Raw genomic sequence first — 72,089 nt, 5'->3', positions numbered from 1 at the left:
TTGTGTTTTCTTTTTTTTTTTTTTTAAGATTTTATTCATTTATTTGCTAGGGAGAGAGAGAGAGAGAGAGAGAGAGCGCACAAGCACGGGGAGCGGCAGGAAGAGGGAGAAGCAGGCTCCCCGCTGAGCAAGGAGCCCGATGTGGGACTCGATCCCAGGACCCTGGAATCATGACCCGAGCCGAAGGCAGCTGCTTAACCGACTGAGCCACCCAGGTGTCCCTGGACAACTGTGTTTTCATTTTTGTTTGTTTCCATGTACTTTTTTTATTTCTTCTTTGATTTCTTGGTTGACCCATTCATTGTTTAGTAGTATGTTCCTTAACCTCCATGTATTTGTGGTCTTTCCAGATTTTTTTCTTGTGGTTGATTTCAAGTTTCATAGCTTTGTGGTTAGAAAAGATGCATGATATGACTTTGATCTTTTTGAATTTGCTGAGACTAGTGCTCGCTTTGGCAGCACATACACTAAAATTGAATTTGCTGAGACTTGTTGTGGGCTAATATGTGATCTGTTCTGGAGAATGTTCCATGTGCACTTGAAAGGAATGTGTATTCCGCTGTTTTAGGATGGATTGTTTTGAATATATCTGTGAAATCCATCTGGTCCAGTGTGTCATTCAAAACCATTGTTTCCTTGTCGATTTTGTTTGGATGACCTGTCCATCAATGTAAGTGGTATGTTAAAGTCATTTACTATTGTATTACTATAGATTAGTTTCTTTATGTTTGTTATTAACTATTTTATATATGTGGGTGCTCTCATGTGGGGTGTATAAGTATTTATCATTGTCATATCTTTTTGTTGGAATTTCCCCTTTATTATTATATAGGATCCTTCTTTGTCTCTCTCTCTCTTTTTTTTAAAGATTTTATTTATTTATTTGACAGAGAGAGACACAGCAAGAGAGGGAACACAAGCAAGGGGAGTGGGGGAGGGAGAAGCAGGCTTCCCGTGGAGCAGGGAGCCCAATGTGGGTCTCCATCCTAGGACCCTGGGACCATGACCTGAGCAGAAGGCGACTGAGCCACCCAGGAGCCTCTCTTTCTTTGTCTCTTGTTACAGTCTTTGTTTTTTTTAACATTCTTTCTCCTGATTCACTTTTATTCTTTTTTAAAAAAGATTTTATTTATTTATTTATTTATTTATTTATTTATTTATTTATTTATTTTAGAGAGAAGGAGAGACAAACAGAGTGGGTGAGTGTGAGCAGCAGTTGGAGCAGAGAGGGAGGGAGGGGAAAGAATCTTGAGCAGACTCTGCACTGAGCATGGAGCCTGACAAGGGGCTCAGTCTCACGACCCTGAGATCATGACCTGAGCCAAAACCAAGAATCAGATGCTTAACTGACTGAGCTACCCAGGTGCCCCCAGTCTTTGTTTTAAAGTCTATTTTGTCTGAAATAAGTATTGCTACTCCAGCTTTCTTTTCACATCCATTTGCAAGATTGCTGTTTCTCCACCCTCTCACTTTCAATCTGCAGGTGTCTTTAGGTCTAAAATGAGTCTCTTGTAGGCAGCATATAGACAGATCTTTCTTTTTTAATTCATTCTGTGACCCAATTTTTTTTTAAGTAGGTTCCATGCCCCAGAATGGAGCCCAATGCAGGGCTTGAACTCATGACCCTGAGATCAAGACCTGAGCTGAGATCAAGAGTTGGATGCTTGGGGCGCCTGGATGGCTCAGTCGGTTAAGCATCTACCTTAGGCTCAGGTCATGTTTTCAGGGTCCTGGGATTGAGCCCTAAGTTGCGACAGGCTCCCTGCTCAGCAGGGAGTCTGCTTCTCCCTCTCCCTTTGCCCCTCCCCCTGCTCATGCTCTCTCACTTTCTCTCAAATAAATAAATAAAATCTTTAGGGAAAAAAAAGAGTTGGATGCTTAACTGACTGAGCCACCCAGGCACCCCACACCCTATGTCTTTTGATTAGAATGTTTAGTCCATTTACATTCAAAGTAATTATTATTATTATTTTTTAAAGACTTTATTTATTTATTTGACAGAGAGAGCGCAAGCAGGGGGAGCGGCAGGCAGAGGGAAAGGGATAAGCAGGCTCCCTGCTCAGCCTGATGTGGGGCTCAATCCCAGGACCCTAGGATCATGATCTGAGCCAGAGGCAGACGCTTAACCAACTACGCCCCCAGGGCTCTCAAAGTAATTGTTAGATATGTATTTATTATTATTTTGTTACTTGTTTTGTGGTTGTTTGTCTCTGATACTTTCTTCTCTTTCTGTTTCATGGTTTGCTGGTTTTCTTTAGTAATACACTTGGATGCCTTTCTCTTTTTTCTTTCCATATCTGTTAGTGATTTTTGATATGTGGTTACCATTAAGTTTGTATATAACATATTCTGCATATAGCAGTCTATATTTAGTTGACGGTTGCTTAAGTTTGAGCTCTATATTTTGAAACCAGTTTAGTAAGTCCTTTACTAAGGAGCTCCTGAAGGGCTGCTCTGGCCTGGGAACCTCGAATCTTCACTCTTTCAGGGACAACTGCTGGGGTTATAAGCTTGTAGTTGGGAACTTTCTTCCGGAGTTTTTCATATGTTGTTTTGTCAAACAAGATTAGGTTACCGAGCTTGCTCTGAACTTTGCCTTTGGATCACTTTTTTGGGCCCAGATTTGTTCACTGGATCTTTGTCTTTCTTGGCCTACTTTCTGACATTAAGATCACTTTATGTCCTTCAGTCATAGAGGTTGCTTCAATTAATAATGTCCAATAGCAGGGTATTAAGTATCGTTCCGGTGGAAATTCTCTAGTTCAAGGTCCTAGTAGTAGTCACTGGGTTTTTGCCATAAGGCCCAATCTAAGTTCCATGTGGGTTATTGCATAATTTGTCCCTATCAGCACTTGTCAACTAAGAAAGAATTCACTGAAAATTTAAACAAACAGGCATTTATTTGAGCAATTAGAATTGTAATTCGGGAGACACAGATTCAGGTAGAAACCTAAATTGTGTTCTGAGGAAAACAAAGAGAGGGCAGATTTATATAGGCAAAAGCCTACAGTGTAGTTCTCTTTCAAGTCCTCTAGGCAAAACAGGGATTGAAACTAGGTTAACTGGGATTCTTTGGGTTCATATGCACACGAGGGATTGAAACTTGTTAAATCACATTGGCTCCTTTCAAAGTGAAGTTGGGGATGATTGGGGTGTACATGGTGAGGAGAAGTTAAGTCCAGGCTGAGGGCTTGCAGCTGGCTGAAAAGTTCAAACAAAGTTCATGGTTTCTTCAATGAGTATGTGCATAAATTCCTCCTCCCCGATGGCCTCCTGACCCTATTTTTAAAAGAGACTCTTATCTAGGCTGGCTTGCTCTGTTTTGAAATCTTTTACACGCTCCAGCAACTGTTCTGCGCTGTGGACTCAGGCAATCTTACTGATTCTCGTTGAGCATGTCCAATTAACATTGCTTTGCTTTGAAGGGCAGACTTAAGATGCCTTCTGGGTTACCGTGTTGGGCAGGGGAAACATTCCCCAGTCAGATACAGTGTCCATCCCCATAATACAATTAGATAAAAAAAAGATGCAACCACTTCACATAAAGCCTCTTCAAACATACCAATTCCTCTAAAAACTCTGACCTTAATTTTATCAACCCTTAGGTAGGGGTGGAAAAGCTTTCCCTTCTTCCCTTCTAGCTTCTTTGGCTGGTCTAATAAGTAAATTAATAGAAGACCAATCAAGAGGAGAAAAACATGAGTTTAATCACATGTATACCTCCCTTCTACATGGAAAAGACCCAGGAAAACTGAGTAACTCCCCCCAAAAGGTCAAAGCCATCCCCTTAAATAACTACCTTCAGCTAAAGACAAAAGAAGCAAAGCACAGTATACCAGGGTAGGGTTCTTATGCAGATTTAAGTCACATTGTCTTCATTGATAAGAGTTTCTAGGGATTGAGTCATACCCTCCTCCCGGTACAGGAAGGAAGACGCATTTGCAAATGGAGATTTCCCTTATACATGCAAATGTCTGTTACCAAATGTAACTTATATTCAATTTTCAGAGCTTCACCCGTGTCTGCTGTTTCTTGAAAATAAGCAGCTTAAAATAATCCCCATGCCAAAGAAGCACATTTTGGGGTGGCAAAGTGTGCTCCCCTTCACTTCCATTTCTAACTGTAGCCTACATTAAGACTTCATCAACAGGTTTTGGTATTACAGTTCATGGGGCTTATGTATCAAGGAGTCCTGGAAACTTCTCCACCCCCTGACCATTTTATCTACTCTGGTGCAAAGGCTTTTGGTTCCTCAGAGAGGGATTGAGCCAAGGGACTCTGGCCCTTTTGTTAACTTTTTTTTTTTTAAGATGTTATTTTTAAGTAATCTCTATGCCCAACGTAGGGTTTGAACCCCAGATCAAGAGTCGCGGGCTCCAATGACCGAGCCAGCCAGACATTTCCCCCTGGCCCCCAGGGCTTTCGTCAACTTTTAACTTGATTAATCTGCCTAACCATTGATCCATGGGATTGCTGGTCAGGTTTCTTATAGTAATCTCTACCTCCTGACTTTTAAAATTGCTTCCAACTGGGGTAAATAAAGCAGAATTGTTTGGGGCCCCTTAATATTGGGGCACCTGCCGGGGGGGGTCCCTTCGACCCACCCAACCTTTGGTAGCGCTGTATTAAAACCTTTGTTTTCACCCCCTCAATGTCTGTTTTATTCATCCCATTTCTTAATAACCATCTAAAGATTTCCACCCTGCTGGGTCAAGTCCCGTGACTCTCCCCTGTTTTGCTCCTAAATTATTTGCTTTATTCACCTTACTTGTAAACAACAGTTAAAAAATTTTCCACCTGGTCGGGGAAGAGTCCTCCCGATTCTGCCCTCAGAATCTCCCCATTCACTTGTTAATGAACCTAATGTTTCCATTAGCATCTGTAAGACCCAGGAGGGGAAGCTGAGACTGCAAATTCAATAAGGCTTCCGGAGGTGTTTTTCAGTTTTGCAACAATAAGGTTGTCTGGGGTGCCCTGTGAAAGGGGGCCCCTTAATCACAGCATTTATCTTGACCTGGGTAGTGAGCTGCGAGTCCTGTATCAACCCAAACATGCTCTTCCACTCAGCAACCCTCACAAACCACCGACACAGCTCCTAATTAAATTATTCTCCTAATCCGTTTTGATAAAGGCTTTTCAGGAAACTGATGAGACGATCTACAAAATGAAACAACCCCCTCCCCCCAGTTTCAATTGTTTCCTGGCTTTGCCCTTCCCCCACCTTGATTTTTACCTTGGGGGGTGCTTTGAGGCCCCTGGCTGAAGCTTAGACTCTGAAATCTGAGCTTGGACTAGCATCAAAGTCTGACCTGGCGTTCTCTTTTACTTTTTGTTTAGCTATTACAGATTACAATAACCAAGGGATTGAGTATTTTGCCTTTTTAAATTCACTTTCGTAGTTTCTCATTCTTTCCGTAATGCATTCAGTGAACCAACTGCCCAGGAGTTGGATGCATTTCTAAATTTCATTGGTAATTTTTATCTTGAGTAACTGAGCACCACACAGGGACTGCTCCAAACCTTAGGTGACCACGTGGCCACCCAGGAATCAAAAGTTCCTCGTCCCCCGCCCTTTTATCCTTCCCTTTCCAAACCACTTGTTTCCATGAGCCAAGGGCCATTCTTAGCAAATCTCACTTATCTGACACTATGTTGGGTTCCTGGACCCAGTTCCAATGTGTGTGGGGGAGGGGGGCTTCTGACACAACAACAAGCAATTCTGATTCTATTTACCCAGAGACAGCCCCAGACTCTACTGATTAAGGGTTCAGTCCTACAAGACCCCCCCCCCCGACACACACACACACTTCAGAAGGCAGTCACAAGCTCAGATTACCTGTATTTATGACCACCTGGCTATAAACCAGAGGTTCCCACGACCCCTCCTTAGGCTCCATTAATTTGCTAGAGCAGGTCACATAACTCAGAGGAACATTTTCCTTACAACCGGTGTTAAAAAGAAAACCATCGGCCCAAAATTGTATCCCATAGGGTTAAGGCCCCGAGTCAGTAAACCAAGACTTAATACCTAACCTAACTGCAGTTTCAACCCCCTAGTAATGTAACCTTTAACCAGTCAACATGGGAATTTCCTGGTCAGTAATAGGAAATTTACTGATAGACCCCTTCCATTCCCCTAAGGAGGGTGACCTTGCTTAAAACAATGGATTCTTTGCTAATAATTTCCTTCTTCCCACTCCCTCTCTACCTTTAAAGACTTTTCCCTTTCTGTAGCCCCTTTGGAGCTCCTCTCTACTTGCTAGATGGGATGCTGCCCAATTCATGAATCAACTAATAAAGCCAATCAGATCTTTAAAATGTACTCGGTTGAAATTTTTTTTTATTTTTGCTATGTTTTTTTAAAGATTTTATTTATTTGAGAGAGAAAACGAGCTGGGAGAGGGCAGAGGGAGAGGGAGAAGCAGGCTCCCCGCTGGGCAGGTGATCCAAGGACCCTGGGATCATGACCTGAGCTGAAGGCAGACGCTTAACCCACGGAGCCACCCAGGCGTCCCCATGCTGTCATTTTTACTGAAAGTTTTTTTTTTTTAATTTAAAAAATTGGGATATAGTTGACATATAACACTTTGTAAGTTTCAGGTGTATCATGTGTTGACTTGATACATTTATATATTGCAGTGTGATTACCACCATAGCATTAGCTAATACCTCCATCCCGTCACACAGTTACCATTTCTTTTTTGTGGTGAGAACATTTAAGATCTACTCTCTTAGCAGTATTCAAGGATATTGATGTGGGGAACAAAGGCAAAAGAAAAAAAAAATTTCCTTACTACTTACAGCCCACTGACAAGTCCTTAAGATAGGTAGAGGGACCTTCCTCTAGGAACTCAGCTGCCTCCATGTTAATACTTTAATGAGGGCAAAAGCAACCTTAGCTTAACATTATCCCGACCCCCCAGGATCCTGTAAGTCTCCTTTAACACAAAAATTCCTTTGGAAACTTCCTTTATCTCTACCCCCTGAGATATATCTTAGCAATCATCCTCCAAGCAGATGGCCCACTGATACACATCTGAAGGGTCTCATGACTAAGGTTTTACTAGACAGTAGCAAATGACCTTTTCCTAACAACAGCTAGCCCCCTCAAGGTCCTGGTAACCTTGCTTCCAAATTCCTTAGAGACTTATGCTATCCTTAATGCCCTCCCAACCTGAAAGTATATAATCAGCCACTCCTCACAACCCCAGTGCAGCTCCTTCTGCCCACGGGTCCTGTCCCTGTGCTTTAATAAAACCACCTTTTTGCACCAAAGACATTTCAAGAATTCTTTCTTGACCATTCGCTCCTGAACCCCCAAATTTTCACATCAGATACGAGATAGAACCCTTAGCTAGATTCATCATGCTGTGCATTAGATCTCCAGAACTTACTTATCTACTAGTTGCAAGTTTGTACCCTTAAACAAAATTTCCCCAATTTCCTCACCCAATCTGCTGTCATTTGAATTGGTGTTCCCCTAGAGGTAATGCTTTGTTTCTCTCTGGTTGCTTTCGAGGTATTTTCATTGTCTAGTTTTCAGAAGCTTAATTATGATATATCTTGATGTGCATTTTGGGGGGGTTTATCCTGTTGAGATTACCTCAACTGCTTGGATCTGTAGGTTTGTGCCTTTTGACAGATTTGGAACATTTCAGTATTTATTCAAGTACTCTTTTGGCCTTGCTGTCTTTGTCACCCTTCTGGAACTTCTATGATATGATGATATGATTGCTAGGTCTTTTGTTACTGTCTCTCACTTCAATATATATTTTTAAGATTTTATTTATTTATTTGACAGAGAGAGACACAGCAAGAGAGGGAACACAAGCAGGGGGAGTGGGAGAAGGAGAAGCAGGCTTCCCGCTGAGCAGGGAGCCCGATGTGGGGCTTGATCCCAGGACTCTGGGATCATGACCGAGCCGAAAGCGGAAGCTTAACGACTGAGCCAAGCAGGCACCCAGTCAGTTCAATATTCAGTCCGTTTTCCTTTTGTTGTTCAGATTGGGTTAATGCTATTGATCAGTTTTCAGATTTATTGATTCTATCTTCTGTCATCTCCACTCTACTATTGAGCCTATGGGGTGGGGGGGAGACAACAGGCCCCAAAATGGAGTCATTTGTGCTAACCTCATATCACCAAATAGAGACTTAATACCTAACCTAATTGCAGTTTCAGTCTCTCCCAGGAACGTAATATAGATCGGTCAGTCTGGAATTTCCTGGTCAGCACTAATGAGGTAATTACTTGTAGACCTCCACCACCCCCCAAAGGAAGGTGACCTTGCCTGAAACAATTCACTCGTTGCTAGTAACTTCCTTGTCCTGCCTCCATGTACCTATAAAAATCTGTTCTGTACAGCTTCTTGGAGCTGCTTTGTCTTTGGTAGATGGGATACTGCTAGATTCGTTAATGATTGAATAAAGCCAGTTAGAGCTTTAAATGTACTCAGTTGAATTTTGTTTTTCGAAAGCCCATCCAGTGAGGGTTTTATTTCCTTTATTGTATTTTGAGTTCTATAATTTCCATTGGGTTTACAACAATAACTTCTATTTCTTTGCTGAGATTTTTCTTGTTTTTCATTTGTTCCATGAGAATTTGTAGAATTTATAACTGTTGAAACGTTTTGAACATTTGAGTAATCTCCGTGTTGACATCAGGTTTTCTTTTCTCCTTCAAGTTGTGATTTTCTTGATTCTTGGAATGATGGATAATTTTCTGTTGTATCCCAGGCATTTGTCTATGATGTTAGGAGACTCGGGGTCCTATTAAAATCTTTTATTTCAGTGGCCCATTACCCTGTTTAGGTTTAGCGTGTGGGCTTTGACCTAGTTTTTGTGCTGTAGTTCCAATGGAAGGTTTGTTTGTTTGTTTTTAAAGATTTTTATTTATTTATTTGTCAGAGAGAGAGAGCACAAGCAGGGGGAGTGGCAGGCAGAGGCAGAGGGAGAAGCAGTCTTCCAGCTGAGCACGGAGCCTGATTCGGGGCTCGACCGCAGGACTCTGGGATCATGACCGGAGCCGAAGGCAGACGCTTAACGACTGAGCCACCCAGGTGCCCCCCCAATGGAAGTTTACTTTTCAGAAACCTTGTGGTGTTATTTTCAGCTGCTTGGTCTATCTGGTGTCTCTGGGGCTCCCCTTTGTCTCTGCTGGTTCTGCCTGAGGGGGTGGAAAAGATTCCTACAAGGTAGACCTCTGGGTGTCCCTCAGTGGTAGAGGGATGTGATGGGGCTCCTCTGACCAGTGCCTCGTGGCTGCCCAGGTGTCTCTGTGCAGGGAAGGGAATCTTAGGCTTGCAAGTTCAAAGTGGGATCCTGGGGGCATGATGCTTGTTGTGGCTGAGCTCCTTTTGCTGCTTCGCCTGCCTGCCCCAGTACTTCTGGTCACGTGAAAGAGTTTTCCAAGTCTGGGGGCCTGGTTGGGTTCTTCCTGCTGATTTCACCCACTCGCTTTGTGCCTCCTGTTGGGAGAAGGGAATCTCAGGTCTTGGGGGCTTTCAAGGGAAGGGAAGTTTTCCAGGCCCGGTCTCTTGCTGTGGCTGCATCCCTCTTACAGGTCCCCCCTGCCTGGTGCAGTGCTCGTGGGGGAGGGCAGGATCAGGCCCAATGGAGGAAGAGAGAGCTTGCCATGGCCATTTATTGTAAGCAGGCTCCCAATCCATCCCCTTGTGGTTATTGAGCTTGCCTCATGTTGTCAGAGGGACTTCCATTTGATCCAGGGGAGATATGAACCTCTTTAAGCTGCCTCATATTCCTAGGTTGGGTGTCAGGAAATGCCGGGTCTGAGTGGCCTTCTGTTGGGTTGGGGGGGTGGGCAGAATATAAGATGCCCTGCAGTTGTACTGTTCCTCCAGTCCTGGGATCCTAAATGAATTCACCTTCTTGGGATGCCTGGGTGGCTCAGTCAATTAAGCGTCTGCCTTCAGCTCAGGCCCTGATCCCAGGGTCCTGGGATCGAGCCCCGCATCGGGCTCCCTGCTTGGCAGGGAGTCTGCTTCTCCCTCTGACTCTCCCCACTCTCATGTGCTCTCTCTCAAATAAATAAATAAAATCTTTAAAAAAAATACTTTATAAAAAAAAATTTATTCATTTGAGACAGAGATACAGAGTGAGAGAGAGAGCATAAGCTGAGGAGAGGCAGAGGGAGAGGGAGAAGCAGATTCCCTGCTGAGCAGGGAGCCCCTTGTGGGGCTCAATCCCAGGACCCTGGGATCATGACCTGAGCCGAAGGCAGATGCTTAACAATCTGAGTCACCCAGGCGCCCCTCTGGTGGAAATTTAGTATTCAAACCCAGACATACTGTAAGTGTAAAATACACATCTGATTTCGCAGACTTATATACAACAAAAAGAATGCCAAATATCTCATTGGTAATTTAAAAATTGATTACAAGTCGAAATGATGTTTTGGATACGTAGTTTAAACAAAATACATTATGACATTTCATTTGTTTCTTTTTCTTCCGAATGTGTCACCTGCCTGCAGCCCCTCATGCTAAGTTTCCTCCTCTTCTTCCACTTGAGTTGGACATAGAAGCTGCTGTTTTGCATCAAAGTGATTTAGATTCTCCAGGCAACAGTGAGAGGCTTCATTCTTATCGATATAATTTGGAGCAGCAAAGTTATTTCGGCATAGTAACAGGGATGTTCACATTTCATTGGCCACGGAAACTAAAGCCTGCCTCCCGCTCGGAGCCATTGGCTAGCTGCATCCTCCGTCCAAAGCAACCTCAGGCCTTGCCCCCACCCACTTCCACTTCCCTCACACAGCATCCGGTATCTATACCCCCTCCGACGATGCCCTACCCCCCTTCCCTGCATTGGGCAATAGGGACTTCTGCTGGTTTACAGACCTAGCAGCCTTATTTGAGTGGGGAGGCCAGAGCCTGATTCTTATGCTCAGCCATTCGATAACTGCACCTTCTGTCTACAGCTTCTCAGGTGCCACTTTGGCTGGCTCATTTCACATGGCATTGGGGGTTACTACATAGTAACGAACGGTTCACCATAAGCTGAAGAGGCTACAGTCCAACTTCTCCTGCAGTCATTGGCTAACTATTTGTCTGTAGCTACCGCAGGTTAGACCCTGCCTCTCCTACTCAGCACATAGCAACAGGGGCTTCTCCTTAGTAACAGGCTGCTGCCTCATCTCATTGGCCACCAGGAACTAGACCCCACCTCTCTTACACAGCCATTGGCCCGCTGTACCATTTAGCTACAACCCACAGACTTGGTCTAGAGCTCAAATTGCTGGCTTCTGTTAACTCTTCCACCACCAGTGCTCATCGAGCTGGCCCTTGAACTTGGTCATTTGTTATCTAATCCACCATCAATGACTCTCTTGTCAAAATCTAAACTCCGGGCCCCTTTTAACATTTCCACCACCTCTGACCAATCTCTAACCCCGTCGAATATTGTTCTAGTCTGACTTAGAGCTCTGATCACTCTTCTACCATCAGTGCTTTTCTGGCATGGTTTAGTATTCAACCTTCAATTAATCATTCCTCCATCAATGCCCCTTTGATCTGGAGCTTCAACCCAGCTCTGTTAAATTTTCCACCTTCAGTGTATACTAGGACTGATCTCAAACGTGACCTCTGTGAACCCTTCCAACATTAATGACCTTGATAAAGCCTACCTGATAAAGACCACCAGGGTCACATCCATAGTCTGACATTAATGGGCTTATTAACTTGCTGCAGCAAGGGAGACCATACACCATGACTGTGGGGGATCTCACAAAAGTCAAGTTGGGGTGGCCAACTTACTCGTTTGTGACTTTCCTGGTTTCAGCAATGATTGTCCCTTGTCCCAGTAAATCCCTCAGTCTTGGGCAAGCAGGGATGGTCGATCACTTTAGTCTTGGCAAACAAAGGAGGAAATGGGATTACTATAGGGTTTTGGGGAAGAGTTGAATTTAGTTAAAATTTAAATAAGGCGTGGCGCCTGGGTGGCTCAGTCAGTTAAGCTACTGCCTTCAGCTCAGGTCATGATCCCAGAGTCCTGGGATCAAGCCCCATGTCAGGCTCTCCGCTCAGCGGGGAGCCTGCTTCTCTCTCCGCCTGTCACTCCCCCTGCTTGTGCGCGTGCTCTCTCTCTCTCTGACAATTAAATAAATAAAACCTTAAAAAAATAAAATTTAAATGAAGCAGGGTTTTGATTAGCCCAAAGCAAAGCAAAGCAAGTTGGTATATAAAAGAGTCAATGTTAAGTCTGGACTGTAAAGTGGATTCAGGGGCCTTTTTATTTAGAAACACTAAAGTAAAGATGGATGGGACATGTTCACTCCAGATGTCCCTTATCTGAGCCTCCGAACCTGGGCTGGAAATTGAGACTGCTCCTCTATGTCAAAGTGACTTGGATCCTCCAGGCAGAGTAGGATGTTTTATTCTTATTGATATAATTTCAAATAGCAAAGTTTCTGATAGTCTATGATTTTAGAGAAGTTTTCTTAGCAGGGCTGGCACCAGGGTGAGGCACCTCGAAGTGTAAAATTTAAGGGGGCACCAAAACACGCAGTAATCAAGATAAATAACATTTAGTGTAATAAAAATATTTTATTTTATTTTAAAAAATATTTTATTTATTTGACAGAGAGAGAGAGAGAGCACAAGCAGGGGGAGCGGCAGGCAGAGGGAGAGGGAGAAGCAGGCTCCCCTCTGAGCAGGACTCAATCCCAGACCCTGGGATCATGACCTGAGTCAAAGGCAGACACTTAACAACTGAGCCAGCCAGGTGCCCCAGGGCAATGTTTTCAAAAGTCAAAATTAATGCAAAAATCCATGATAAACAAAATACCGAAACTTTAAATGCTTGTATTGTTCATCTATTGCTGCACAGCCAATTACTCTTAAACGTAAAGGTTAAAACAACAAACATTTATTCTCTCACAGTGTCTGTGGGGTTAAGAACTCGGGAGAGGCTTGGCTTAAAGATTCTGTTTCAGGGTCTCTAACTGATGCTATAGTTAAGTTGTTGCCTGGGGCTGTAGTCAGCTGAGGCTGGAGGTTGGCTCATTCATATGGCTACAGGCTAGAGGCCTCAGTTCCTCACTGGCTATTGGCAGGTGTGCTTGGCAGATGGGCCTCTCCAAAGGCTGCCTGCCTGAGTGTCATTACGACATAGCAGCTGGCTTCTCCCAAAGTGAGTGATATGAGGGATGAAGAGAGACGGAGAGAGAGAGAGAATAAGATGGAAGCCTCTGTCTTTTATAATCTGTTCTTTGAAGTGACAGACCATCACTCTGACCTGGGACCCTGGGCCCCCATTAACTATTCCATGTCTATATCTTAAGAAAATATGAACTTTTCAACATCATCAATCTCCCTGGTTTGATCTAAAAACATCTGTTAATGATTTTGCCAGAAATCACCATCTTGTTTTACTGACCATAAGCCGAGCCTTGTGAACAATCTTCTGCCATGAATGAACTTGTACCTTTGATGGTCCTCAGGTCCAGTTCTTGATCTTGGGCCTCTGTTGTTCTTCAGACATCATTTCCCCTCTGGTTTGAACTGGAACCCAGTCATCTGCAACATATGTCTGTTTTGGAAGTCTAATCCAAAGGACATTGATGGTAGAAAAGTTAACCATGGTCCAATAGTTGAGATCTAGACCAGAGAGGCATTGATAGTGGAAAATCAACAAATGCCTACTCTCTCAGTCTATAAAGAAAAGGGTACATATGGTAAAAGAGTTAGCAGCATCTTGGATTCATGGTTAAAATACAGAGGCACTGATGATGAAATCATTAATAGAGCACATGAATTCAGATCAGAAGAGTGCAACGAAGTGTTGGTAGAGTTAAGAAAGACCCAGGTTTGAGATCAGCCCAAGAGGCAATGATGGTAGAAGTTAGCACAGTCCAGGATTTTGAGATGTTGCCCAAAAGTCATGACAAGAATGTTTTGGAAATTTCTGTAGAAGTGTGTGTGCTACAACAGTGTTCTCACATTTGCCACTCTTCCACTCAATTCACAAATACTGAGAGGGTGACACTCTAACTCTCCAGATTGTTGTGCTGAGACCCAGAGAGAGGGTCTGAATGTTCTCAGGGGACCCAGCAATCTATGCCCAAGCTTAGCTAGGGTCTACCTGTTGTGTTTGAAATGCCGTCAGCAGGGAAAAAAGCCCTCTACCTCTTGTCAGAGAAGGCCTGCAGGAGGGATATATGTAAGAGTAGGTTTTATATATATATATGTAATACATATATAATATAGTTATATATATATATAATTTATATATATATATGTAAGAGTAGGTTTAGGTTAGGAGTTCAGAGGTGATGAACACCTAGAATTCTCTCTTCTCTCCCAAGAGTACGCAGTAGCTCCTAAATTCCCATAAAAGAGAGGTCAAGTGGCTGCAAACTGGTTGACAGGAGGAGTTAGGGGCGTATCTCGGAGATGTATTTTCAGGGAAAGTATGTTTACAATGTTTTCTGAATATTTTTCTATTGGCAGTTTGCTTAGAAATATTAGTTGTCCATATCAAAGGTTATTATTATTATTGTTTCTAGCCACTATCATTTTAGTGGGGTAATGGAGATTGAGGGGGTTTCAATTCCCCTCTCTACCAATTCCAGGACATCAAAACAATGTATCACTATGACTCCTCCCCACTCCTCTCTAGTGGTATCACCCAGGAGGGGATCAACAATAACCTGACTTTCCCCACCTCTTCCCAATGGTATCTCCAAAGAGAGGACTGTACCACACTGACTCCTTCCCCCTCTTGCCCAGTGGTATCGGCCAGGAGAGGGACTGTACCATTCTAATTTCTCCTTTCCTCCGAGTGACATCTCGAGGAAACTAATCCTGGTTTTTCCCCTTCTCCCCAGTGGTATCTCCTTTAAAGATCTGGACACATCTCCCCTGCCCCCGGCACCTCTGCTTCTGTAAACTTTGCACAGACCTATAGAACCCAGTTCCAAAGACCAACTCCTCCCGGAATGCTTGCCCTCCGGTTTCTACCCCTGAACAACGCCCCCCGCCCCCGCCTTCGGTGGAACAGCCCACTGTACGGAACGGGCGCTAAGATGGCGGCCTCCATGGAGGAAAGCCTCGGCACAGCCATGCTCCTCGCCCAACAACGCCACTCATGGACAAAGTCTCTGCAGATCCATAACTGCACCTTGCTCAGAGTGTGTAGACCACAGCATCACAGCCCTTACGACGTGTGCGAGACCAACACCCCCAGAAGGGGCACTGTCGGGGTGAGGACAGGAAACGGAAGTGGCCCTCAGAGGACGTTTAAGTCTTGTTGGCGCGGGGCGCTAAAGCGAGTGCACGCGGTTTTGTGGCGTGACAGTCATCAGTGATTTTGAGGTGATGGCTTTGTTGGCTTTTGGGAATGACGAATTGTCAGTTTGTAAGGTCCATTGGTGGGGAGTTGAAGAATCTGGTGAATGGGAATCTGTGGAGGTCAGGGATGGGGGCTTCTGGGGTAGTCAGTTTTTAGATTCCTTGCTGCCTCTTGTTTTCAAATCTTAATAGAGTGTGTTTAGATTTTTTCCTTATCAGTCTCCCCAGAGGTATGCCAATCTTACTAGTCTTTCCAAAGAACCAACTTTTGGCCTTGTTGATCCTCTCTGATGTACCTTTGTTTTCTATTTCCTTGATTTCTGCTCTTACCTGTACCATTTTCTCTTTAACTTTTTAAATTGGATGTTAATTCATTAATGTTCAGCCTTTCTTCTTTGTTAAAAACCATTTAGAACATAAATTTCTCTTTAAGAATCTCTTTAGCTGCATTCCACAAAATTTTACATACACCATCTTATTATTATTGAGCTTTGTGTTTCTTTTTTTATTATTTATATTACTTTGATATGATGCTTTTTGGGAGAGTTGACATTTTTATCACATCTTATCCAAGGATATGGTATATCTGTGTGACTATTTTATATTTGTCAATTTTTTAAATTGTAGAAGTCCAACTCCTTAAATATATTTTATGTATTTCTTGCTGTCATTAGTAATGGGTTTTTCCCCGTTTTCATATGATCATTGCTATTATAGAGGAAAAACTATCTGCTCTTATAATTTTATCTGGTATCCAGCCCCTTTTCAAATTGCCCTATGAATGCTAGCAGTGTCTGGTTTTTCTACGTATAAAATCATATCATTGGCAAAGAAAGCCACATTGCCAATTTCCTTGCAATATCCATTCTGATTGTTTCATCTTCCATAGTGTGAGCTAGAGCCAGCAAAACAATTTTGAGTTATATTAGACATCCCTATCTTGTTGGTAATTTTAATGGCAATAGCTTCATCGTTTTACTTTTTAGCATAGTAGTTCAGGGCTATGTTTTGTAAATGATTTTTGTGATATTTAAGTGATTTACATCTTCCCTAATTTTAGTTGGAGTTGTATTCGTAATGTCTCCTGAATTGTGTCAAATGCTTTTCTGGTGTGAGTTAATAGCAGCACCCACCCCCATTTGTTGATTAATAAATATTATTAATGTTGAACCATCTTCTGGAAAGAAGAGGCTAAGAGCTTCCTGTAGAAGAATTCAAGAGGGATTTTTCACCCTAAAATGGCAAAATAATTAAAGAGGGCAGAAGAGATACCTTTCATTCAGATTACCAGGTTTCCAGGTTTCTGGCCTCCACAGTCACCCGGCAGGTCCCCATGGACAGGTCCTTCCTCTGTCCACCCCATAGGGCTTTAGCACCATTCGTTGCCCCAATTCTGCCCTCCCTGCAAACCCAGATCCACCTTGAACCTAGAATTGAGGACTAGGCTGGCTAGGTAGGGTGTGAAGCTCCCTGTGGAGCCACCCCGGAGTAAAACACTCTGAGGTCATTAATTTGACTTCAGATATCATGATTGTTTCCATAATCCACCCTAACACTCAGAGTGGGGGTTGCTGAACTTTGTGGTGTAAATGTGGAATGACACTGATGACATGGATACTGTCCTTTTAGGATTTCTTGGTGTCTCTGTGGAGCTGTTGAGGTTTCTCCTTACTGGAGGCTGTGGGATCTTCCATTCATTCTGACCGCAGCCCATATACCGACTCCCCTCCAGCTTTGGAAGGTGGGCTGAGACCCAGGGTGAACATGCCAGCTAATAGGAAATCACCCCAGAGGTTCCCTGCCCTGGTTCCAGGACAGCCTGGCAGATCATTTGAGGTAAGGAGGAGGAGCCTACTTTAAAAGTTTTTTCTTTTATTTCTTTTATTTCTTTCTTTATTTAAAGATTTTATTTATTTATTTGACAGAGAGAGATAGCGAGAGCAGGAACACAAGCAGGGGGAGTGGGAGAGGGAGAAGCAGGCTTCCCACTGAGTAGGGAGCCCGATGCGGGGCTCGATCCCAGGACCCTGGGATCATGACCCAAGCCGAAGGCAGACGCTTAACGACTGAGCCACCCAGGCGCCCCTCTTTTATTTTTTTAAGATAAATTTTAATTTGGAGATAATTGTAGATTCAAATGCAATGTACCATTTACCCAGTTTCCTCCAACGGGAACATCATGCAAAACCTTGGTACAGTATCACAACCAGGATATTGACATAGGGAACATTTCCAACATGACAAGGACCCCTCATCTTGCCTTTTAATGGACGCAACCACTTCCCTCCTCCCCTGCTCCCTCCTTAACTCCTGGCCATCAGTAATCTATAATTTTGTCATTTCAAGCATGACATATAAACGGAATAATACAGCGTGTAACCTTTTGGGACTGGCTTTTTTTTTTTTTTTTTTAAAGAGAGAATCTTTTTTTTTTTTTTTTTGAAAGATTTTATTTATTTATTTGAGACAGAGAATGAGATAGAGCATGAGAGGGTCAGAGGGAGAAGCAGACTCCCTGCCAAGCAGGGAGCCCGATGTGGGACTCGATCCAGGGACTCCAGGATCATGACCGGAGCCGAAGGCAGTCGCCTAACCAACTGAGCCACCCAGGCACCCGGGACTGGCTTTTTTTTACGCAGCGTAATTCTCTGGAGATTCATGCAGATTGTTGAGTATATGACTAGCTTGTTCCTTTTTATTGCTGAACAGTATTCCATGGTATCAGTGTACCACAGTTTGCTTAACCAGCCTCTTGTTGAGGACATCTTGGCTGTTTCCAGTTTTTGGCTATTTTGAATAAAGATGCTATGATTGTGTAAGGATTTTGTATGAGATGAATGCACATGAATGCAATTGCTGGTTTGTATGTTAAGTGCATTTCAAACATTAATTAATTTTTTTAGTACAGCTTTAGATTTATAGAATAATTGAGAAAATGGTACATAGAGTTCCATATACCACTCTATATCCCCCCATAGTTTCCCCATGATTAATGTCTTGCATTAGTGTAGTACATTTGTTACAATTAACCAATACGGATACCCTATTATTAATTATATTCTACAGTTTATAGTAAGGTTCATTCTTTGTGTTGCACCTTCTTAGGTTTTGACAAATGCATAATGACACATATCTGCCATTACGGTTTCATACAGAACAGTTTCATCTGTGCCTTGGCTATTCATCCTTTCTCTCCCTATGCTTGAACCTCTGGCAACCATGGTTTTTTTTTTCAGTTGTCTCTATAGTTTTACCTCTCTTAAGATGTCATATGGTTGGAATCATAGTCTGTAGCCTTTTCAGATTAGCTTCTTTCACTTAGCAATTTGCATTTCAGCTTCCTCCATGTCTTTTCATGGCTTTATAGCTCATCTGTCTTTATCACTGAATAATACTGCATTGTATGGATGTACCACAATTTGCTTATCCATTCACCTATTGAAGGACATCTTAGTTGTTCCCACTTTTTGGCAATTATGAATAAAGCTGCTGTGAACATTTATATATAGGTTTTTGTATGGACATACGTTTTCAGTTCACGTGGGTAGATAAGTAGGAGTGCAGTTGTGGGTCATCTGGTAAGACTGGCTTTGCAAGAAACTGCCGAACTGTCTTCCACAGTTCTTCACCATTTTGCATTCAAACCAGCAATGAATGGGAACATCCTGTTGCTCCCTATCCTCGTCAGCATTTGGTATTGTCGGGTTTTTGGACTTTAACCATTCTAATAGGTGTATAGTGGTATCTCGTTGTTTTGATTTATAATTCCCTAACGAAAAACGATGTTGAACATAGTTGTACATGTTCATTTGCCATCTGTGTATTTTCTTTGGTCAGCTGTCTATTCAGATCTTTTGTCCTTTTTTTTAAGATTTATTTATTTATTTGAGAGGGGCGTCTGGGTGGCTTAATTGGTTGGGTGTCTGCCTTTGGCTCAGGTCATGATCTCAGGGTTCTGGGATCACGCCCTGTGTCAGGCTCCCTGGTCAGTGGGGAGTCTGCTTCTCCCTCTCCCTCTGCCCCTCCACCCTGCTTGTGTGCTCTCTCTCAAATAAATAAATAAATAAAATCTTCAAAAAATAAGATTTTTTCTTTGAGAGAGAGAGTGCGTGCGCGTGTGCATACATGCAAGTGAGCAAGTGGCGGGGGTGGGGAGGAGAGGAACAAGCAGACTCACACTGAGCATGGAGCCTGACTTGGGGCTTGATCTCACGACCCTGAGAATATGACCTGAGCTGAAAGCAAGAGTCAGATGCTTAACCAACTGAGCTACCCAGGCGCCCCGGGTGTATTTCCTTTCTGTTTGTTCCACTGATATATTTGTCTATTCTTTCACCAATACCATGCTTTTTTTTTTTTTTTTTTTTAATTTTACTTATTTATTTGTTAGAGAGAGAGCACAAGCAGGGGGAGCCTCAGGCGAGGGAGAAGCAGACTCCCTGCCGAGCAGGGAGCCCCATGCGGGACTCCATTCCAGGACCCTGGGATCATGATCTGAGCTGAAGGCAGACGCTTAACGACTGAGCCACCCAGGCGCCCCCTCCATGACTTACTTTATAACTGGAAGTTTGTATCTTTTGACTCCCTTCACCCATTTTGCCTAACTCTTACCCCCACATCTGGCAACCACCAATCTGTTCTCTGTACTGTGAGCTTGGTTTTTTGTTGTTGTTGTCGTCGTCGTCATTGTTTTTATTTATTTATTTATTTATAAAAAATTTTATTTATTTATTTGACAGAGAGAGACACAGCGAGAGAGGGAACACAAGCAGGGGGAATGGGAGAGGGAGAAGCAGGCCTCCTGCTGAGCAGGGAGCCCGATGTGGGGCTCGATCCCAGGACCCTGGGATCATGACCTGAGCTGAAGGCAGATGCTTAACAACTGAGCCACCCAGGCGCCCCATCGTCGTTGTTTTTAGATCCCACATATAAGTGAGATCATATAGTATTTGTCTTTCTCTGACTTATTTCCTTTAGCATAATGCCTTCAAGGTCCATCCATATTCTTGCAAATAGCAAGATTTCCCCGTTCTTTTATGGTTGAATAATATTCTATTGTGTGTGTATACACACACACACACACACACCATATTTTCTTTATCCATTCATCTGTTGATGGACACTTAGGTTGTTTCCACATCTTGGCTATTGTAAATAATGTGGCAATGAACATGGGGTGCATATATTTCTTTGTTAGTTTTTTTTTCCTTTGGATAAATACTCAGAAGTGGAATTGCTGGATGATATGATAGTTCTATACTTAATTTTTTGAGGAACCTTCATACTGTTTTCCATAGTGGCTGTACCAGTTGCTATTCCCATCAACAGTGCACAAGGGTTCCCTTTTCTTTACATCCTCACTAATTTGTCTTTTTGATACTAGCCATTCTAACAGGTGTGGGGTGATACCTTACTTTGGTTTTGCTTTGCATTTCTCCAATGATTAGGTTAGTGATTTTTTTTTTTTAAGTAGGCTCCACACTCAATGTGGGGCTTGAACTCACAGCCCTGAGATCAAGAGTCGCATGCTCTACTGACTGAGCCAGCCAGGTACCCCTAAATTAGTGATGCTGAGGATCTTTTCATGTACCTGTTGGCCATCTGCATGTCTTCTTTGAAAAGCTGTCTATTCAGATCCTCTGCCCATTTTTTTAAAAAAAGATTTTATTTATTTATTTGAGAGAGTGAGAGAGAGAGCATGAATGGTGGGGAAGGGCAGAGGGAGAGGAAGAAGCAGGCTCCCTACTGAGCAGGGAGCCCAACACGGAACTCAGTCCCAGGATCCTGGGATCATGACCTGAGCCAAAGGCAGACGCTTAACTGACTGAGCCACTCAGATTGTTTTTTGCTATTGAGTTATATGGATTTTTAAAAATATATTTTGGATATTAGCCTCTTATCAGATACATGATTTACAAATATTTTCTACCCTTCTGTAGGTTGTCTTTTCATTGATGGTTGATGGTTTCCTTTGCTGTGCAGAAGCTTTTTAGTTTGATGTAGTTCTACTTGTTTATTTTTGCTTTTGTTGCCTTTGCTTTTGGTGTCAAATGCAAAAAATCATCACCAAGACTAATGTCAGAGAGCTTACTGCCTATATTTTCTTGGAGTTTTATGGTTTCAGGTCTTAGGTTCAAGTCTTTAATCCATTTTGAGTTAATTTTCGTGTATGGTGTAAGATAGTGGTCCCCAGTTTCATTTTTCTGCATGTGGCTGTCCAATTTTTCCAACACCATTTATTGAAGAGACTGTCCTTTCTTCATTGAATATTCTTAGGTCCTTTGTCATAAATTAATTGGCCATATATGCATGGGTTTATTTCTGAGCTCTCTGTTTTGTTCCATTGATCTATGTGTCTGTTTTTATGCCAATACCATACTGTTTTGATTACTACAGCTTTGTATGATAGTTTAAAATCAGAGAGCATGATGCCTCCAGCATTGTTCTTTTTTCTCAAGATTGCTCGTGTGTTGTAGTTATTAATTTACAAGTTTTGTACATGTTTTGTTAGATTTATACTTAAGTATTTCATATTTCCAAGTGATTATGAATGATTTTATATTTTTTATTTTGGAGTCCACATTTTCATTGCTAACATAGAAATACAGTGGGTTTTTGTATTGGATCTTGTTTCCCATGACTTTCAATTATTAGTTCTAGGAGGTTTTTCGTTTTTTGGATATTCTTTTGTGATTTTCTCCGTAGACAATCAGGTCATCTATAAATAGGGACATTTTTATTTTTTCTTCTTTGTTCTGTATACCTTTCATTTCCATTTCTTGCCTTATTGCACATTATTAGAACTTCTAGCACTATGTTGAATAAGGATTGTGAGAATGGACATTCTTGCCTTGCTGTTAATCTTGTCATTCACCATTAAGTATAATGTCAGCTGTAGTTTTGGTTTAGATGCTTTTTATCAAATTGAAGAAGTTCCTGTCTATTCCTATTTCTATTCATATTTTTTGCAGAATGAGTGTTGAGTTTTGTCAACTGTTTTTTTTTTTTTTACATTGGTTGATATGATCATGTGATTTTAAAAATCCTTTTAATGTGGTGAATCACATGGATTGATTTTTTAATATAGAACCTGTCTTGCATTCCTGGAATAAACCCCAGTTGGTCATGGTGTATAATTCTTTTAATATCTTGCTGAATTACATTTGCTAATATTTTGTCAAGAATTTTTGCCTATATATTCATGAGTGATATTGGTATGTAGTTTTCTGTTTTATACTGTGTTTGTCTGATTTTGTAATCAGGGAATGAATTAGTTTCATGTGGCAGTGGGAACAAATGACCACAAACTTGGTGACTTAAAACAACAGAAATTTATTCTCTCATAGTTCTGGAGGCCTTAAGTCCAAAAAGAAGTATCACTGGACCAAAATCAAGGTTTCGGTGGGGCTGTACTCCCTCCAGAGCCTTCAGGGGAGAACCTATTCCTTGCCTCTTCTAGCTCCTGGGGGCTGCAGTTATTCCTTGGCTTCATCATTCCATTCTTACGGCGAGCATCTTCAGATCTGTTCTGTCTTCACGTCACTGCCTTCTGAGTGTGTGTGTGTCAAATTTTCTTTTACCTCCCTCTTACTGGGATACATGTGATTGCATTGAGGACCCACCTGGGTAATTCAGGATACTCCTCTCATCTCAAGATCCTTAATCCCATCTGCAAAGACCATTTTGTTCTTGCCATATAAAGGTGATATTCACAGGTTGCCAAGATTAGGATGTGGATATCTTTGGGGGGCCCTTTTTAGCCTATCACAGGCAAATACTAGCTTTATAGAATGAATTAGAGTTACCTCCTCTTCTTTTTCCTGTAAGAGGTTTTGTAATTGGTGTTAATTCTTTAAAAGAATTTGGTAAAATTCTGGGGCGCCTGGGTGGCTCAGTCATTAAGTGTCTGCCTTCGCCTCAGGTCATGATCTCAGGGTCCTGGGATCAAGCCCAACATAGGGCTCCCTGCTCTGCGGGAAGCCTGCTTCTCCCTCTCCCACTCCCCCTGCTTGCTTTCCTGCTCTCGCTGTCTCTCTCTCTGTCAAATGAATAAATAAAATCTTAAAAAAAAAGAAGGATTTGGTAAAATTCTCCAGGAAAACCAGCTGGGCCAGAGCTTGATTGATTGATTGATTTCTTTCTTTTTTGGTGAGTTTTAAATTATGTGGTAGTTGGTGTTTAAGAATTAGTCTAGGGCTCCTGGGTGGCTCAGTTGGTTGAGCGACTGCCTTTGGCTCAGGTCATGATCCTGGAGTCCTGGGATGGGGTCTGCATTGGGCTCCCTGCTCAGCAGGAAGTCTGCTTCTCCCTCTGACCTCCCCTCTCTCACGCTCTCTCTCTTTCAAATAAATAAATAAAATCTTGAAAAAAAAAAAGAATTAGTCTATTTCGGGGCACCTGGGTGGCTTAGTCCATTAAGCGTCTGGTCTGCCTTCAGCTCAGTTCATGATCCCAGGGTCCTGGGATCGAGCCCCACATCGGGCTCCCTGCTCAGCGGGAAGCCTGCTTCTCCCTCTCCAGCTTCCCCCTCTTGTGCACACTCTCTCTCTGTCAAAAAAAAAAAAATCTTAAAAAAAAAAGAATTCGTCCATTTCATGGGGCGCTTGGGTTAAGCATCTGCCTTCATTCGGGTCATGATCCTGGGGTCCTGGGATCGAGCCCCGCATCGGGCTCCCTGCTCAGCGGGGAGCCTGCTTCTCCCTCTCCCTCTGCCGTTCCCCCTGTGCTTGTGCTCTCTCACTCTCGCTCTCTCCTAAATAAATAAATAATTAAATAAAATCTTTAAAAAAATTAGTCCATTTCATCTAAGTTATCAAATGGATATATGAAGAATTGTTTATATTTGCTTTAGTATCCTTTTGGTGTCTGCAGGGGCTGTAGTGATATCCTTTGTTTCATTCCTGATATTGGTAATTTGTGTGTTCTCTTTTTTTCAGTCTTGCCAAAAGTTTGTCAATTTTATTGATCTTTTCAAAGAACCACCTCTTTGTTTCTTTGATTTTTATCTATTATTTTTCTGTTTTCAACTTCATTGATTTCTGCTCTTTTCTGTTTCCTTCCTTCTGCTTGCTCTGGGTTTATTTTGGTTCTTTTAAAAATTTAAAATATAGGGGCGCCTGGGTGGCTCAGTTGGTTAAGTGTCTGCCTTCCACTTGGGTCGTGATCCCAGGGTCCGCGGGATCGAGCCCCACGTCCGGCTCCTTGCTCAGCGGGGAGTCTGCTTCTCCCTCTTCCTCTGCCCGTCCCCCTGCTCATGCTTGCTCTCTCTCGTTCTCTCTCTCTCTCTGTCAAATAAATAAATAAATTCTTTAAAAATACTGAAATATAATTGATATATAACATTGTGCAAGTTTAAGGTGTACACCATGTTGGTTTGATACCTTTATATATTGCAATATGATTACCACTGTAGTGTTTGCTAACATCTCTATCACATCATATCATTATCATTTCTTTTTTGTGGTCGGAACAGTTTAGGTCTAGTTTATTAACAGCTTTGAAGTTTATAATATTGTATCCCATAATCAACTTGCTGTGCATTAGCTCTCCAGTACTTATTTATCTACTACTTCGAAGTTTGTACCCTTAAACAACATTATCTTCAATATGGCCTTTTTTTCCCTAGGTTTTTGAGGTGGGACCTTAGATTTTTTATTTGAGACTTTCCTCTTCCAAGCGTATGCATTTAGTGCTATATACTTTTCTCTCAGCACTGCTTTAGATGTGTTCCACGAATTGTAAATGTTGTATTTTCATTTTCATTCAGTTCCTTGTATTTTTTTATTTCCTTTGAGACTTCCTCTTTGAACCATAGATTATTAGAAATGTGTTATTTAGTTTCCAGGTGTTTGGAGATTCTCTTATTATTGTTCTGTTACTGATTTCTTTTTTTTTTTTAAGATCTTATTTATTTATTTGTCAGAGAGAGAGTGCAAGAGAGCACAAGCAGGGGGAGTGGCAGACAGAAGGAGAAGCAGGCTCCCTGCTGAGCAAGGAGCCTTATGTGGGATTTGATTCTAGGACCCTGGGATGACGAGCTGAGCTGAAGGCAGATGCTTAACTGACTGAGCCACCCAGGCGCCCCTTGATTTATTTATTTATTTTAAAGATTTTATTTATTTATTTGACAGAGAGAGACACAGCCAGAGAGGGAACGCAAGCAGGGGGAGTGGGAGAGGGAGAAGCAGGCTTCCCACGAAGCAGGGAGCCCAATGCGGGGCTCTATCCCAGGACCCTGGGATCATGACCTAAGCTGAAGGCAGATGCTTAATGACTGAGCCACCCAGGTGCCCCCCCCTTGATTTTTTTTTTTTTTTTTTTTAAGATTTTATTTATTTATTTGACAGAGAGACACAGTGAGAGAGGGAACACAAGCAGGGGGAGTGGGAGAGAGAGAAGCAGGCTTCCCGCCGAGCAGGGAGCCCGATGCGGGGCTCGATCCCAGGACCCTGGGATCATGACCTGAGCCGAAGGCAGACGCTTAACGAATGAGCCACCCAGGTGCCCCCCTTGATTTCTTTTCTTAATAAAGATTTTATTTATTTATTTGAGAGAGAGAGAGTACGAATGGGGAGAGGGGCAGAGGGAGAAGGAGAGGGAAAAGCAGACTCCCCGCTGAGTGCGGAGCCCAATGCAGCTCGATCCCAGAACCCTGAGATCATGACCTGAGCCAAAGTCAGATGGTTAATGGACTGAGTCACCCAGGCACCCCCCTGTTATTGATTTCTAGTTTCATTCCAGGGGGGTCATGGAAAATTGCTCATTTTCTATTTAGTTGTTCTGTGAATTGAAAGAAGGGGCATTGAAGTTTCCAACTATAATTTGCCTTTTTTAAAAAAGATTTATTTAATTTTAGCCAGAGAAAGTGTGTACATGCACCAGTTGGCTGAGGGGCAGAGGGGGAGGGAGAGGGAGAGAAGCAGACTCCCTGCTGAGCATGGAGCCCACCAACAACGTGGGGTTCGATCTCATAACCCTGTAATCATGACCTGAGCCAAAATCGAGAGTCGGTCCCTCAACTGACTGAGCCACCCATGGGCCCCCAATTTGTCTTTTTTTCCCCCCAGTTTTATTAGCTTTTTCTTTTATGTTCGCTGCATACACATTTAGGATTGATTTGTCTTTTTTTTTTTTTTATCGTTAGATGTCTTCTCTCTATCTCTGGTAATTTTTTTCTCTGAAGTCTACTTTATCTGATATTAATATAGCTACTTTTGCTTTCTTTTTTTCCAGCTTTATTGAGGTATAATTAACAACATTTCTGCTTTCTTTTGATGAATGTTTGCATGATCTGTCTTTTTCCATACTTTTACCTTCAACCTGCCTATATTGCTGTATTTGAAGTGACTTCCTTTTAGATGCCATACACTTGGGTGATGTTTTTAATTTTTTCTACCAATTTCTGTCTTTGTTTAAAAAAAGATTTTATTTATTTATTTGACTGAAGGACAGCGAGAGAGGGAACACAAGCAGGGGGAGTGGGTGAGGGAGAAGCAGGCTCTCCGCTGAGCAGGGAGCCTGATGCAGGGCTGGATCCCAGGACCCTGGGATCATGACCTGAGCCGAAGGCAGACGCTTAATGACTGAGCCACCCAGGTGCCCCTACCAATTTCTGTCTTTTAATTGGTGCAGTTAGACCATTTACATTTATTTTACTTTTTATTTTGTTATTTTTTAAAAGATTTATTTCTCTGAGAGAGAAAGCGTGTTTGAGCATGCATGTGCACACAAGCAGGGGAGGGGCAGAGGGAGTGGGAGAGAATCTCAAGCAGACTCCCCACTGAGTACGTAGCCTGATGCAGGGCTCCATTCCACCACCCCGAGATCATGACCTGAGCTGAAACCAAGAGTCGGAGCCTCAACTGACTGAGCCACGCAAGCACCCCTAGACCATTTACATTTAATGTAATTAATGATCTATTAGGCCTATGTCTACATTTTATTTTTTCTTCTCTGTTTGTTCTCTCTTTCTTTTTCTGTTTTATTTTTCCCTATCTTCCTGTCAGTCACTTGAACATTTTTTAGAATTACATTTTGATTTACCTATAGTGTTTATGAGTGTATCTCTTTGTATAGCTATTTATTTATTTATATTTTTTTATTAAGTAAGTCTACCCACAATGTGGGGTCAAACTCACGACCCTGAGATCAAGAGTTGTATGCTCCACTGACTGAGCCAGCCTGGTTACTCTGTATAGTTTTCATATATTATTTTTTTATTTTCTATTTTTAAAAAAATTTTATTTTTAAGTAATCTCCACACCCAACATGGGGCTCAAACTCAGAACCCCGAGATCAAGAATTGTATGTTCCACTGACTGAGCCAGCCAGGTGCCCCCTGTAAAGCTTTTTAAATGGTTGCTCTAGGTACTGCATCATTTTACATAACTTGTGTATGTCTGTTACTGTCATCATTTTGCCACTTTGAGTGAAATGTAGAAACCTTGCCACCCTTTAATCCTCTTTGCTGTCCCCTGTTTATAATTGTCTTAAATATTTCTTTTATTTTTAAAAAAAGATTTTATTTATTTATTTGTCAGAGAGAGTGCGCACAAGCAGGGGGTGCAGAGGGGACAGAGGGAGAGGGAGAAGCAGACTCTCCGCCAAGGAGGAAGCCCGACGTGGGGCTCGATCCCAGGACTCTGGGATCATGACCTGAGCCGAAAGCAGACGCTTAACCAGCTGAGCCACCCAGGCGCCCCTTGTCTTAACTGTTTCATCTACATATATTTAGAACCTCTTCAAATAGTGTTATCATTTTGCTTCAACAGTCAAATAATTTGGAAACCTCAAGAAGAGAAGGAAAGTCTATTGTATTTACCCATATTTTTGTTTCCTGTGTTCTTTCTTCCTTTGTGGTGTTCCAAGATTCCTTCTTTAGCTTTCATTTTCTGTTTAGGGAACTTCCTTTAGCCATTCTTTAGGGTAGTTTTGCTGGGCACAAATTCTGTTAGTTTTTGTTTTTTTTTTTCATCTGAGAATGTCTCGATTTCTCCTTCATTCCTGAAGGATATTTTCATTGTTGACAGTTCTTTTCTTTCAGCTGAAAAATGTTGTGCTACCTCCTATGGCCTCTATGGTTTCTTTCTTTCTTTCTTTCTTTTTAAAGATTTTATTTATTCATTTGAGACACACAGAGAGAGAGAGAAAGCGCATAAGCAGGGAGAGAGGCAGAGGGAGAGGGAGAAGCAGTCTCCCCACTGATCAGGGAGCCCGATGCGGGGCTCGATCCCAAGACCCCAGGATCATGACCTAAGCCGAAGGCAGACCCTTAACCATCTGAGCCACCCAGGCGCGCCCCGGCCTCTATGGTTTCTGATGTGAAATCTGCTCCACTCAAATTGTTTCTGTAGGTAAGGTGTCATTTCTCTCGCATGGCTTTCCATGTATATATTTTTAATCTTTAGTTTTCAAAAGCTTAACAATACGTCTTGGTGTGGATTTCTTTGGTTTTATCCTGTTTGTGGTTTGTTCTGCTTCTAAAGTCTGTAAATTTATTTTTATTTATTTATTATTATTTTTTAAGATTTCATTTTTAAGTAATTTCTACACCCAACATGGGGCTCGAACTCACAACCCCAAGATCAAGAGTTGCATGCTCTTCTGACTAAGCCAGCCAGGTGCCCCTGTAAATTTATGTTTTGCCAAATTGGGACATTTTTAGCCATTATTTCTTCATGTACTTTTTTTCCCCCCTCTTTTAAAAAAAATTAAAGTTAGTTAACATATAGTGTATTATTAGGTTCAGGGTAAAGTTAAGTAATTAATCAGTTCTGTATAACACCCAGTGCTCATTTCATCAATTGCCCTCCTTAATGCCTATTACCTAATTACCCAATCCCCCTACCCACCTCCTCTCCAGCAACCCTCAATTTGTTCCCTCTAGTTAAGAGTCTCTTACAATTTGTCTCTCTCTATATTTTTATCTTACTTTTCTTTTCCTTTCCTTATGTTCATCTGTTTTGTTTCTTAAATTCCACATATGAGTGAAATCATATGGTACTTGTCTTTCACTGACTTATTTTGCTTAGCATAATACACTCTAGCTCCATCCAGGTCATTGCAAATGGCAAGATTTCATTCTTTTTGATGCCTGAGTAATATTCTATTGTGTGTATACACACACACACACACACACACACACACACACCACATTTTCTTTATCCATTCATCCATCAGTGGATATCTGGGCTCTTTCCATATTTTGGCAATTGTGGACATTGCTGCTATAAACATTGGGGTGCATGTGCCCCTTCAATTCACTATTTTTGTATCCTTTGGATAAATACCTGGTAGTGCAATTGCTGGGTCATAGGATAGTTCCATTTTTAACTTTTTGGGGAGCCTCCATATTGTTTTCCAGAGTGGCTGCACCAGCTTGCATTCCCACCAACAGTGTAAGAGGGTTCCCCTTTGTCTACATCCTCGCCAACATCTGTTGTTTCCTGAGTAGTTAATTTAAGGCCTGTCTATTTCTTTTCTCCTTCCTGTTTTTTTGACGGCATGATATTGGTTCTTTTGTTGTAGATCCTTGAGGCACTCCCCCCTGCCCCCAGGTCAGTTTTGTCTCTGCTGTTTGGATTGAGTAATTTCTGTTCCCTCTGTTCTGTTTTTGGGGCCATCCCTTGAGTTTTTTTAATTTTAGTTATTGCATTTTTCAGGTCTAAAATTTCCATTTGGGTCTTCCTTATGTCTTCTGTTTTCTTCCTGAGACAGGCTCATTGAAGCTTTTTTGTGATGGCTGATTCAAAGTTTTTGTTGGATAATTTTGTTATCTCAGTCTTGATACCAATTGACTGTTTTTCATTCAGTTTGAGATTTTTCTGGTTTTTGATATGAGTGATTATCTATTGAAACCTAGACATTTTTTGATACTGTGTTAGGAGAATCTTGTTCTTATTTAAAGTGTTGTAGCTGGCTTCCTCTAATTTCAATACAGCTGGGGAAGAAAGGGTATCATCTCATTACTGCCATGTCAGGGAATAAGTCCAGGTTTTGCATTTGGCTTCCCTTGAACCCAAGATGGAGAGCTTGTTACTTCTGGCGGGGGGTGGAGTTCTAACTTTCCGTTGTGTCTTCCCTGAAAGCTTCCTGGGTGGGAGAGTGTTCACCTCCTTAGCAGTGGTGAGAGTCATGACTCTCCACTAGACCTTCTCTGATACTACTCCAGCAGGATGGAGGAAGGATGCCTCATTACTGCTGAAGTCTAGTCTCCCCATGGTTTCTCCCCTGATAGCACTGAGTGAGGAGTCTCATTACTGCCCAAGAGAGATGAGCCTTAGCTCCCTACTTTGTCTTTTTTGATACCACCCCAGTGTTGTAGGGGGTATAGCACTTTGTTAGAGCCAGACAGAAGTGGAGGTGTATGCTCCCCACTTGGCTTTTGCTGATGGGATGGAGTTGAGACCCACAGGTTTTTTTGTTTTTGTTTTTTCCATGATACTTGGCTGGAATAAGGTGGTTATCATTTTTAAGTTTTTTTGCTAAGTTGTCCCTTTTCTGGTCCTTTGATCAGTTAAAGCAGACTTTCTTAGAGCTGTTTTCGTCTGTACCCATTAGCATTTTTGGTTTGCTAGCTTCTCCAGCACATAGTCTTGGATATATGAGGTAAAGAGAAAACTCAAGGGAATCACTGCTATGTATGTTTTTAAGTCCCCTGCTGATCTGCCTTATCTCCAAGTGGCACAGTCTTCTCTTCTTCATTTTACTTTATTTTTTAAATTAAATGTATTTTATTATGACCCAGATATGGAGCATCACAGGTAGGAAAGAATATTGTTTTTGACTACTAAAATATATTTTATTTATTTAACTTTTTAATTTGACTGTAGTTGCAAACAATGTTACATAAGTTTTCGGTGTACAACATAGTGGTTTGAGAAGCTTACACATTATGTTATGTTCACCACAATTGTAGCTACCATTATGCTGTGCCTTTTACTCCCATGACTTACTCATTTCATAACTGGAGGCCTGTGTCTCCCACTCCCCTTCACCCATTTTGCCCATCCCCCACCCCCTCCCTTTGGCAACCATCAGTTTGTTTTCTGTATGTGTAGGTGTGATTCTGCTCTTTTTTTTTTATTCACTTGTTTTTGTTTTTTTTTTTTAGATTCCACATATGAGTGAAATCATACAATATTTGTTTTATATTATTTTATATATAATTTATATAATATATATAATATTAATAATATATAATTTATATTATATTATTAATAAGTGTTTTCATTTTCTTCGGGTAAATACCCAGTAGTGGAATTACTGGATCCTATGGCATTTCTATTTCAAAAAAATTTTTTCTAGGGGCGCCTAGGTGGCTCAGTTGGTTAAGTGCCTGCCTTCGGCTTGGGTCATGATCCTGGGGTCCTGGGATCAAGCCCCGCATTGGGCTCCCTGCTCAGTGGGGAGCCTGCTTCTCCCTCTCCCACTCCCCCTGCTTGTGTGCTCTCTTCCAAATAAATAAATAAAATCTTAAAAAAAAAATTTTTTTTTTTTCCTAATTAGGCTCCATGCTCAATGTGGGGGTTGAACTCATGACCCTGAGGTCAAGAGTTACATGCTGGGGTGCCTGGGTGGCTCAGTTGGTTAAGTGTCTGCCTTCAGCTCAGGTAATGACCCCGGGGTTCTGGGATCAAGTCCCTCATCGGGCTCCCTGCTCAGTGGGGAGGCTGTTTCTCCCTCTCCCGCTCCCCCTGCTTGTGCTCTCTCTCTCTGTCAAATAAATAAATAAAAAATCTTAAAAAAATACAGAGCTCATTTTCATTTCAGATTAAAATTACAGAACTTTTACTTCTTCGACATTTATTTATGTATCTGTTTTGGTGGAGGGGTCATAATGACATTAACATAATTTATTGGTTTATCCTATAATATGGACAATAATGGGAGGATAAAGTAAAACTAATAAGAGTGGTTGCCTTTTCTAAAAAAAAAAAAGAAACTTTGGGAGTGTTACATAAATATTTTTCCGTGTCCAGAGATAATTTTCTACATAATTTTAATGGTTACATAGCATTTCATCCTTTGAGCGTTTGCAGTAGCAGTAAGTTTTCATTAAAATTGACCCTTTGGTGGTGAAATTCTCAACTTATGTCTTTATGCACATCCATGATTATTTGTTAAAGACATTTTTCTAGAAATGGAATTTTTGTGTCACAGGAGAAGGATCATTAAGTTGTAAGGAATTCAGTGGATGTCAGTGAAATGTCTTCCTCTTGATACTCTACATGCTCATACTATTTGGAGGCTGATGATTTTGGGTCATGCATAGGCAACTTTTTCCTTATTAGCACTCCACCCCACCCCAACTCTTCCTTCCCAGATCTCCCAAAGAAGAGTTAGAAATGACCACATCCTCAGTCAGTTTTTATTTGTTCATTTATTTACTTGTTGCTTTTGTTTTCCTGTGGTTTTTAGGAAGCTTCTAAGTATAAGTAGATAAGTATTAGGATAAAGAAGGGAGTAAACAGGGCACCTGGGTGGCTCAGTTGGTTGAGCGACTGCCTTCAGCTCAGGTCATGATCCCAGGGTCCTGGGATCGAGTCCCGCATCGGGCTCCCTGCTCTGCGGGAAGCCTGCTTCTCCCTCTCCCACTCCCCCTGCTTGTGTTCCCTCTCTCGCTGTGTCTCTCTCTGTCAAATAAATAAATAAAATCTTTAAAAAAAAAAAAAAACAAAGAAGGGAGTAAACAGAAGAAAATATCAACATAAGTTTTAGAATATAGGCATGCTGGTAGACAGTACTACACAGCTAGATACTTTGAAGTCCAGATTGATCTCTGATATTTTGGGAAGACATAACAGTAAGAAGTGCAATGAGACACATGAATTACAATATCTCCATAAAGAAATCAATAACTCCTCTATAGTAAAGATTTCCTGATACTTGAGGGTCAAGAAATCTTTTGATAGATCTTCGTATGGATGATGGAAATGATACCTTCAATTACAACCTTGCCATAAATGCTATCACAGTTCTTCTGTAGCTGTTTTTCTTTTTGAAAAAAATTTTCATTCAGTTTTTATGATTAAAAACTACAAGATTTTGCTTGTAGTTGTTGAGTGATAAGAGAAAGGCTAAAACATACATTATCATCTGATTGGTTAATTAAAATGCATCTGATCCAGAGTCAGGTTACTCAGCAATATACCAGTTACTTTTTTTTTTTTTTATAAGATTTTATTTATTTGACAGAGAGACCGCGAGAGAGGGAACGCAAGCAGGGGGAGTGGGAGAGGGAGAAGCAGGCTTCCTGTGAAGCAGGGAGCCCGACGCGGGGCTCAATCCCAGGATCACGACCTGAGCCGAAGGCAGACACCCAACGACTGAGCCACCCAAACACCCCAATATACCAGTTACTTTGTGTGGGCTTAAGAGTTTTAGAAGAAAATACTTCTAAGCAAAACATGCCATCTAACAGCATACTGATACTGGGAGTATGAAATACTACATAAGAAAGCTGATGGGGGGAACCTGAGTGGCTCAGTCGGTTAAGCATCTGCCTTCAGCTCAGGTCATGATCTCAGGGTCCTGGGATCGAGCCCCGCATTGGGCTCCCTGCTCGGCGGGGAGCCTGCTTCTTCCTTTCCCTCTGCAGTTCCCCTTGCTCGTGCTCTCTCACACACTCTTTCTCTCAAATAAAAAAATAAAATGAAATAAAAATTAAAAAAAAAAAAAAGAAAGCTGATGGAAGGGGTGGCTCCTGGGTGGCTCAGTCGGTTAAGTGGCTGCCTTTGGCTCAGGTCATAATCTCAGGGTCCTAGGATCGGGCCCCCTTGTCGAACTCCCTGCTCAGTGGGGAGTTTGCTTCTCCCTTTCCCTCTGCCTCTCCCCGCCGCCCCCCCCCCCGCCTTATGCGCTCTCTCTCTCTGTCTCGCTCATTCACTCTCTCTTTCTCAAATAAATAGATAATAAAATCTTAAAAAAAAAAGAAAGCTGATGGAAGTTACTTGTGCCAGACCTTTAGACTCTTTAGGCTTCTGACAGTTGGTTACCATATGCAGGGACTTCCCAACCAGTTAGTTATTTATCTTTTGACTTTTCCAAGTTAGAATGTTCCCCCACCCCAGGCGAATATATAGATTATAGGTTATAGATTCTTTTTTTTTTAATTAAAGCATAATTAACATACAATGTTGTATTATTTTCAGGTGTACAACATATTGATTCAGCAATTCTATATATTACTCAGTGTTCACCACATAAGTGTAGTCGCTACCTGTCACCATATGTTATTACAGTATTATTAACTATGTTCCCTATGCTGTTCTTCCCTTTTTTTTTTTTAAGATATATTTATTTATTTGAGAGAGAGTGAGTGTGCATGTGAACAGGGGGAGGGGCAGAGGGGGAAGGACAGAAAGAATCTCAAGCAGACTCCCCGCTGAGTGCAGAGCCCGACACAGGGCTCTATCTCATGACCCTGAGATCATGACCTGAGCTGAAATCAAGAGTCGGACACTTAACCGACTGAACCACCCAGGCGCCCCCCTATGCTATACTTCTCATTTGTGTGACTTACTTATTTTATAATTGGAAGTTTCTACCTCTTAATCCCCTTTATCTACTTTGCTCATTCCCCCATCCACCTACACTCTGGCAACCACCAGTTTGTTCTCTGTGTTTGTGAGTCTGTTTGTTTTGTTTTTTAGATTCCATGTATAAGTGAAATCATATGGTACTTGTCTTTCTCTGTCTGACTTATTTTGCTTAGCATAATACCTTCTAGGTCCATCTGTGTTGTCATAGATGGAAAGATCTCATTTTTTCTTATGGCCAAGCAATATTCCATTGTGTATATATATCTTCTTTATCCATTCATCTATGGATGGACGCTTGGGTTGCTTCCATATCTTGGCTAGTGTAAATAATGCTGCAATAAACATAAGGGTGCAGATATCTTTTCAAATTAGTATTTTCATTTTCTTTGGGTAAATACCCAGTAGTGGAATTACTAGATCATATGGTATTTCTATTTCTAATTTTTTAAAATATCTCCATACTGTTTTCCACAGTGTGTGGTTGTACCAATTTACATTCCCATTAATGGTGCACTAGGGTTTCTTTTTCTGTATCCTTGCCAACACTTGTTATTTCTTTTCTTTTTGATACTAGCCATTCTCACTGTTGTGAGGTGATATCTCATTGTGGTTTTGATTTGCAGTTCCCTCATGATGAGTGATGTTGAGCATCTTTTCATGTGTCTGTTGGCTATTTGTCTGTTTTCTTTGGAAAAATGTCTATTTAGGTTCTCTGCCCATTTTTTATTTTTATTTTTTAAAGATTTATTTGAGGGGCGCCTGGGTGACTCAGTTGGTTAGGCGACTGCCTTCGGCTCAGGTCATGATTCTGGAGTCCCAGGATCGAGTCCCGCATCAGGCTCCCTGCTCAGCAGGGAGTCTGCTTCTCCCTCTGACCCTCCCCCCTCTCATGCTCTCTCTATCTCATTCTCTCTCTCAAATAAATAAATAAAATCTTAAAAAAAAAAGATTTATATGAGAGAGAGAGAGGACAAGAAGGAAGGGAGAGGGAGAAGCAGGCTCCCTGCTGAGCAAGGAGCCCAATTGGGGGCTCGATCCCAGGACCCTGGGATCATGACCTGAGCCGAAGGCAGTTGCTTTAACCAACTGAGCCACCCAGGCGCCCCATAACGTCCATATTTCTTCTAACAGTCTCTTCAGGGCAGTCTGGGTTTTTTCTGTCACTTGCCTCAAAATTCTTCTAGCTGCTACACATTAGCCCAAGCCAAAGCCACTTGCACATTTTAGGTATTTATTACAGCAGTACCCGACTTCCCAGTGGGAAAAATTTGTGTTAGTTTCCTTGTTCTGCCATAACTAATGACCATAAACTTAGTGGCTTAAACAACAAAAATTTCTTCTCTCACAGTTCTGGAGGCCAGAAGTCTGAAATCAGGGTGTTGGCAGAGCCATGCTCCCTCTGAAGGCTGTAAGGGAGGACCCTTCCTTGCTTCTTCCACCTTCTATGGGCATAGGCATTCCTTGGTTTGTGGCTATATCACTATAATCTCTGCTTCTGTCTTTACACGATCCTCTCCTTTGTGTCTGCCTTCTCCTCCTCTGTGTCTTATAAGGATTAAAGGCCCAGCTGGGTACTCTGTATCAGTCAGAGTTTTACCCAAGAAATAGAGCCAGTAGGGGATATATATGTGCATGTACTTTATGAGATTTATAGCAAGGAATTGGATTAAGTGATCGTGTGAGTTGGCTAGACAAGTCCAAAATCCATAGAGTAGGCCAGCAGGAAACTGGCAGGAGCTGACATTGCCATCCACAGGTAGAATTTCTTCCTCAGGGAAACCAGTTTTGCTCTTAAGGCCTTTCAACTGATTGGATAAAACCCATTCCAGATTATCAAGGATTAGTGTTGGATTGAGTAACTGGGGATGATAGCTAGCCCACTTGACACATAAAACTGACCATCACAGTCCACCCCTTGTCAACTTGGCACCCACCCGCATCACCTTAAATCATACTCAATCCCCAAATAAAGAGAATAACAGGGTCGTCCTTCTGCCCAACGTGATACAACTATCATGTGTATAACCGAAAACAGGCTAATTATTTCCTCAGAAGAAGATACAAAGTCATTGAGTGATGTTTACTCTTCTCCTTGATATACTGTAACTTAAATACTGTGATGTAAAGCTAACCATTATTAATAGATTTTATGTTGGGGGCGCCTGGGTGGCTCAGTTGGTTAAGCAACTGCCTTCGGCTCAGGTCCTGATCCTGGAGTCCCGGGATCGAGTCCCGCATCGGGCTCCCTGCTCAGCAGGGAGTCTACTTCTCCCTCTCCCGCTCCCCCCTCTTGTGCTCTGTCTCTAAAATAAATAAATAAAATCTTTAAAAAAAAATAGATTTTATGTTGGATGATAAGAGAGGGCACAAAGCAAAAATGATTATCTTTTTTTTTTTTTAAAGATTTTATTTATTTATTTGAGAGAGAGAATGAGAGACAGAGAGCACGAGAGGGAAGAGGGTCAGAGGGAGAAGCAGACCCCCCACTGAGCAGGGAGCCCAATGTGGGACTTGATCCCAGGACTCCAGGATCATGACCTGGGCCGAAGGCAGTCACTTAACCAACTGAGCCACCCAGGCACCCACAAAAATGATTATCTTACACACACATTTATAACAAAACGAGGAAGAAATACTCATAAATATTATAGTCCTCAGGGCGCCTGCGTGGCTCAGTCGGTTAAGCGTCTGCCTTTTGCTCAGGTTGTGATCCCGGTATCGAGCCCCTGCATCGGGCTCCTTGCTCAGTGGGGAGTCTGCTTCTCCCTCTGCCCTTCACCTAGCTAGTGCTTTCTCTCTCTCACTCTCTCTCTCAAATAAATTTTTTTTAAAGATTTAATTTATTTATTTGACAGAGCACTGGTGTTTATAAATACATTCTGCCACCCATTGCATATTCCCTTTGCCCTCAGTAAGCACCTCAGTTAGTCATGGTTCTTTACTTAGGTGCAGTGACCCAAACCTTCATTCCTGCAGGGTCCAGTTATTAACAGTCTTGCCTGAATGGGGTTGTATAGTTTTCCATTGACTTTAAGCACAGAGCATGATAGTATGCCTTAAGGGGACCCCCCCCTTTTTTTTTAAAGTCAGCTCCAAGCCCAGCATGGAGCCCAACATGGGGCGTGAACTCACAACTGTGAGATCAAGACCTGAGCTGAGATCAGGGGTCTGACACTTAACCAACTGAGCCACCACCCAGGTGCCCAAGGGGCCTCCTGTACTTCAGGCATATACTTCCTTACCTCCATTGTGTAGCAGCAGCCCAATTTCTCTTTGGTAGTCAGATTCAGTCACCCTAGCCGACACTGCAACTTCCTTCCTTGCCTGTTGTTGATTCAGAGGCACGAGGAGCCCAGAGCTGCTGGGTGGCAGTCTTAGGTTCCAGTGAAAGAGAATCACTGTTGTGTCTCCTGGTGGAAGTATCCATCCCTTTGTAACTAAGAGCTCTATACCAGCTGAGCATAAGGTCACATGGATGAGAAAGGACATTTTTGCTAGTTGATCATTGCGGGTAATAGTGGGTGGTGCCATTCCCATTTCCACCTCTTGAGTTCTGGATCCATGACTCCTGTCTATGGGAGAAACAGTGCCGTATATTAGACTGCTGATTCAGAGGCTGTACAGCCTCCTGGAGGACATTGCCTCAGCTCTGCGAGGTATTACCACCTAGTTAGCACTGCAACTGGGTCTTCAAAAGGCCATTCCACCGTTCTATCAAGCCAGCTGCTTTGGGATGGTGGGGAACCTGGTAAGACAAGTGAATTCCGTGAGCGCAGACCCATTGCTGCACTTCGTTTGCTGTGAAGTAAATTTCTTCCTCAGAAACAATGTGGTGTTGAGTACCACAATGGTGCATAAGGCATCATGTAAGTCTATAGATGGTAGTTTTGGGAGAAGCATGGTGTGCAGGAAAGGCAAATCCATATCCAGAGTAACTGTCTGTTCCAGTAACAAGAATGTGCTCCCCTTTCCATGATGGAAGCAGTCCAGTGTAATCAACCTGCCACCAGGTAGCTGGCTGATAACCCCAGAGAATGGTGCCATAACGGAGACTCAGTGTTGATCTCTGTTGCTGGCACCTTGGGCATGCTGCTCTGGTTGTAGCCAGATCAGCCTTGGTGAGTGAAAGTCCATGTTGCTGGGTCTGTACATAACCTCCATCCCTGTCACCATGATCATTTTGCTCATGAGCCTACTGGGCTCCTGTCTTTATTAGTACAAGTTGCAGACGGTTCCAAAATTGTATCCGAGTGTGATCATAATGGCCAAAGGCATCAAGAAAGCTACAGTTCCCTTTTACAAAGATGGCACTGAAGGCGAGTAAGGAAGCCCCTGCCCCTTCCAAAGCTGAAGCCAAAGTGAAGGCTTTGAAGGCCAAGAAAGTAGTGCTGAAAGGCATCCAGTCACACACACAAAAAAAGATCTGCCTGTCACCTACCTTCAGATGGCCCAAGACACTGCATCTCCAAAGGCGGCCTAGATATCCTTAGAAGAGCACCCCCAGGAGAAACAAGCTTGACCACTATGCCATCATCAAGTTCCCCCTGACCACCAAGTCAGCCATGAAGAAAACAGAAGACAACAGCACACGTGTGTTCATTGTGGATATCAAGGCCAGTAAGCACCAGATCACACAGGCTGTGAAGAAGCTCTGTGACATTGATGTGGCCAAGATCAACATCCTGATCAGGCCCAATGCAGAGAAGAAGGCATATGTTTGACTGGCTCCTGACTATGATGCTTTGGATGTTGCCAACAAAAATGGGATCATCTAAACTGAGTCCAGCTGGCTAAATCTAAATATAAGTTTTTTCACCATAAAAGAAAAAGAGAGAGCTACTGCTTTTTGCAATTGAGACAGCTTACTTTTTTTCAGGATCTTATTCAAATATGACCATCTTTGGGTAATTTTATAGATAGGAGCTAGCAATATCCACAGATGTGAAACATGCGTCCTGCAAAAATCCAAGTAAACTGATCAGGTGCTGTGTTTTTTGCTTAGTACCAGCAGTTGGCAACAATAGTTTGGGTTTGTTTTTTTTTTTTTTTAGATGTTCACTTACTTCAGTAATGCTCCATGTACCACGTTATCACCATGGAATGGAAATTTAGGTTAGACAAGAGAATTTCACAAGTGCAGTAACGTATTCTGGAGTATACCGAATTTAGTGTATATAGTGTGTGACCAAGCCAGCTTGCTCATGAGTCATTCATCATTTCCATTATAGATAATTTGTTAACATTTATGATTCTTATGGGAAAAATAAACATACTTCATGCATTTAAAAAGTGTTTTTCATTTACCTTTGCATTAGCACTTAAAATACGTATTTCTTTTTTTATTATGGTCAGTTAGCCACTGTATAGTACATCATTAGTTTTTGATGTAGTGTTCAGTGATTCATTAGTCACGTATAACACCCAGTGCACATCACAACACGAGCCCCCCTTAATACCCATCACCCTATTACCCCCTCCCCTCTGAAACCCTCAGTTTGTTTCCCGGGGTCCATAGTCTCTCATGGTTCATCTCCCTCTCTGATTTCTCCCTCTTCAGATTTCCCTCCCTTGCCCTATGGTCCTCCGTGCTATTCCTTATGTCCCACGAATGAGTGAAACCATATGATAATTGTCTTTCTCTTCTTGACTTACTTCACTTAGTGTAATCCCCTCCAGTTCCATCCATGTCGATGCAAATGGTGGGTATTTTTCCTTTCTGATGGTTGAATAATATTCCATTGTATATATGGACCACATCTTCTTTATCCATTCATCCGTTGAAGGGCATCTTGGCTCCTTCCACAGTTTGGCTGCTGTGGACATTGCTGCTATGAACATTGGGGTGCATGTGCCCCTTCTTTTCACTACATCTGTATCTTTAGGGTAAATACCTAGTAGTGCAACTGTTGGGTCGTAGGGTAGCTCTATTTTTAACATCTTGAGGACCCTCCATACTGTTTTCCAGAGTGGCTGTACCAGCTTGCATTCCCACCAACAGTGTAAGAGGATTCCCCTTTCTCCACATCCTCGCCAACATTTGTTGTTTCCTGTTTTGTTAATTTTTGCCATTCTAATTGGTATAAGGTGGTATCTCATTGTGGTTTTGATTTGTATTTCCCTGATGGCTATTTCTATTTCAAGGTGACATTTAAAAATTATTCTAATATAAGAGCAGCATAAATATAATTCTGCAGGGACGCCTGGGTGGCTGTCAGTTAAGCGTCTGCCTTTGGCTTGGGTCATGATCCCGGGGTCCTGGGATCAAGCCCCACATCGGGCTCCCTGCTCAGCGGGGAGCCTGCGTCTCCCTCTTCTCCCTGCCTGTGCTCTCTCTCACTATCTCTGTTTCTCTCTCTCAAATAAATAGATAAAAAATCTTAAAAAAAAAAAATATATATATATAATTCTGCGGTTACAAAAGAGCTAGACTGGGATCCATAATTGAGTTATTCTCATGTTTGCAGGTATGATCCTGAAATAAATACTACTACTTCTAAGCAGTTCTTTTATCAGCTTTTTAGGTTTGGTTTAAACATACACACACACATTTTCAGTTGTGGGGAGGCTTATAATGTTATATTCCATGCAGTGTTCTGAAAGGATTCTTCAATAGCTAACCAGCCCTAAAAAGTGAAGTACTCAATCAGTCCACAAAGCAGGCAGAAAAAAGTTAAATTAACTGGAATAAATAGGATTCCTACATAACATCAAATGCATGTGATTTTCTGCAGCAACTGGAAGTACGTCAGGACTGGAACGTTGTCCCCTTTAGAACTTATTTCATCAGGGGCGCCTGGGTGGCTCAGATGGTTAAGCATCTGCCTTTGGCTCAGGTCATGATCCCAGGGTCCTGGGATCGAGCCCCACATTGGGCTCCCGGCTCAGCGGGGAGCCTGCTTCTCCTTCTCCCTCTGCCTCTCTTCCTGCTCATGCTCTCTCTCTCTGTATCTCTTTGTCTCAAATGAATAAATAAAATTAAAAAAAAAAAAAGAACTTATTTCATCAGAAGAGTTTAAGAAGGTAAACATTTTACCACTATCAAGTGCATTTAAAAGTGACGTTTTTGGGTGCTAATTTGACTCCCCTGAATGACCTGGTTAGTGAACTCGTCACTAGTAATTTGGTCACCAGTCAGATGAAGCCTGCAAGAAAGGAAGCCAGTATTCGAATCACCATGTTATTGTCTGACCCACTCTAATGATTTATCTTCAACGTGAACATATAACGTCAGAATGAGATTTCTAGCTAAAACAACTACCACCAACACGACCAAGACAGCATTTCTTCTAAGGTTTAAGCTTTGCCCAGAATTCCTTATACATGAGATAGCCCATAGCAAGAGTCATTGCTCCCACGGCAAAGCCTTGGGCTGCCACACACATGTGGATCAGGTGAACAGACAACATTTTAGTATTTGCCCTGCTCTTCAATTTATATAATCCACACACAATGATTGCCGCAAACCCCGCCATCCCAATGGGAACACATGGTGCCTCTCTAGCTTTTCGGGTAAGTATAGATCCCTGATCTTCATCATATGAAGGGAAATATCTGTGCCGGTTGACATGGTGACCGCAGAATCCAAATTTCATCACTCATGCTTTATACAGGGCCTGAGGCCTTCTTACCTTCTGAGAATGACAGGACCTCTCAAGCTCCAGCCAGTTCCTGGCTCTCACCCATGGTCGCGGTCCAACAGGAGTTCATTTTTTGTTGCCTGGCAATGTCATGGTTAGTTCCTGCCTAGGGTATTCTGATGAGTTTCACCATGTGAGGAGGCCCTTGGATTTTCATTGGATTTTTCAACTCACTCTGTTCATCATGTGTCACTATTGCATGTCAGTCAGTCCTGGCTTGATTTTTAGTTTCTGATCTTATGATATCATCAGTGTAGTGTATTATTAGCCTTGGGACCTGCATCAAGTCCAAATCCTTTCTAACCAAATTATGATAGTTGATTTATGACAGCTGGTGAATTCAGAGAATACCATGGTAGTACCGTACATGTAAATTAGGATCTTTTCCATGTGAAAGCAAAGTGCTGTTTACTCTTTTCCTATATTGAGATAGAGGAACAAGCATTTGCAGGATCAGTCACTGAGAACCAATCTCCTCAGCTTTATTTTTCCACCATATCAGGAGCTACTGGTGCTATAAGGCTTTACTAATTTATTTAAGCCTTGATAGTCTGCTGTTAGTCTTCCTGTACCATCCACCTTTTTCACAGAGCTGTTCTAGGAGAATTTGTTGGACTAGCACTCCAGCTTCTAACATGCCATTAATTAAAGCAGTAATCTCTTTTTGTCCCCCACGTATTCTATACTGCTTCAGAATAACAACTTATATAGGCTTGGGCAATTCTGAAGATTCTCATTTATCATGTACAATTAATACTGCCCAAAGGGTGAACTTCCATTCCTTCTGTGTTACCATACTAGACCGAAGAAGTATTCCCTAGTCAGACATAATGTCCAGCTCAGGAATACATTTAGACAGAGATGCAACCACTTCACATAAGGTCCATTCAAACATTCCCATTTTCATCCAACCTTCCACCTTAATTCCATCAACTGTTGTATCCCTATATCCTCCTAATCTAACTATGGCCCCTGTTAGGACTTCACCAGCAGACTTTGGAATCACAGTTCATTATTCTTCCATGACAGAGTCCCAGAGAAGTTTCTTCTCTGCCCTTCCGGCCATTTTACCCACACATGTGCCTATGGCCTTGGGTGCCCAGCTAGGTGTTCAGTCTGGTTGGAGACCAAGATAAACTGTGAGTCCATACTGATAATAAATGAATGAACAAGGGAAAGGGAAAGTTCTTCCTTAATGTCTAATGCCAATTAATAATGTGGAAAGAATGAGAGTTAGAAAAATAACCATTTTGAAGCCATTGAAGTGGTAACTGAGCCAAGCAAGAATCACTGATGGATGCCAAAGCTATTGGATAAAAGTAGAATGATGAACAAAATATTTGCATAGTCAAGTTATATCCCCACAGATTACTCATTAATTCCATAGGGAAAATTGGTAACTTTATAATGGAGAAACCTGATAAACACCACCTTAACTAAATGACCAGAAATATAAAAATTTTAATTTGAAAATTCCTCATAATCTCACCTTCTGGAGATAATCAGTCTTAACATTTGAGTAAGATCCTTCAGGAACTCTGAAGTTTTTTGGATATGACTATCCAGTTGTTCTAGAGCCATTTGTTGAGAAGAGTATTCTTTCTCCACTGAATATCCTTGACACCTTAGACATCAATTGACCATTCATGTGTGGGTCTATTTCTAAATCTTATTTTGTCTCATGTATATCTTTACAAAAATACCATACTGTCTTGAGAACTGTAGCTTTATAAGTCTTAAAATGAAGTAATGTAAGCCCTTTAACTTTTTTCTTCTTTTTCAAAATTGCTTTGGCTATCTAGGTCCTTTCTTTTTTTAAATATGAATTTTAGAATCAGCTTGTCAATTTCTAACTCTTAAATTTCTTTACTGATTGTAATTGGTGTTTGTAATATTGCTATTTTAAGGAACCTACTGAGATTATCTTCTTTGTGCCCTACTACATGGTCAATTTTTGTGAATGTCCTATGTGTGCTTGAGAAAGAGTATATTTTGTATGATCTGTGTGTAATGTTCAATACATATAGATCCAAAAGTTTCACCTTATTGATTATGTTGCTTGGGTCCTTTGTATCATTGCTTATTTTTTGTCCACTTAATCTGTCTCATTTTGTGAGTGGTGTATCAAAGTCTCCCATCAGAGAATGCTTCTATTTCTTGTATTCCTATAGTTTTTGGTTTATATAGGCTTTTGCTGTGTAACTTTGTGCATAGGTATTTTCACATATCTTTGTTGTTAAATCTTCATTTTGGACAGGGCTTTTAACATTACAAAGTATCTTCCTTTGGCTCATATAATTGCTTTTGGAATTCTACTTTGGCATCAGGATTTCTATCCCTGCTTTTATATTGTTTTCATTTGGTAAATCTTTGTCCATCTCTTTAATTTTAGCCTTTTTGAGTGACTGTGTTTTATTTTATTTATTTATTTATTTATTTATTAAAAGATTTTATTTATTTATATGAGAGAGAGCACATGAGAGGGGGGAGGGTCAGAGGGAGAAGCAGACTCCCTGCTGAGCAGGGAGCCCGATATGGGACTCGATCCCGGGACTCCAGGATCATGACCTGAGCCGAAGGCAGTCGCTTAACCGACTGAGCCACCCAGGCGCCCCTGAGTGACTGTGTTTTAAACATGTCTCTTGTGCATGGCATTGTTGGGCTCTGCTTTATGAGGCAATGTGAAAACCTTTTTTGGTTAATAGGTGAGGTAAGCCCATTTACAGTTATTTGTGTTACTGTTTGATGATACAAACAATACAAATATGTTTGGTCTCAATTCTTTCATTTTATCTTCTGATGTAATTACTGTGGGTATATGTTATATTCACTGTGTTTCTTTTTTTATTGAGTGTTTCCTCTAAATTTTTTTGGTAATTAAGAAGGTTGTATTTTTATGCTGGTAATTCCCTTTGTGTTAATACTTCCTTTTTTTTCTTTTAGAGAGGGAGCAAGTGCAAGCGGGGTGGGGGGAGGGGCCGAGGGAGAGAATCTTTTTTTAAAAGATTATTTATTTATTTATTTTAGAAAGAGAGAGAGCATGAGTGGGGGGAGGAGCAGAGGGGGAGAGAGAGGTAAGGGGAAAAAAATCTCAAGAAGTCTCTGCACACTGAGTGCAGAGCCCAAGGTGGAGCTCAGTCTCATGACCCTGAGATCATGACCCGATCCAAAACCAAGAGTAGGATGCTTACCCAGGCACCCCATGGGAGAGAGAGAATCTTAAGCAGGCTCCAGGCTCACTGTGGAGCCCGTCGCAGGGCTGGATCTCACGACCCTGAGATCATGACTTGAGCCCAAATCAAGAGCCAAAGCTTAACCGACTGAACCACCCAGACACCCCTTTGTGTTAATACTTCTTATAGTACCCTTAGTCAACCCTTCTTATTTATACTTATTTATATTTATTTATATTTATATTTATATTTATTTATACTTATTTATACTTCTTATACTTATTTATTCATAAAAGTTGTATATGTTTAAGGTATACAACATGATGATTTGATATACATATACATGTTGAAATGATTACTACAATTAAGCTAATTAGCGTATTATCTCCATACATAGTTACCATTTCTTAAAAAGTTGTATTTATTTAAGTAATCTCTACACCCCACATGGGGCTTGAATTCACGACCCCGAGATCAAGAGTCTCACACTCCTCCAACTGAGCCAGCCAGGCGCCCCCGTAGTTACTGTTTTTCGTGTGTGGTGAGTACACCTGTAATTTACTTTCTTAGCATTTTCCATCATTCAATATAGGATTATTAAGTATAGTCTTCATGCCTATGCATTAGATCTCTAGACTTTTGTTTTAAAGATTTTTATTTTTAAGTAATCTCCATACCCAACGTGGGGCTTGAACTCATAGCCCTGAGATCAAGAATCCCATGCGCCACTGACTAAGCCAGCCAGGTGCCCCATAGATCTGTAGACTTCATTCATCTACATAACTGACTTTGTATTCTTTGACCAACATCTCCTCATTTCCCCCATAGCCCTGGTAACATTCTACTCTACTTCTATTGAGTTTGACCTTTTTTAAAAAGATTTCACATATAAGTGAAATCATACAGTATTTTGTCTTTCTCTGATTCATTTCCTTTTTTTTTTTTTTTAAAGATTTTCTTTATTTATTTGTCAGAGAGGGGCACCTGGGTGGCTCAGTTGGTTAAGCAACTGCCTTCGGCTCAGGTCGTGATCCCAGGGCCCTGGGATCGAGCCCCACATCGGGCTCCTTGCTCAGTGGGGAGCCTGCTTTCTCCCTCTGCCTGCCGCTCCCCCTCTTGTGCTCTCTCTCTGTCAAGTAAATAAAAAAAATAATATAAAATATTTATTTGTCAGAGAGAGAGCATAAGCGGGGGGGGCGGCAGGCAGAGGGAGAAGCAGGCTTCCTGCTGAGGAAGGAGCCCCATGCGGGACTTGATCCCAGGACCTTGGGATCATGACCTGAGCCAAAGGTGGATGCTTAACCAACTGAGCCACCCAGGCATCCCTCATTTCTTCTTCTTCTTCTTTTTTTTTTTTTTAAGATTTATTTATTTATTTATTTATTTATTTATTTATTTATTTATTTATTTATTTGAGATAGAGTGAACGAGTGTGAGCACAGAGGGAGAGGGAGAAGCAGACTCTCTGCTGAGAAGGGAGCCCAATATGGAGCTCAATCCCAGGACCCTGAGATAAGGACCTGAGCCGAAGGCAGATGCTAACCAACTGAACCACCCAGGTGCCCCTGTCTGATTCATTTCACTTAGCATTATGTCCTCCAGTTTCATCCAAGTTGTTGCAGGTGGTAGGATTTCCTTCCTTCTCATGACTGAATAATATTTGGTTGTATATATATATACCACATCTTTTTTATCGATGGACACTAAGGTTGTTTTCCATATCTTGGTTATTGTGAATAATGCTGCAATGAACGTGGGAGTACAGATATCTCTTTGGGATAGTGATTTCATTTCCTTCAGATATATACCCAGAAGTGGGACTGCTGGATCATATAGTTCTATTTTTAATTTTTTAGTTTTTGTTTTGTTTTTTTTAAAGATTTTATTTATTTGAGAGAGAGAGAGGGAGAGGGAGAAGCAGGCTACCCACTGAGCAGAGAGCCTGATGTAGGGCCCAATCCCAGGAGCCTGGGATCGTGACCTGAGCCGAAGGCAGATGCTTAACCAGTTGAGCCACCCAGATGCTCCTATTTTTAACTTTTTGAACAATCTCCATACTGTTTTCCATAATGGCTGTACCAATTTACCTTTTTTTTTAAGATTTTATTTTTGAGTAATCTCTACACCCAAGGTGAGGCTCGAACTTACAACCCCTAGATCAAGAGTCACACACTCCACTGACCAAGCCAACCAGGTGCCCCTACCTTTTTTTCTTTATTAATCTTTTATAACATCTCATTTGTCTCTCACCTTTACCTATATAGCAGTCAATGATTTTATTCATCTTTTCTCTTCTTCTTTCTATTCTCCTTCCATTTTTAGTTGTTTTTCTGCTTTGTCAGAACAGCTTGATATTTATACATTATCCTTCAACCCATGACCTCAGCCTTGTTTTAGTCTTAGCTTTACAATAAGTATATGAAATGCTCACTGTTAGGCTTTTGCCAAAATTTTCCTATTCATTGGTTTTGGTTGGATGAAACTCATCATTTGGTTTAGTGCTGGCCAATAGAATTTCCTACAGTGATGAGCATGTTCTGTATCTCTGCTGTCTAGGACTGTAACTAGGCCCATTTGGCTATTGAACACTGGAAATATGCCTGATGTGACTGAGAAACTGAATTTTCTGTTATTCTATTTTAATTAATCAAAACTTAAATTTAACTAGCCACATGTGTCTAGTGGCTACCAAATTGGACAGTGCAGCTCTATTAAATTCCTTAGGAAGGGCACAAGTGTTTTGGCACACTCCGCTGTTCTTCTAATAGCCTTGATACTTGAAGAGTATCAAGTATAAAGCATAGACTCTCCTTTGTTTGTACTTTTTTCCCATAACTTTCTTGAAAATACTGTATTACTATTGCTTTGTTTTTGAGAAATTGATGCCAGTTTAATTCTCTTGTCTTGGAAGTTATTTCATCTTTTTGCTTAGAGGCCCTGATGAAAATTTTCTTTGTCTTTAAATTCTAATTGTTTTATTAAGATATATCTCAGAGTTGGTTGTTCCAGGTCAATTTTCCTTGGTACCCAACGGGCCTTTGATTATGTTGAGGTTTGTTTTATGATGCCGGGTTTGTTCTAGCATGGTGAATGTTCCATGTGTACTTGAAGAAACTTAATTTCTGTATTTTTGAGTGGAATGCTCTGCAAAGTCATTTGGTTGGTTGGTGGTGTTCAGTTTTTCTATATTCCTGTTGATTTTCTGTCTACTAGTTACTTTTATTAGTAAGAGAAGTGTTGAAAGCAGCCATAAGTGTGGATTTGCCCATTTCTCCTTTTAGTTCTTTCAGTTTTGTTCATGTATTCTTTTTTTTTTTTTTAAAGATTTTATTTATTTATTTGACACAGAGAGAGAGACAGTGAGAGAGGGAACACAAGCAGGGGGAGAGGGAGAAGCAGGCTCCCCGCCGAGCAGGGAGCCCAATGCGGGGCTCGATCCCAGGACCCTGGGATCATGACCTGAGCCGAAGGCAGACGCTTAACGACTGAGCCACCCAGGCGGCCGAGTTTTGTTCATGTATTCTGAGGCTATTTTTTTAGGGCAGTATCCCCCGCAGTCCTGATCCCCCATGATCCCCTCCATGGTCTTTTGGCTGGACAGTTAGGGCTTTAGTCTCTCCACTTTGGCACTCACTTTCTATAACTGCATTCGCCCTTGGGGCCAAGTGGTGGGAGGTTAGAGAAAAGGCAATGGGGATCCTTTCTACATGCTTCAGACCACTATTCTCCTTGCCAAAGAAAAGGATTTCTCTTCCTTAGAGTGTGAGGTGTCTGCTGCTACAAGGTTGCAGCTTTGGCTCTGGGGCTCACTTTGGGGCAGGAGTGCATGAAAAAAAAAACAACAGGATTTCACCCATTTTCTCTGTCCCACAGTACCCTCCTCCTTCAAACTTCATGTAATTCTGGTGTCCCTGCTGACTCAGTACTTACTTGGTGCTTCTCTCAAGCTCTTTGTTTTTTCTTAACCATCCAGTTTATTCTGGTGGCTTCAGCTAGTACTGAAGTGCTATTGCCTCCCAATCCTTGGCCTATCCTAGCCTTCTCTTCTGAACTTCAGAATCATATATCCACCTGCCAGCTGGATGTCTATCAGTGTGTGTCATAAACACTCCAGCTGAGATCCAAGATCTATTTTAATTTCCCCTTCTGCCAACCTAGTATCTCTCTTGTTTTGCTGATCTCAATATATGGCACCAGCCTCAACCCATCTGCTCACGCCATTTTTTGGGGAGTTAATAGTCTGTGCTTTTCCCCCACTTGACAGTACTTCTGTATAATTTATAAATATAAATATATTGTGGGAAGGTCAGAAAATATTCTGATGGTATAAGGAGTCAGTCTTAGAGACTGATGATCTGGAGAAAAAAAGAGTCGAAAATCCCTCCACTCTCCGGCCCCTGAATGTCTCTACAGCCCTTTATTTCGTCATAGCCTGAAGTGCTGTTTTTCTGTCATACTGTCATATGTTTTTCCATAACTCACCATGTGTATTTCATGTTTTCCTGCCTTTTCTTATGCTATTGCCCCATATTTTTTGAGGGCAATTATATTCTTGTTTAAGGATTCAAACCTCTATCTCCCCAAGTGAAGTTGAACCTGATAACACAAAGTGGAGTCCCATTCCATCCCTTGTGAAAGCCCACTGCACCTTGCACACATGTCTAGCACAGCTCCCGTAACACCTCATTGCAAGAATGTGTTTATATACAGGTCTCTATTGGGGCATGAGCTCTTTGAGAACAGGCACCCCATTTTTTTTTTTTTTTAAAGATTTTATTTATTTGTCAGAGAGAGAGAGCAAGCACAAGCAGGGGGAGTGGCAGGCAGAGGGAGAAGCAGGCTCCCCGCTGAGCAAGGAGCCAGATGCAGGACTCAATCCCAGCACCCTGGGCTCATGACCTGAGCTGAAGGCAGACGCTTCACCGACTGAGCCACCCAGGCGTCCCCAAGCACTCCATCTTACTCCTTTTTGTTTTCTTGTTTTGTTTTTTTTTTAAGATTTTATTTATTTATTTGAGAGAGAGAGAGCACGAGCTGGGGGAGGGGCAGAGGGAGAGGGAGAAGCAGACTCCCCACTGAGCAGGGAGCCCGATATGGGGCTTGATCCCAGGACCCTGGGATCATGGCCCAAGCTGAAGGCAGATGCCCAATGGACTGAGCCACCCAGGTGCCTCTTATTCCTTTTTGTTTAACCAACAACTGAGACAGGTCCAGGTACATAGTGTTAACTCAGTAGTCAATAGTCTTTTCTTCATGGATTGATAAATTAACACAAAGCAGGGCTGTTTTGGATTTTCCCCCCAACAAAGTATAATATCAAGCAAGACACAGAGTCAGGTCACCAGTGTGGCTCCTGGTTAACTCTTAATAGTGCTCTGTGGAGAAAAATTAGTTTCCACACATCTTCTCCGTGTGTCCCATTCTGATCATTGCAGATTGTTGTTGCAGGGATCTGTGTCATTTGAGGACGTGGCTGTGGATTTTACCCGACAGGAATGGCACAGACTGGACCCTGCTCAGAGGACCATGCACAAGGATGTGATGTTGGAGAACTACAGCAACCTGGCATCTGTGGGTGAGGATTATTGTCCATGTAACTCCTGGTAGCATGTGTTTCCTTTCTTGGTTACTGTAATGTGTGCAGCCTTTGTAGACTTTAATGATACTTTAGTTCTAGATTCAAGGGTCACAGGTGATTGATCAGTTTGGGGCACCAGGAAGAGTGTGTGTGTTGTCACTTCCCCCAATGAAAGGTTTAAATGGGCCCCCTTCCTTGTGCAGCTCATGAAGATGCACCTTCCTCCTCCATCAGAGGCCCTAAGCTCAGACAACTTGGCCCATGTCCTGTGCCATTTCCCATTAACAGGCCTCTGCGTGGCCAAGCCAGAGATGATCTTCAAGTTGGAGCGAGGAGAAGAGCTGTGGATATTAGAGGAGGAATCCTCAGGCCATGGATACCCAGGTGAGTGTGCAATAACCAGACATACAGAAACGGGAAATAAGAGCCTGGAAATTCAGGTCAAAACACTTTGGGCGGTGTTCTTCAGTAATCTCTTTATAGAGGCCCTTGCTCTTTGAAAATGACTGGAGGTTACATAAGGTCTACACACTTCATACCTAAATCACACATGCCATTATTTTGCTCACACTTAAGTACTCTGTCCTATTTTATTTTGATTTCTGTAGTTATCTACCACTCTTATCTATCTCTGCCTGCCTCATCTAAGTAAGACATTCTTAGCTGGTCTGTCTCTCTTTAGTATTCTAAATTGCCTTCCTTCCCTCCATTGCCTTGGATGCCTTCTGTTGTCAGGCATTCACTCATTCATTCATTCAGTGTTCCACCAAATCTTAAATGAGTATCAGCTCTAATCTGGTCATATTCGAAGTGTAGGGGTCCAGCAGTGAATAAACTAGTATCTCTGTTCTCCTGGAGCTTGCAGTCTGATGAGGGAAAGAGACCAGAAACAAATACATAATGTTTGGTGGTAAAAAGGAAATCAGTGCAAGATAAGTAAGATAGATAATGATGGTTGTGTGCTTGTAGAGAATGTGCTCAGGGAAGACTTTTTGGTGAGGTTAACATTAGTGCTCCAACATCAGTGATGTGAGAGAGACAGAACCATGTAGATTTTGAATATTCTGGGTAGAGAGAATAGTACGTGTCAGGCTGGGCCTGAGTGATATATCCTAAAAATAGCAAAGAGGCCAGTGTAGCTTAACGGTGGGTGGTGAGAGTGGTAAGAGGCAATATCAAGAGAGTTAGCTAGGGGCCAAATTATGTAGAGTTTTTTAGGCTATGTTAAGTGCTTTTTTATAGACTATGTTTTATAGGCTTTGTTAAGCACTTTAATTTGACACTGTAACAAGGGAAGCCATTGTTGAGTTTTAAGTGAAAGTGATCTGGTTTGTTTTTAAAGGATCTCTCTCAATGCTGTGTGGCAACAATTCTGTTGGGGGTAATGCCGTCCCGCATGATAATGACCTTCGGCATCAGAGGATTCAAACTTTGGATCAAGCTGTTGAATATAATGGATATGGGAAAGTCTTCTACAAGAAAACAGGCTTTGTTGGACATAAAAGAACACACACAGGAGTAAAAAACTTTGGATGTCATGAATGTGGGAAAACTTACTGCAGGAAATCAAATCTTATTGAACATCTGAGAATACACACAGGGGAGAGACCTTATAAATGTGGTGAATGTGCAAAGACCTTTAGTGCAAGATCATACCTCATTGCTCATCAGAAAACTCACACAGGGGAGAAACCCTTTGAATGTAATGAATGTAGGAAATCTTTTGGCAGGAAGTCACAACTCATTCTACATCAGAGAACACACACAGGAGAGAGACCCTATGAATGTACTGAATGTGGGAAAACCTTTTCTGAGAAGGCAACCCTCATGATTCATCAGAGAACTCACACAGGAGAGAAGCCCTATGAATGTAGTGAATGTGGAAAAACATTTCGAGTTAAGATATCCCTTACCCAACACCAGAGAACTCACACAGGGGAGAAACCATATGAATGTGGTGACTGTGGGAAAAACTTCCGTGCAAAGAAATCCCTAAATCAACATCAAAGAATTCACACAGGTGAGAAACCCTATAAATGTGATGAATGTGGGAAATTCTTCAGAATGAAAATGACTCTCAATAATCATCAGAGAACTCACACAGGTGAAAAACCCTATCAATGCAATGAATGTGGGAAATCTTTCAGGGTACACTCATCTCTTGGGATACATCAGCGAATTCACACAGGAGAGAAACCTTACGAATGTAATAAATGCGGTAATGCCTTTTATGTGAAAGCACGCCTCATTGAACATCAGAGAATGCATTCTGGAGAGAAACCCTATGAATGTGGTGAATGTGGAAAAATCTTCAGTATGAAGAAATCCCTTTGTCAACACCAGAGAACTCACACAGGAGAGAAACCCTATGAATGTAGTGAATGCGGAAATGCCTTCTATGTCAAAGTACGCCTCATTGAACATCAGCGAATTCACACAGGAGAGAGACCCTTTGAATGTCAAGAATGTGGGAAAGCCTTTTGCCGGAAAGCACACCTCACAGAACATCAGAGAACTCACATAGGCCGGCCCTTGCCTTGTACTGTGGAGAAAGCTTCTTTGTGAAGACTTCCATCACCATTTGATCAAGCCCTCTGGGTCATCTGGTCACCATGCACACAGAGTACACCTGTAACAATTTGGCTCCTGCACTGGTGTGAAAATACATCCTGATTCCCGTTAGGGGATAGGCTCATTGTTGTTTTCATTTCATTTGGATTTCCCTAATTAATGGTGAGCTGGAGTAGCTTCTTACCTGTTGGTTGGCCATTTGGGTTTTTTCTTCTCTTCACTGACTGTTCTATATCCTTTGCTCATTATTTATAATGGGCTGCTTATTTTTTACTTCTTGGTTTAAGTGTCATGTTTGTTTTTTAATATATGAGAATTTAAAAATCTTTTTCAGTCATGTGTGTTACAGATATCTCCTCATGGACTGTGCCTGGTTATTTAATTTTGTTAAGTCCTCTGCTGAGGTTTTATGTTTGAATATTATCAGGTTCAAGGTGATAATGTTCTCCTATTCTTTCCTGTAAAGTTAAGGTTTTCCTTTCAACATTGAGAATTTTTCATCTATCCTGAAAGTTTTTGTGTGTATAGTGTGAATTGTACAGTATATAATACTCTGTTGCTTTTAAAAACTTTACATAAATGGTATTACATGGTGTTGAAAGTTCTGCAGCTTGCTTTTTTCATGCAATGTTACCTTTCCAAGGTCTATCCATGTTGACAAATATAGGTCTGGTTCATGCATTTCTCTCTCCATTCCCCTGGTGCAAGACATGTGTATCGTTTCTGTGTTTGGTGTCTAAATCTACAAGTGGAACTGATGGGTCATAGAGTGTAGGCAGTGTTTAAGTTGTTAAGCTGTTGTACCCTAGCTCCAACGCGCCCCTTCTACACTGTGCTTTGTCATGCTCGGGCTGTGACTCTACAAAACATGTTTCTGTCTTGCCATCTGCTTCCTGTTGGGCCTTGCCAATAAGAAACACTAAATATAAACTTTGGGGGTAAGGAAGGTAGAAGGGACCTGCTCCTTTTTTTCCCTTCCTGTTAGCTCCCTGTTCATCTGAGTGTCAGCCCGGTATTGCTTCTTCCCTTGGCCAGCAGCACTTCCTCAGGGTGGTAGTAGTTTAATCCAGGTTACAGATTTCCAGCACTCACAGAACAGCCTACGGTACCCCACCCACCCCCTCAGAGACACTAGCAGTGGCTGGCGGTGCCACCTCCTTAGAGGTATGAGTCCCACCCACATGACACTACTCCTTCACCTTTTCAATGTTTAATAATTCCAGTTTCTTCCCTGGTTAACCTTAGCCCAGCTGCTTCTTGCAGTTGCTACCTCCATGATAATTTTAATGTTCTCTTTCTGTCTTTTCAGGTATATGGTTAATAACTTTGTGACTAGTTAAAAATTCTTTATAATAAGTTCTTTTCACTAAAATAACCGGTAACGTTTCTGTCCCCTAGCTGGGTTCTTCAGATTGATACAGAAGTTTTTCAACTTTGTTAAATAATTGGATTTCTTCCCTCTAGGTTGTACTAACTTATACTCTCATGAGCAGTTTGAGATGAAGTTTACATTTTCCCATGGACTTATTATCAGTCTTTCAAATTGTTGCCAGTCTGAAAGGTGTAAAATGGCTTTAAGCCATTGTATCCATGAATATGGTTTGTCTATATTTTATTTTTTAACTCACCTTTTTGACCTTCAATAGTATTTTATGGTTTTCTCCAAAAAATTGTCTTTTGAAGCTAATTTTTAATAGAAACTTCGCTCATATACCTATATGTACATATATATTTCAAAATATAATGATGTATTATGGGGTTTATATATTTATATGTAATATATATATGTATATATATATAATAATATATATACATACATGCACACACACACACAGATACACACTTATATATCCCCCGAAAACATTTTTGTTTTATATGTTCATTTCATTTTACACACGTTTACCACCTTGGTTGCTCTTCATTCCTTTCTGCATTCCATCCAGGATCATTTTCTTCTTTGCCTGAAAAATACCCTTTAAAAGGTTTAGTGACAAACTTCTCAACTTTGAGAATGTTTTATTTTTAAAGCTCATCTTTTTATTTATTTATTTTTTTAAGTAAGCTCTAGGCCCACCATCGGGCTTGAACTCATGACCCCAAGGTCAAGAGTCACATGCTCTACTGACTGAACCAGCCAGGCACCCTGAGAATGTTTTCTAATGCACCATTTTGATCCTCAAAAGTGAATCCTTTACCGTTAGTATTTGGTAGCATCATGCTATAGTGAATTGATGCTAAATTAAATACATGTTTTTGTTTTGTTTTCTGGATGTTTCATAATAAATAGAAGACCCGGGATATTTGAATTAATCATCAGATGCCCCCAAATACAGCATACACTTGAATGTATATATTACACTTTATGCATTTTTTAAACAGCATGCCCTCACCCTCATTTACTGAGTATTAATTACATTTATCAAGATGTTATCTTACTGATTCTTTTAATCTTCAGCTCATCCATTTAAAATTTTTCAATTTTCTGTTTTAATGTTGTTATTATGGAAAATGTCAAACATAAAAAGAAGTAATCTATAGTGACAGAAAGCAGATGGGTGGTTGTTAATCAATGGGGATTAACTCCTAAGGGTAGGAGGGAAATTCCTGGGGTGATAGAACGATTCTGTATCTTGTTTGAAATGCATATTAAGTTATCAAATGAGTAAATTTCAGATTTGTGCACTTTATTGATATAAATTATATCTCAATTAAAATTTAAAAACAACAATAAAAAAGTTACCTGTTTCCACACCAGGAGCCAGATGTGGGCTTCCCAGGGAGAAAACCAGGAATCGTGACCACTAGATCAGATCAAAGACACTGGCAATGGGAGACTTAGTCCTCCCAAGGCTTTAGAAATGGCCTTGCTGCATGAAGATGACCTTCACTGAGGCCCCGTGATGGGTTGTACTCACCCTCAGTTAGTAACCATTACTTGTATAGTGATCCCTCACTGCCAACACTACTGTGTGTATTTGACTCCTAATACCTTAAGCACAGTCCCTCTTGATCCTCCATTAGCCACCACCACAGTAGTTTTTACCCCCAGGATATGTCAGCATGGTGTCTACTAATACCCCATTAACTTACAGCACTTCTTTTCACTTCTATTAGCCTAGAGCACAGTGTCTGTACAATGACCTGCCATCAGCTCACAATATCTTGTCTTATCACAACCTTTTGCTCCAGCAAAGTCTGCTGACTCCCCATTAGCTCATAGCATCATGTCTCACCACCCCTTTTAGCTGCCATTACAATTTTTGCTGACCTGTTTGCTCACAGCAGAGTGTCTTTTCACCCCTTTAGCCTCTAAGCTTCATCACTGATGATCTTCCATTAACTCAATATGGTGTTTTGGGGTTTTTTTTGCCTTCCTTTAGATTCAGCATGGTGACTGCTGACCTCCCATTAACTCACAGTAATGTGTCTTGTCACCTTCCTTTAGACCTAATGTAGTGTCTGTTGACCTTGGCTACCATATAATATATTCAACCCAATGTGTTCTAATCACAGTGTCTGCTAATCCTACATTGGATGCTATCATTATGGTGATGTTTATTACCATCCATAGTCATTGTCTGACCCCCATGAACCCACAGCATAGTGCAATTGCACCAGTATCCATCTGCTGTTCCCTGGTTATCCACCAGTGTGGTGAATTTGATCCTTCTGAGCCCCAATACAATATCTGCAGAACTCAGATGACCTTGTCACTCTGTCTTTTGATCCCCTGTTTACCAAGCTTCAAGATTTTTAACCTTGAGACCCAGTGGTGTCTGCTTAAAATAGCCCCCATCACTGTGTCCTCTGACCCTACACTATAGCCTATCAGTGTATCTGCTGACCATACGCCAGTGTCTTTTGATTGATTGATTGATTGATTTTTAAAAAATATTTTAATTCATTTATTTGACAAAGAGAGCACACAAGCAGGGGGAACGGCAGGCAGAAGGACAGGGAGAAGTAGGCTCCCTGCTGAGCAAAGAGCCTGACATGGAGCTCTATCCCAGGGTCCTGGGATCATGACCCGAGCAGAAGACAGACGCTTAACCAACTGAGCCACCTAGGTGTCCCTTATTGATTGATTTTTAAAGATCTATTTATTTATTAGAGAGGGAGAGAGAGCGTGAGCACAGTGGGGAGAGGGGAGGGAGAGAGAATCTTAAGCAGACTCTGTGCTGAGCATGGAGCCTGACACGGGGCTCAATCTCATGACCCTGAGATCACTAGCTGAGCCAAAACTGAGTCAGAAGCTTAACTAACTGTGCCACCCAGGCACCCCAAAGTGTCTTTTGATTTATTAGCCACTGGCAGAGTATGAACTCCTTGAGGATGCATCACCATGTTTTTTGTCTTTACAGTAGCCAAATCATTGTTTCTGCTAAATCTCCTCCCTTTAACCACTAATATTGTGTCTTTGACCAGTTGAAGCCTCAGTAAAGTCTGCCGACTCCACATTAGCCCCTATCGTGGTGTCTGTTGATCCTCCATTAGCCAATAGTAGTTTCTTTGACTCCCATGAGGCCCCAGCAATGTATTTGCAGATCCTCCTTAGCTACCATCCTGCTGTATGCTGATCCCCAGCTAGCCACAAGAGCTGAGACTAACTTCCATGAGCTTCCAGTACAGTATCTGCTGTTTCCACATTAGCCCCACTTTGCTGATCACCCTTTAGCCGTAACTACAGTGTCTTTGACCCTCCTAAGTTCCAATCAGGGTGCTTGTGACTGCATGAACCCTCATCACTGTTCCTGCTGATCCCTCATTAGCCACTAATAGAGCGTCAGAATGCAATGATGCCCCGGCAGAATGCATGTTGACCATACATTAGAGTTCATCACTGTGTATGCTAATACCATATTAGCCTCAACACTGACTGTTCATTAATCTTTGTCTCATGCTTCTCAGTCATGGCATCTGTTGCTGACCCTGTATTAGTGTCATCACTGTCTACCAATATTGGTCACAAATACAGTGTTTTTGATCATAAAAAAAATCAGCCCTTAGCCCTTAGTCACTCTGCTGATTAGCCATTAACCACCACGAAAGTGGTTTTGTCTCTATCTCAGCATCAGTTCATTTACTACCCCCATCCCTGTGGATGCTGGATGCTGGTCCCTCATTATTCCCTAGTACTGTGTATTGGTATGGACCTCATCATAATGCCTGGAACTCATTAGAGCCTACCCTACATTAGAGCCCTTCATGGTTCAGATGATCCTGTATTAGCCACCAGTACAGTGTCTTTGACTCCCAGTAGTCCCTAGCTATGCCTGCTGGCATTGTATTAGTTCCCGTGACTGTCTGTTGAATTCCCACTAGTCATAAGTATAGTGTCTTTGATCGCTGTGATTACTCCCCACAGTTTCTGATGACCCTATATTAGGACCAGCCATTATTCCCTGATCTCCATATGTTGGTTTGTTGGCTATTGTTTCAGTCCTTGCAATTTTTCCTTGGGCTCTGGTGGTTCCCCAGTCCCTCAGACTGCTATTTTATTTTCCTGTTCCTTGTACTTCAGAGCTTATTCCTTGGTCTTTTTTTTTTTTTTTTTTTTGCTGTGGTCTGATCCTTAGGGTCTATCCCTTGTTGCCCTGGCTGTTCTGCAGTCCCTTTGATTATCTTCCAAATACAAGGACTATTTTGTGGTGTCTCCAGATGTTTGATGATCCTGCTGTTCCTCAGGTCCAGACACTGTCCCCTTGTCCCTCCAGCTGTTTCCTTGTTTCTCTGGCTATTCCTTCAGCCGGAGCCTGTTCCCTTACCTCTCTGGCTGTGTCCTAGGTATTTCTGGCTATTGCATAACATTTAGGAATGACTTCCATTTGGCCGTTCTAGAGTTTCTATGGCTATCCTCTAACTAAAAGGACTGTTCTGTCCTTCTGGCTGTTTGATAGTCTCTGACTGTTTCACATCCCTGCAGTGACTGTTTCCTGTCCCTATAGCTGTTTTCTAGTGTCCTGGAATATTTCCTCAGCCCTGGCTATTGTCTGGAACTACAGACTGTTCCTGCTGCTTCTGGTTTTTCCCCAGTGCCTAGAATAATTTACCTTACTCTCCCAGTTGTTACCTCAATCCTAGGTATGTTCACACCTGCTTATTTTCTTGTTTATCCAACTGTTTCTCAACGCCAAGGACTTTTGTATACACTGGATGTGGCTGGGGGTATTAAACAGCAAGGAGTTTCAGGCTGTAGAGGGAGCACCTTCCTTCCAGGTAGTTCCCTTTAGTTGTGGCTGCCTGGAGAAGCATACCTTACAGAGAGGCTTCCTACTTCAGAGTCCTTGTGTGGCTCCTGGCAGGCTATCTGTAGTCCTGGGGTCACTACATTTCCTCCCGTTACCCTTCTAGAAAATCCACCAAAGTGAGTAAAGTGAGTTACCCTCCACCCCAGCATTCCATGTGTCTGGGTGTGAATCTGCTTGGGAGAGACTGATGGCTGAGAGGAAGCACGTGGGGGTGACAGCCCTGTGAAGTGTACAGCAAGGGGGGGGGTGTCCAGTTCATTGGGTGGCCTGGGGGCCAGCCCTTCCCTCCACTGAATCCCAATACTTCTCCCTAAAAAATGGGCCTCACAGTCCCTACCCAGAATCCTTCTGAAGTCTGTGCTAGGGTTGGAGGATGATTGATGGATATATTTTTTCAGGTCAAAACACAAAACACAGTGCTCGCTTCGGCAGCACATATACTAAAATTGGAATGATACAGAGAAGATTAGCATGGCCCCTGCGCAAGGATGACACGCAAATTCGTGAAGCGTTCCATATTTTTCACGTACTGCGTGGAGAACTGGGTGTTATATGCAAACAATGAATCATGGAACACTACATCAAAAACTAATGATGTATGGTGATTAACATAATAAAAAAACATAAAACATAATAATAACTTCACGTGTAATATTAGTAACAGTGATTTAATTTCTAGACAGGTAATGTAGTGTAATGGAGAACACAAATGCTGGAGCCAAATCTGTATTAAAATCTTGTCCCTTAATGGTTTCTTAGATACAACGTCAAAAGCACACACTACAAAACAAACAGATAAATTGGATTTCATCAAAATTAACAACTTTTGTTCTACAAATAATACTGTCAAGAAAGTAAAAAGTTAACCCACAGAGTGCGAGAAAGCATTTACAAATCACATATCCTTTATCTAGAATATATAAAGAACTCTTATGACTCAATAATAAAAACATAAATAACCCAACTTAAAAATGGGCAAAGGATCTGAATAGACATTTCTCCAAATGAGATATAGAAATGGCCTAAGCACATGAAAAACTGCTCAACATCATTAGGCATCAGGGAAATGGAGATCAAAACCGCAATGAAAAAAAATACCACAATGAGATAGCACTTCACACCTACTAGTGTGGCTGGAAAAAAAAAGTATAGACAACAACAAGTATTGGTGAGGATGTGGAAAAATTGAACCCATTTTACATTGCTGGTGGAACATAATATGGTGCAGCCATTTTGGAAAACAGTTTGAAAGTTTCTCAAAAATGTTAAACAGAGTTACCATATGATTCAGGAATTTCAATCCTGGGTATCCACGCAAGAGAAATGAAAACCTGTCCATATAAAAACTTATACACAAATGTTCACAGCAGCATTATTCATAATCACCCCAAAGTGGAAACAACATAAATGTCCTTTGACGGATGAATGGATAATCAAAATATGGTATATCCATACAACGGAATATTCTTCATTAATCAAACTGAATGATGTACTGATACTGCTACATACAACATGCATGAAGTTTGAAAATATTACTTGAAAGAAGCCAGTCACAAAAGACCACATACTGTATGACTCCATTTATATGAAATGTCCAGAATAGGCAAAACTGTGGAGACAGAAAGTAGATTAGTGGTTGTCTATGGCTGGGGTGGGAGGAGGTGGGAGCAATGGAGAGTAGACTGCTAATGGGTACAGGGTATCTTCTTTGGGATGATGAAGATATTCTAAAATTCTATTGTGATGGTTGTGCAACTTTGTGAATATACTAAATTTAATTGTCACATTAAATGGATAAATTTTATTGTATGTGAATTACACCTCAATAATGTTTTAAAAGAAAAAATATTATAAAAATAAAAAAGATTTTAACTAGGTCAGTATTTTAAAATTTCAGTCCTTGTAATTTTTTTAAAGAAAAAAATTTTAATTAGTGTCTGCTTACAATTTTGACTAAAAAATCCTACCTTTTCCTTGTCCTAGCTGTGTGTCCTTGGGGAAATCATATTATCTCTCTATGCCTTAGTTTTTTACATCTGTAAAATGGGTATTAAAAATAATGCCTAGGGCGCCTGGGTGGCTCAGTTGGTTAAGCCACTGCCTTCGGCTCAGGTCATGATCCTGGAGTCCCGGGATCGAGTCCCGCATCGGGCTCCCTGCTCAGCAGGGAGTCTGCTTCTCCCTCTGACCCTCCCCCTTCTCATGCTCTCTCTCTCTAGCTCATTCTCTCTCTCAAATAAATAAAATCTTAAAAAAAAAATGCCTAACTCATAGGAACAGTGTGAATATTAAATGAAGTCATATATATAAAGTGCTTAAAACAATGCCAGGCACCTAGTCAACTCTGTATTACTAATTTTTTTTAAAGATTTTATCTATTTATTTGACAGAGAGAGACACAGCGGGAGAGGGAACACAAGCAGGGGGAGTGGAAGAGGGAGAAGCAGGCTTCCTGCTGAGCAGGGAGCCCGATGCGGGGTTCGATCCCAGGACCCTGAGATCATGACCTGAGCAGAGGGCAGACGCCCAACCACTGAGCCACCCAGGTGCCCCAAGTATTACTTATTATTATGAGTAGTAACAGTAAACATAATTTATAACTTAGTAGTGATAAATCCTAGTAAATTACTTATAATATTGCAAATAATGTTTTATTAGGAATGATAATTTATAATATTAGAAATAATGTATAATACTGGGAATAATAATTTCATGCACACTGGCACTTTGAATTTAACTCATGATTTTGATGGTCTTTCCCCAAAACATTACAAATACTAAAATGCTCATTTGTAATGTCTTTTTTCTGATGATGATGCTCATACACTAATTTCTAGTGTGTAAATACCCACACTGGCAAATACCAATGTTTTCAAAGACTTCTGAGGACAACCATCCCCCCAAGTGATAATGTTCCTGTTACTATTTCTTTTTTTTTTATTTTTTAGGATTTTATTTATTTATTTGAGACAGAGAGAATGAGAGAGAGCACATGAGAGGGGGAGGGTCAGAGGGAGAAGCAGGCTCCCCGCCGAGCAGGGAGCCCGATGCGGGACTCGATCCCGGGACTCCAGGATCGTGACCTGAGCCGAAGGCAGTCGCTCAACCGACTGAGCCACCCAGGCACCCGTTTCTGTTACTATTTCTAAGTAAGGCCACATTCTAAGGTACTGGGGAGTTAAAGCTTCACTGTACCTTTTTGGAGGACACAATTCAACCCATAACAGTTAGTTCCCCTTTATGCAGTCCCCATTATAGACAAATCCTGTTTATAAATCTCAACTATTGGCAAGATTACAGATGACAAATCCCCAAGCCGTTGGCAAATAATTACCTTGAAAAGTCCCCTCTCTTTATGGCATATCCCCTCTTTCATAAATACCCAACTGGCAAATACTTTATTAGTTTCCTATTGCTGTGTAACAAATTTCCACAAACATAGCAGCAAAACAACATCCATGTATTACCTCACAGTTCTGTACGTCCAAAGTGCACGAGAGCTTGGCTGAATTCTCTGTTTAACGGTCTCACGCAACCAAAATTGACCACACTGAACTCTTATCTGGAGGCTCACAGGAAAAATCCATTTCCAACCTTACTCAGGTTATTGGCAGAATTCAATTTCTTGCAGTTGTAATACTGAGGTTCCCATTTCTTTGCTCAGCCAAGGGATTTTCCCTGCTTTTAGAGGCCAGTTGCATGCCTCACCACATGGGCCTGTTTGTCTTCAAAGCCAATTAGGATGTGCCAAATGTTTCTCATACTTTCAGTTTCTCTGATGTCCTCTTATGCCACCAACAGGAGAAAATTGCATTTTTGAAGGGTGCCTGTGCTTAATTAAGTAGATAGCACAAAAGTGGCTGCCTACTGCATATCTCCATTTATGATTTCCATTGGTAAATTCCCCCTTTCATAAATACCTACCCGTCGGCAAATCTTTCATCCTTTAACCTCTTGGGAAAAAAAACACGCCATTCAAAAATACCCGTTAAAATATCTCTATTCACAACCCCTCTTGACAAATCTCCCCAATGAGAAATAAAAACCATTGACATATCACCATAGGTGTCTGACATTAAGAAATCTTATTCATAAACACCCATTGGCATATTTCTTTTTCTTTTTTTTTTTAGAGAGAGAGAAAGAGAGAAGGGGAGGAGGGGCAGAGGGAGAGGGAGAGAGAGAATCTAAAGCAGACTCCATGCCCAGTGCAGAGCCTGGCGAGGGGGCTCAATCTCCCAAACCCGAGATCATGACCTGAGCTGAAATCAAGAGTTGGATGCTTAACCACTGAGCCACCCAGAAGCCTGCTTTTTTTTGTTGTTTTATTTTTATTTAAGTAATCTCTATACCCAACATGGGGCTCAAACTCATGACCCTGAGATCAAGAGTCCCATGCTCTTCCCACCGAACCAGCCAGCCACCCCCATTGGAGTATTTCTTATTATAACCCCTATTTATTTATTTATTTATTTTTGAAACACATAGGTTTTATTTTTTTTTGATTTGTTAGTACATTTATTAAAACTGAAATTATAAAAAAAACTAAAGAATAACATAAACACCAATGATATTTTGCACATAACAAACTAGTAAAATAAATCTATATATAACCCCTGTTTAAAAATCTCTATTGGGGTGCCTGGGTGGCTCAGTTGGTTATGGATCTGACTCCTGATTTCAGCTCAGGTCATGATCTCGGGGTCATGAGATCGAGCCCCATGTTGGGCTCTGCCTGGGCATGGAGCCTGCTTAAGATTCTCTCTCTCCCTCTCCCTCTGCCCCTCCCCTCCCCTTGCACACACGCACTCTCTCAAAAAAATCTCTCTTTATTGATAACCCTCACAATACATACTCCATTGTTGCTTGCCTTTGAAAAAAAAACTATATTCTTAAATATTCACCTGATTGTATAACTCGTTTATGATCTTTAATGACAAATTGCCTGATTTTTTAAACACCTGCCTATTGGCATATGCTGTATTGCTCAGCTGGTTTTACAACTATACTGATCATAATACTCCTGTTGATACATACTACACTCGCCTATACAATACCTATTGTATAGGGACGCCTGGGTGGCTCAGCCAGTTAAGTGTTTGCCTTTGACTCTGGTCATGATCCCAGGATCCTGGGATCAAGCCCCTCATCGGGCTCCTTGCTTAGCAGGGAGTCTGCTTCTCCCTCTGCCCCTCCCCCTGCTTGTGCGCTCATGTGCTCTCTCTCTCTGTCTGTCAAGTAAATAAATAGAAATCTTTAAAAACAAACAAACAAAAAAACACAATAACTATTGTATATCTCCCCATTCATGTACACCTATCCATGTACCCCTGATTGGTAGCTCCACATTTATCAGGATCAATATTCATAAATACTGCCCCCAACCCATATAACTCCATTGATGATCACTGGTGAAAAATCTCTTTGTTCTTAAATACTCATCAAGCATATCTCTCATTGACAACCCAATTTACAGATCTGATTTGTAAATGCCTGCCCACTGGAATTTTTTACATTGAAAATCTCAGTTGAACACACTCATAAATTTTCACATACTGGAGAATATTTCTTATTGACAGCCTACATTAACATATCTCCTCTTTCTTAAATACTTCCCAATATATCCCACACTGATGAGCACTTAATAGATACAAGTTCCCCATTCATTGATATAGGTTCATTGGCATACTTGTCTCAAACCCAGGTTACAGTATTCCCTATTGATAACAATCACACTAACTCAAGTATATCTCATATTGGTGACCTCTACTGACAAATCTTCACATTTATAGATTTTCTTCTGTGACTCATTCCAGCCAAGATGGAGTCACAGGGACCAGATTTCCCTTAGGCCTGGAACAAACAAAGAAAAAAAAAACAAAAACCAGACAAAATACATTTAAAAAAACCCCCACAGTTTTCAAGGCCCTGGATATCCGGCAATGAACAACAGTGATCCCTGAGGAAAGAGAAACGAAGTGAACCTTGTGATTGGTCTAGCATACTTCCTTGAGAGACTTGCCAGGGCATTGCACAGAGAAGGGTAACTGAGGAAAAGTCTGGTGAATTCCCTGACTTGAGAAGGAACTGAGAGTCTAAGGAGAAGAAGGCAGCTAGAATTCATAGGACAAACCACCAGAATGGAGAAAACTGCACAGAGAGAAAATCCAAGTGATCTCTCTAGGGCCCTCCTTGAGTGTTCAATAGAGTACTGATCAGCACATGTGTGTGAGGAAACTAAGGTCAGTGAGACCATCCATGGGGTCTGATGCTCATACATGGCTGGTAATAGTGCCTGTGATCACCAACCAGACTGGAAAAATAAGGCATTGCATAAAAAATTCCAGAAGCTATTGCCCCAATAGTGGGGAATAATTAGCCCTAGGTTGAGTGCTGCTCCAGATACACCTAAAAATTATATAAGGAAGACCTGACCTGTAAGGGTAAAACTTTCCAAGGAACTTACTTGTGTCCCAAAACAAAACTCAAAATAATTTATAAAAATGCGTAAATATCCAGTATCCAACAAAGTAAAATCCACAATCAAATATCAATGGGTATGCAAAGAGGTAGGAAAATAGCACACATAATGAGAATAATCAAGCAATCAACTAACCCAGAACTGACACACATGTTAGAATTAGCAAATAAAGGGTGCCTGGGTGGCTCAGTCGTTAAGCGTCGGCCTTCGCTCAGGTCATGATCTCAGGGTCCTGGGATCGAGCCCCACATTGGGCTCCCTGCTCAGTGGGAAGCCTGCTTCTCCCTCTCCCACCCCACCCCCCGCTTGTGTTCCCTCTCTCGCTGTGCCTCTCTGTCAAATAAATAAATAAAATCTTAAAAAAAAAACGAATTAGCAAATAAGGATATTAAAAAAGTTATTATAAATTTATTGCACAGTGGCTTCTCTCCCCACCTCTTTGGTCTTGGCCACCTAAACGAGATGATGAAGGGGACTTCATCATTTGGAAAGCATTGTAATAAGATGCACACATTGTTCTGCACTATGACTCTAAGGCCTACCACCTTCAGAAGTTGATCTGTGGCAAATGCAGCTATCTTGTCAAGCAGAAGAGAAAGTATAACTGGAGGGCCAAGGCTAAAAGATGAAATACCCCTGGACCGGTCAGTCAAATGAGGCACCTAAAAATTGTATGCTGCAGATTCAGGCATGGATTCCATGATGGAACAATGTCTAAACCCAAGAGGGCAGCTGTGCAGCAACCAGTTCATCTTAAGGATTTCAATGATCAGTCACACAGTAAGTGTTCTGGTTGATTTAATAAATGAATAAATGAATGAATGAACAAAGGTATTGCACATCCTCAGAAAGCTAGTCGAGACATGGAAGAAATATATATAAAGACCCAATATAGGATTTCCACTTCTGGAAAAATGGAGTAGATGCCCTTTTCCCTATCTCTCCCCCTGAGTACAAAAAAAACCCCTTGGAAATAATATTTATAAAACCAAACATAAGATGATTCTGAAAGGTGGAGTGAAGAATGCAGACTGGCTAGGGACCTCAGAACCCAAAAAAGAGCACACTGGTGAGTTCCATGGATTTTTTTTCTTCATGTATTTGAGACAGTGCTGGAGAACCTAGAAATGCCAATGGACCCAAACAAGACAAACGATCTTACCAAAGACCACTTTCTTTTGTCAAAGAACCAGGAAATGGGCAGCCTAATGAGATAGTAAACTTTCAGAAAATAGTAACTTTACTGAATCAAAACAATGTAGAAAAAATGTGGCCTAATTCCCACTCACACCAACAGATGCCAAGTGAGGAGCTTATAGTTTCACCCTCTACAGGCTGTAAAATTCATGCCAAACCCCTGCCAAGGTGGTCTCAGAAAAGATTGATTATAGAACTAGGACTTTTGTCTTGACTGGGTTGTAACAAGCCTTCCCCTATGTGGTGTCAGTGGAGACCATGTGGGAAGGCTGGACTTGCTCTCTCTCTCTTTTTTTTTTATTTTATTATGTTATGTTAGTCATCATACAATACATCATTAGTTTTTGATGTAGTGATCCACGATCCATTGTTTTGGTATAACACCCAGTGCTCCATGCAGTATGTGCCCTCCTTAATACCCATCACTGGGCTAACCAATCCCCCCTCCCCCTTCCCCTCTAGAACCCTGTTTGTTTCTCAGAGTCCATAGTCTCTCATGGTTCATCTCTCCCTCCGATTCCCCCCCACTTCATTTTTCCCTTCCTTCTCCTAATGTCCTCCATGCTATTCCTTATGTTCCACAGTAAGTGAAACCATATGATAATTGACTTTCTCTGCTTGACTTATTTCACTTAGCATAATCTCCTCCAGTCCCATCCATGTTGATGTAAAAGTTGGGTATTCATCCTTTCTGATGGCTGAGTAATATTCCATTGCATATATGGACCACATCTTCTTTATCCATTCATCTGTTGAAGGGCATCTCAGCTCTTTCCACAGTTTGGCTATTGCAGACATTGCTGCTATGAACATTGGGGTGCATATGGCCCTTCTTTTCACTACATCTGTGTCTTTGGGGTAAATACCCAGGAGTGCAATTGCTGGGTCATAGGGTAGCTCTATTTTTAAATTTTTGAGGAACCTCCACACTGTTTTCCAAAGTGGCTCTACCAACTTGCATTCCCACCAACAGTGTAAGAGGGTTCCCCTTTCTCCACAACCTCTCCAACATTTGTTGTTTCTTTCCCTGTCCATTTTTGCCATTCTAACTGGTGTAAGGTGGTATCTCAGTGTGGTTTTGATTTGGATTTCCCTGATGGCTAATGATGATGAACATTTTTTCATGTGTCTGTTAGCCATTTGTATGTCTTCTTCAGAGAAGTGCCTGTTCATCTCTTCTGCCCACTTTTTGACTTGATTATTTGTTTTTTGGGGGTTGAGTTTGAGAAGTTCTTTGTAGATTTTGGATACCAGCCCTTTATCTGTAGTGTCATTTGCAAATATCTTCTCCCATTCTGTGGGTTGCCTCTTTGTTTTGTTGACTGTTTCCTTTGCTGTGCAGAAGCTTTTTATCTTGATGAAGTCCCCAAAGTTCATTTTTGCTTTTGTTTCACTAGCTTTTGGAGATGTATCTTGAAAGAAGTTGCTGTGGCCGATGTCCAAGAGGTTACTGCCTATGTTCTCCTCTAGGATTTGGATGGATTCCTGTCTCACATTGAGGTCTTTCATCCACTTTGAGTTTATCTTTGTGAATGGTGTTAGAGAATGGTCGAGTTTCATTCTTCTGCATGTGGCTGTCCAATTTTCCCAGCACCATTTATTGAAGAGACTGTCTTTTTTCCATTGCATGTTTTTTCCTGCTTTGTCGAAGATTATTTGACCATAGAGTTGAGGGTCCATATCTGGGTTCTCTATTCTGTTCCATTGGTCTGTATGTCTGTTTTTGTGCCAGTACCATGCTGTCTTGGTGATCACTGCTTTGTAATATAGCTTGAAATCGGGCAACGTGATGCCCCCAGCTTTGTTTTTCTTTTTCAGCATCTCCTTGGTGATTCGGGGTCTTTTCTGATTCCATACAAATTTTAGGATTGTTTGTTCCAGCACTTTGAAAAATGTCATTGGAATTTTGATCGGGATGGCATTGAAGGTCTAGATTGCACTGGGTAGCATAGACATTTTAACAATGTTTATTCTTCCAATCCATGAGCATGGAATATTTTTCCATCTTTTTGTGTCTTTTTCGATTTCTTTCATGAGTGTTCTGTAGTTCCTAGAGTATAGATCCTTTACCTCTTTGGTTAGGTTTATTCCGAGGTATCTTATGGTTTTTGGTGCTATTGTAAATGGAATCATTTCTTTAATTTCTCTTTCAACAGTTGCGTTGTTAGTGTATAAGAAAGCAACTGATTTCTGTGCATTGATTTTGTATCCTGCCACATTACTGAATTGCTGGATGAGTTCTAGTAATATTTGGGGGTGGAGTCTTTTGGGTTTTCCACATAAAGTATCATGTCTTCTGTGAAAAGAGAGAGTTTGACTTCTTCTTTGCCAATTTGAATACCTTTTATTTCTTTTTGTTGTCTGATTGCTGTTGCTAGGACTTCTAGTACTATGTTGAACAACAGTGGTGAGAGTGGGCACCCTTGACGTGTTCCTGATCTTAAGGGAAAGGCTCTCAGCTTTTCCCCATTGAGGATGATATTCACTGTGGGTTTTTCAATAGATGGATTTTATGAGCTTGAGGAATGTTCCCTCTATCCCTATACTCTGGAGAGTTTTAATCAGGAAAGGATGTTGTATTTTGTCAAATGCTTTTTCTGCATCAATTGAGAGGACCATATGGTTCTTCTCCCTCCTCTTATTAATGTGTTCTATCACATAGATTGATTTGCGAATGTTGAACCACCCTTGCATCCCGGGGATAAATCCCACTTGGTCGTGGTGGATGATCCTTTTAATGTATTGTTGGATCCTATTAGCTAGGATTTTGTTGAGGATTTTGGAATCCATATTCATCAGGGATATCGGTCTGAAATTCTCCTTTTTGATGGAGTCTTTGCCTGGTTTGGGGATTAAGGTAATGCTGGCCTCATAGAATGAGTTTGGCAGTTTTCCTTCTGTTTCTATTTTTTGAAACAGCTTCAGTAGAATAGGTATTATTTCTTCTTTGAATGTTTGGTAGAATTCCCCAGGGAATCCACCAGGCCCTGGACTCCTGTTTTTTGGGAGGTTTTTGATCACTGCTTCAATCTCGTTAGTGGTTATTGGCCTATTCAGGTTGTCAATTTCTTCCTGTTTCAGTCTTGGCAGCTTATAGGTTTCCAGGAAGGCCTCCATTTCATCCAGATGGCTCAGTTTATTGGCATATAGTTGTTGATAATAATTTCTCATAATTGTTTCTATTTCCTTGGTGTTGGTCGTGATCTCTCCCCTTTCATTCATAATTTTATTAATTTGGGTCCTTTCTCTCTTCTTTTGGATAAGTCTGGCCAGTGGTTTATCAATCTTATTAATTCTTTCAAAGAACCAACTTCTAGTTCCATTGATCTGATCTACTGTGTTTCTGGTTTCTAATTCATTGATTTCTGCTCTAATTTTAATTATTTCTCTTCTAATGCATGGCTTAGGCGTCGTTTGTTGCTTTTTCTCTAGTTCTTTAAGGTGTAGAGTTAGTTGGTGAATTTGGGATTTTTCTATTTTTTTGAGTGAGGCTTGGATGGCTATGTATTTCCCCCTTAGGACCGCCTTTGCAGTATCCCATAGGTTTTGGACCAATGTGTTTTCATTCTCATTGATTTCCATGAATTGTTTAAGTTCTTCTTTGATTTCTTGGTTGACCCAAACATTCTTTTTTTTTTTTAATTTTTTTTTAAAGATTTTATTTATTTATTTGAGAGAGAGAGGATGAGAGAGAGCACATGAGAGTGGGGAGGGTCAGAGGGAGAAGCAGACTCCCTGCCAAGCAGGGAGCCCGATGCGGGACTCGATCCCGGGACTCCAGGATCATGACCTGAGCCGAAGGCAGTCGCTTAACCAACTGAGCCACCCAGGCGCCCCAACCCAAACATTCTTGGGCAGAGTGGTCTTTAGCTTCCAAGTGTTTGAATTTCTGCCAAATTTTTTCTTGTGATTGAGTTCCAGTTTTAGAGCATTGTGGTCTGAGAATATGCAGGGAATAATCTCAATCTTTTGGTATCGGTTGAGACCTGATTTGTGACCCAGTATATGGTCTATTCTGGAGAAAGTTCCATGTACGCTTGAGAAGAATGAGTATTCTGTTGTTTTAGGGTGGAATGTTCTGTAAATATCTATGAGGTCCATCTGGTCCAATGTATCAAACATTGCTCTTGTTTCCTTGTTGATTTTCTGCTTAGATGATCTGTCCATTGCTGAGAGTGGAATATTGAGGTCTCCTACAATTAATGTATTGTTATCAATATGACTCTTTATTTTGGTTAACAGTTGGCTTATGTAGATGGCTGCTCCCATGTTGGGGGCATAGATATTTACAATTGTTAGACCTTCTTGTTGGATAGACCCTTTAAGAATGATATAGTGTCCTTCTGTGTCTCTAATTA

At 41.4% G+C, this 72,089-nt stretch overlaps 1 protein-coding gene, 1 non-coding gene and 2 pseudogenes across 2 annotated transcripts; all 4 read left to right on the top strand.

The window, feature by feature from the left end:
• The first annotated feature begins 15,271 nt into the window (after positions 1 to 15,271).
• ZNF157 (zinc finger protein 157) lies at positions 15,272 to 53,799 on the top strand. Its single transcript, XM_044911616.1, has 5 exons — positions 15,272 to 15,329; positions 16,935 to 17,141; positions 51,105 to 51,231; positions 51,523 to 51,618; positions 52,577 to 53,799. The coding sequence occupies exons 2-5, from the start codon at positions 17,070 to 17,072 to the stop codon at positions 53,797 to 53,799; spliced, it is 1,518 nt and encodes a 505-aa protein (XP_044767551.1). The 5' UTR covers positions 15,272 to 15,329; positions 16,935 to 17,069.
• On the top strand, positions 39,080 to 39,621 carry LOC110571449 (annotated as a pseudogene).
• A 6,670-nt stretch (positions 53,800 to 60,469) lies between the features above and the next one.
• LOC123323439 lies at positions 60,470 to 60,576 on the top strand. Its single transcript, XR_006539384.1, has one exon. It is a non-coding gene; the product is annotated as a U6 spliceosomal RNA (small nuclear RNA).
• Positions 60,577 to 66,996: 6,420 nt separating this feature from the next.
• The window catches only part of LOC110571120, a 9,280-nt pseudogene continuing 4,187 nt past the window's right edge, over positions 66,997 to 72,089 (top strand).

Source organism: Neomonachus schauinslandi, chromosome X (genome assembly GCF_002201575.2).
Source record: "Neomonachus schauinslandi chromosome X, ASM220157v2, whole genome shotgun sequence".
Taxonomy (NCBI): Eukaryota; Metazoa; Chordata; class Mammalia; order Carnivora; family Phocidae; genus Neomonachus; species Neomonachus schauinslandi.
This window is presented reverse-complemented; position numbering and strand designations above follow the sequence as displayed.

Coding starts and splice junctions, on each gene's coding strand:
- ZNF157 (XM_044911616.1), top strand. CDS start 17,070: ATGCCAGCTAATAGGAAATCACCCCAGAGGTTCCCTGCCCTGGTTCCA. Junction 51,232..51,522: donor CAGCAACCTGGCATCTGTGG/GTGAGGATTATT, acceptor TCCCATTAACAG/GCCTCTGCGTGGCCAAGCCA. Junction 51,619..52,576: donor CTCAGGCCATGGATACCCAG/GTGAGTGTGCAA, acceptor TTGTTTTTAAAG/GATCTCTCTCAATGCTGTGT.